General features: G+C 45.0%; 3 protein-coding genes and 1 pseudogene across 3 annotated transcripts; 3 read left to right on the forward strand and 1 right to left on the reverse strand.

Moving 5' to 3' along the window:
- Positions 1–6,328: 6,328 nt before the first annotated feature.
- On the forward strand, positions 6,329–9,851 carry LOC101765320 (annotated as a pseudogene).
- A 168-nt stretch (positions 9,852–10,019) lies between these two features.
- On the reverse strand, positions 10,020–14,633 carry LOC101756119 (transcription factor E2FA). Its single transcript, XM_004952611.3, has 14 exons — positions 14,202–14,633; positions 12,940–13,120; positions 12,774–12,830; positions 12,588–12,673; positions 12,421–12,509; positions 12,252–12,303; positions 12,071–12,123; positions 11,923–11,973; positions 11,796–11,844; positions 11,603–11,668; positions 11,427–11,503; positions 11,122–11,350; positions 10,851–10,917; positions 10,020–10,758 (listed from the first exon to the last, which is right to left on the reverse strand). The coding sequence occupies exons 1-14, from the start codon at positions 14,427–14,429 to the stop codon at positions 10,634–10,636; spliced, it is 1,410 nt and encodes a 469-aa protein (XP_004952668.1). The 5' UTR covers positions 14,430–14,633; the 3' UTR covers positions 10,020–10,633.
- A 10,444-nt stretch (positions 14,634–25,077) lies between these two features.
- Positions 25,078–29,087, forward strand: LOC101756795 (2-Cys peroxiredoxin BAS1, chloroplastic). Its single transcript, XM_004952613.3, has 7 exons — positions 25,078–25,355; positions 25,477–25,551; positions 25,704–25,785; positions 25,881–25,960; positions 27,674–27,799; positions 27,914–28,027; positions 28,722–29,087. The coding sequence occupies exons 1-7, from the start codon at positions 25,167–25,169 to the stop codon at positions 28,836–28,838; spliced, it is 783 nt and encodes a 260-aa protein (XP_004952670.1). The 5' UTR covers positions 25,078–25,166; the 3' UTR covers positions 28,839–29,087.
- A 16,927-nt stretch (positions 29,088–46,014) lies between these two features.
- LOC101765729 (protein SMAX1-LIKE 3) lies at positions 46,015–49,543 on the forward strand. The gene is made up of 3 exons (XM_004954915.3): positions 46,015–47,448; positions 47,845–48,091; positions 48,202–49,543. Exons 1-3 carry the CDS (start codon positions 46,220–46,222, stop codon positions 49,318–49,320), a joined length of 2,595 nt encoding a protein of 864 aa, XP_004954972.1. The 5' UTR covers positions 46,015–46,219; the 3' UTR covers positions 49,321–49,543.
- The last annotated feature ends 22,546 nt before the right edge of the window (positions 49,544–72,089 follow it).

The raw sequence follows: 72,089 nt of genomic DNA on the forward strand, positions 1-72,089 counted from the left end.
AGTTTCCCACGAATATCTCCTTCAGGTCGTTCCAGCTGCGGATCTGACCCGAAGCGATATGTTCCAGCCAGGCACGTGCCGAGTCGGCCAGAAAGAGTGGAAGGTTGCGGATGATGAACAGATCATCGTCCGTCCCACCGGCCTGACATGCAAGCCGGTAGTCACTGAGCCATACCCCGGGGTTCGTCTCCCCCGAGTATTTGGCCACATTCGTTGGTTGCCTGAAGCGTGGCGAAAACGGCACGTTCAGGATGCGCGCGGAGAAGGCCCGGGGCCCCGCCGGGTCGGGGCTCGGGCTGCGGTCTTCATCGCTGTCGTAGCGCCCGCCGCGGTGGACGTGGTAGCCGCGATCTACCCCCTCCTTCCTGTCTGCGCGGGAGCGCCTCCGCGCGTCCAGGGTGTTGCGGGCATCACGGACAGGGCCGACGCGTCGGTGAACGGACCGAGCCCCGCCTCCTGCGGGCGGTAGTGTCCGTCGAGCGGGCGCGGACTGGTTTGCCCTAGGAGGACGCTGGTGAACAGACTCCCCCCGCCTCTCTGGGGGTGCATCAGGCGCTGCCCTGCTGGCGTATTGCCCGCGTCACCGGGACGCGGAGCTTTCCGCCTGCTGGACGGCGGCGCACTCGAGCAGGTTGTGCACCTCTTGGCACGCCCCACGCTCCTCGGGCGTCGCCGGCTCGGGTAGTCGCCGGAGTAGGGCTGCCGCAGCGGCGATGTTCTGGCTGGCGCGAGCGAAGAGCTGGGGGCGTTCTTCGTCCGCGCAGATGCGCTGCTGGATGTCGCGCGCCCGTTGTCGTGCTCCGCCTTCGTTGCGGGGGTGCTCGACCTCCTGGCGAGACGCCGCGCGCGCCTCCAGCTGCCGAGGTCGCACCAGGGCCTTGCCGAGGGCCCCAGTCGTAGCCGCGGCGCGCGGTGGGGGAGTCCTTTGCCTCCCTTCGGTGCCGTCGTCGTTGGAACCCTTGGAGTGTACGTCGGCCATGAAGCACTCGCGCGAGGGGTGGTGGCTCCCGTTGTCGGAGCCGGCGTCGGAAATCGTCCTCGCCACGCCTGCGAGCTCGTTGCTCGCGAGCGACACGGTCATGGACCACGTCAGGAGGCGACCGTAGGTCACCGCGGCATTGTGCAGCCCGAAGAGCCGCCCCCTGGGGAAGGCCCTCCAGCGCGCGACTGGCCGCTCGCCGCTGTCCCGGCGGCGGAGCCGGGGATGGTGGAGCGAGTGGGCAAGATGAGGAGAGGGATCAGCTCGATCCCCTCCCCGGTGGCGAGGAAGTCCAGACTCCCGAAGCGGATCAGGGAGCCCGGAGCGAAGCTGGCGTCATGGCTGGCCATCTGAAGCCGGAGATGTACGCGCAAAGGTCCCCTACCTGGCGCGCCAACTGTCGTTGTCAAGATTAGCAGGTCAAGACTTAGACTAGTAAATTTCTTTTATGCGCGTAAGGCTGAGATGGTGGTGTGGGAGACACAGGGTTTAGACTGGTTCGGGCAAAGGAACGCCCTACGTCCAGTGTCGGGAGCTGCTCGTGTTACCCACGCGAGATTCTGTAGTAGGGGTTACAGGAGTGCAAGAGAGGAAACCGGTCCCAAGTCTCTTGGATGTCCCCTAACGCTCTAGTAGGGTGCGCTCGTGCGTTCTGTTGTCTAGGGAGCGTTATGGTGTCTTGAGTTGTGCATTTCGCCTCACCCTGTCTCAGGCCCCCGATTCCTCTTTTATAGCGTAAGGAGGCCACCAGAGTTACAGGTGAGATCGAGTGTGGGGAGCGGTAAAAAGATAAACATGGCTAGGTAAAAATACAACGCGAGAGGGGAAGCAAGTTCCCAGGTCGTCGGCATCCTCGCCGGCCATCGGCTTCCACCGGCGCGTTTGCCGGAAGAGGGTGGCAGCCGCTGCGTCGTGTCGATGGCTTCCTCGGTGACTGTAGCTGCCGGACGCGATGATGGCGTTTCGTCGTGACCCCCGTGTCCGTTGGGGGAGGTGGCGGATCTTGCCATCCTACTGACGGCCCACGGAGAGCGGACGTCGCATCTCTGCCACCGGGCGCGCGGGGCACAAGGGCGGGCGAGGCTTCCTCTTCTCTAGGCGGTGCAAACCATGAGTGCCCTATGGCCAATCGGAGAGGGTCGCAGCTACTGTAGCAAGTATTATGCAGCCGTGCATGGGTACTTGCGACGGGTTGCGTGGGGGCGTGAATATCCTTCCCTCTGACAGCTTTACGGCGCATTTATGACGAAATCGACAGGGGGACCCACGGGATCCGCGCCCGAGGCGGATTCTGGTCTGGAGAGCCCGAGGTGGCCCGACCCCTTACGCTTGGAGTCGGGCGAGGTGGAGACCTGCGGTGGGGGGTGGGATGCTCCCGACCCCAGGCCCGTGGTCGGGCGAGGCGGAGCTCTTTCCTACGGAGGTTGGGGGCGCCCGACCCCGAGGCATGAGGTCGGGTGAGGCGGAGCGTGGCTTGTACCTCCCATGTTGGGTCGACGGCAGTCGTTGTTCCCTTAGGCGGGCCTAGGCCTCTGCGTCTTTGTTGTTTCCATGGGCTTCGAAGGGTCGTTAAGATTTTCCCCCGACACTATGAGCACAGCATACAGAAGCTTCTGGACTTGTGGGTATTGAGTTTTAGAGCCAGATAGGACCTCACTGATGAAGTAAACCAAGCGTTGCACAGCCATAGCTTCCTCCCATAAGGTGTGGTTGGTGGCGATGTTCAACAGCTCCTTGGTGGTTCGCGGCTTCAAGCATCTGAGCTTGTGCACCAGGGACTGGCAGGTCGTGCTGGAGATGAAGGCCCCAACTATATCTGCATCGACTATGTCGGGGAACTCGTTGCACTGTTTTGAGAATCACTAGATGTAGTCTCAAAGGGTTTCACCCGACTTCTAACTGCAACTCTTCAAGTCCCACGAGTTCCCGGGCCGAGTGTACATGCCCTGGAAGTTTTCGATGAAGACGTCCTTCAAGTCGACCCAGTCTTTGATTTGGCTATGGGGTAGGTACTCGAGCTAGGCCCTAGTGGAGTCTACCAAACAAAGAGGGAGGTACTGGATGATGAAGTATTCATCTTCGGCCCCTCCCACCCGACAGGCCAGTCGGTAATCCTCGAGCCATACCCGGGGATTAGTATCCCCGACGTATTTGGCGACGTGCGTCGGTGAACGGAAGCGCAGGGGGAAAGGCACATTGCAGATTCTCCGCCCGAAGGCTGGGGGCCCGGGCCCATTGGGGCTGGGGCTCCGAGCTTGCCAGTCATCATGGCATCCTTTCTCCTTCTTGGCAACCACAGGCTCCTTGGTGGCGCGTCGTCAGGTGTTGATTGTGTTGCGCGTGTCCCGCTTGTTGCCCATTTTGTCGTGTATTGACACGGCCGGGGCGTGATGGCTTGAAGCCAGGGCGTGGTTGATCTTCCCCGGGCATCCGAAGGCACCCGACCGGGTGGAGGCCTCGTCATCCTAGAAGTTGGCACAGCTCCGCCTGCTTCCTGACACTTCATGTCATCTTGTGTGGGAGCTTTCGGCTTGTTGCATGGCTGCTACCTCCAAGAGCCCCCGCAGGATCTGCCTGACCACTGGGTTGGCCGGTTCGGGGATGAAGCGGAGGATCATGGCTATGGCGACCATGTTCTAACTTGCCCGCGCGAAGTGGGGCACGTCCTCGGTCCCCTGAACAATCTCGTGGTGGACCTGCTGAGAGCAGGCTCATGCGGCATCTCCTTGTCGCCGTCACTAGGGTTCTAGATCCCTTTGTTCCTACTCTAGCTACCGCCACTCCACTTCAAGTTCTGCACGTCGCGCTTTCAAGCGCTCCGTCCGTTCTTGAGCGTAGGTCTCATGTTGCTCCGTCATTTGCTAATTAGGAGGGGTGTGCATGGTGGCTTCCTCGATGATGGGGGTGTCTGTGAGGTCCGCCATGTTGCACTCCCATGACGGGTGCTTGCTGCCGTAGGGCCCCGGTTCTGAACTCGAACCGTCGCTGGCGTCATCATCGAGGAGGTCGTGGACGGACGCCATGGCGTAGTCCATCATGCCGACGAAGACGGAGACGCGTGGAACATGGATGATGGCTTCTCGTAGCTTCCGCGAGTAAGCCTGGCATGTGTTCATCAATCTGATGAGGAAGCTGATCGTGGCCACGCGACTGCGTTCCATTGCCTACTCCGAGCCTTTTGCCGTCAGCTGGGAGAAGATGTTCACCAGTGCGTAGGGAATGGTTTCGATCTCCTCTCGGGACGGGTTCGGGCCAAGGTAGCTGTTGATGTGATGGGCGATCGCGTCTGCTTTGGTGTTGAGGAGGGTGTTGTCAGCCGCGGCGTTCGCATCGACGATGCACGGGGTCATTGGGTCACCAAGCTCGAGGTCGCCATTTGCGTTGGCGATGAAGCTGAGGCTGCCGAAGAACAGCACCTATCCCTGCGCTGGTAGCGTGATGAGCTGGAGGTCAACCATAGCAGTGGCGACGAAGTCCAAGCTCCCAAAGTGGATGCCGCTCCCAGGGGTGAAGGTACAGTTGTTGTGGGCGAGGGGGAAGCCATCGGAAGAGGGATGATGATCACGCAACAGGCCCCTACCTTGCACGCCAATTGTTGACGTTTAGTAGCACCAACTAGTGAAGATTTGCCGCATGAATCCTCGGATGGGTTACCTTGCGAGATATAGGAGATTTATACTAGTTTAGGCAATTTGCCCTACGTCTAGTTCGTGATGCAAGTTCTTTATTCCTGGGCTCGAGAGCTCAAGTTTGCAGTAGGGGGTTACAAATGGTGTGTGTGTGTATGTGAGTGTGTTCTACTAGGGGTCGAATCCCATTCTCGTCCCGCCCTGTCCTAATATACATGGCTCATGGGGAGGGTTACACAGTTGCGGCAATTTCATTCAGTCGAGTGCTTTCCTTTGATCAACAGCCATGGGGCCCATCCCTTAGTCGGGGCTGCTTTTCCACTTGATATCCGCCGAAATATTCGTCCAGGGCCAGCTCTTCCAGTCACCTTGGTCGCCGAACCTGGCCCCTACACATATCTAGGGGCGGCGCCTACCCCCGATCACTTCACCAGATATTGTCCTGATAGTGAATCGGGCGCCCTTGACCAGGCTCATCCGGAACAGTGCCACAACACCATTCCCATCTAGGAGCCTTTGTCCTGGGGCGGTTGTCTCACCCTCTGGGGCACGGATGACGGTGCGCCCGACTGATCGGCCCGCGTTTTCCTCGTCTCGGCCCACGCGGGCTTGGCTGTGGCTGCCACATCAGTCAGGTCTAGCTATATGATAGGCCTGGCCCATCATTATGCCTAGACCCTCGCGTGGCGCCTTGGGCCGGTCTAATGGCATGTCTTCCTCAATTCCTGGGCCTTGACCTCGGGCGCCGTCAGTCAGTCGGGCAGCGATGGTGGCAGCCTTTCGCTCGGCCCAATTAGCTTCGCCTTCTCATCCCTTCTTTGTTTTAGGCTTACCAATAGCTTAGGATATCTCTAATCTAGGTATCCATCATTATTGCACTAAATTGAGCATATTACAAATTATTGGACCAACCTGCACCCATCTGCAAGTTATTGTACTAAATTGAGCATTTTAAAAGTTGTTGGACCAATTTGCACCCACGTATGGTATGGTGGGTGCAACTTACTCTAATAAATATGCTCATACAAAATATTTATAAGATAAGGAAGCTATGTCACACCTGGCTATTCTTCTCTACTAGCCACACTTTATTTCTCCTTTCTGTTTTCTTTGCTCGTTCTTCTTCCTAATTAGTATGTATGGGAAACATGGCCACTACCGACTGAATTTCTATTTATATATTTGCAATTTAGTTACATTAGTTACAATGATTTCTTTTTGTAATTCCTAAGTTTACTTTATGTAACTAAAAATTTCAGTGTTGGACTCTCTTATCTAGGTGCTAAACATCTAAAAGAAATGCTGGATCTTTTCTTTTTTGTAAAAGGAGTTGTATGCATGCCACAAAATTTGGGCATAGCTAATAGAAACTAATACCTAGTTGTGGTGTAGATGACTCTTTTAAAAATATATCAAAAATGTACTCTTATAAAACTACATTCAAGACAAATCTACTCGTATCGTTTTTAATATTCAGACACATAAAAAGGTAATATAAAAGCCAAATTAAGATCTCAGACAACTCCCTCCTCTTGGCGAGTTGTAAAAAAAGCAACAAGCCGTCAACGGAAATATTCAGAGTTTGCCTGTAATGGATCAATCCATCTACTAGAATGCATCCAACTCGATTTTCAATATTCACCAGAAATGATCGACCCCACTGTACTCATAGCGAACCCTTTGCGTCGAGCAAGTCCATTCCACCGCCGTCGACGGAAAGGCGACGACTCCGCCTCTATCCTATCCTTGCTCGTTCTCAGTTCTCACCGGATCGCCGCGTCCACCTTGACGGCAGCGCCTCGCCTCCTGGCTCCGGTGCGGACGCTACTCGTGTCCCGGCCGTACGCCGACTAATTCCCTGTACCCCCTGTGCCGTCTCCCCGTCGACGACTCCGGCGGACGCCTCTTCCTCTCCCCGCCGTTGCATTAGTGTCCAAGGCGCCCGGCGCGTCTCCGGCCGCGGATAGGGTGGTTTGCCTTCTATTTCCGACTCTGCGTTGACGCCGACGTTTTTGGGGGCTTCCGCCGCCGGGGGCAGATCGCGCGGGTTTTCTTTGTCGCCGGCTCAGCGCCCATGGCGGCCGTTCTGAATCCGTATCCGACGACTTTGGACATGTACGGTCGGGACATGACCGCTGCGGCCCGCAACACGGACCCCATCATCGGCCTCGACGGCGAGATCGGCCGCGTCGTCTGCACCCTCTGCCGCCGGACCAAGAAAAACTCCGTCCTCGTCGGCGCGCCCGGGGTCGGCAAGACGGCCATCGCCGAGGGCCTCGCGCAGCGGATCGCCACGGGGGCCGTCCCCGAGCCCCTCCACGGGGCGCGCGTCGTGGAGGTCGACGTCGGCGCGCTGGTGGCCGGGACGACGCTGCGGGGCATGTTCGAGGACCGCATCAACCGGGTGATCAAGGAGGCGGAGGACGCGGGCGGCAAGGTGATCCTGTTCATCGACGAGATGCACATGCTCGTCGGCGCCGGCGGGGCCCCGGGCGGCAAGGTGGACGCGGCCAACCTGCTGAAGCCGGCGCTGGCCCGTGGCCGCATCCGCTGCGTCGGCGCCACCACGCTCGACGAGTACCGCAAGTACATTGAGAAGGACGCCGCGCTGGAGCGGCGGTTCCAGAAGGTGCTCGTCGAGGAGCCAAGCACGGACACGACCATGCACATCCTACAGGGGCTACGGCGGCGCTACGAGGCGCATCATGGCCTCAAAATCCTGGATTCCGCAATCATTGCCGTCACGCAGCTTGCTGCTCGATATATCACCGGTACGGTGAGGACTTCTTTCGTTTCGTTTCTTTTCTTTGTTTTCGGTGAGACCTGAGAAGGGAATTCTAGCTAATATGCTCTGTTTGTAGCTTATTTCTGGCGTTGATTCTTAGTTTGGTGGTGATTTGTGCCACTTTCAAAAATCAATATAAGAAATAAAAAACAATGAACTGACCATAGTCACCATCCTTAATAGCTTTGGTTCATAATCATTCTGAGGCAGGTGCTCTCGCAAGCGACTGGTTACTAGAGCTTGCTCTCAGCCTATAAACCCGGGTTCGAACCCTGCATCTTATGGGAACACCCTGTTAAAGTTTAACACCTGTCACATCGGATGTTTGATGCTAATTAGGAGTATTAAACATAGGTTAATTACAAAATTAATTGCACAGATGGAGTATAATTCGCGAGACGAATCTATTAAGCCTAATTAGTTCATGATTTGACAATGTGGTGCTACATTAACCATTTGCTAATGATGGATTAATTAGGCTTAATAGATTCATCTCGCGAATTAGAACAGGATTCTGCAATTAGTTTTATAATTAGCTCATGTTTAGTCCTCCTAATTAGCATCCGAACATCCGATCCGATGTGACACTGTTAAAGTTTAGCACCCCTTATCCAAACACCCCCTAAATCAAAGCGGGGGTGCGGTCTGCTCCTTCCCATCAAGTTTTTTCATAATCATTCTGAACATGCTATTTCTGTGATTTCAAATACCCAATTAGAGAACTGCTGAGTTTACAGCATTTGACATATATATTAAGTTGAAATAATTTATGAATTGTATTCATGGACTGACTAGATTATACTTCATAAGAATGCCAAGCAAACAGATGGGGAATTTACAATATCTTTACCAATTTCAATCTTGCATTTAAACGTTGTATGTTTTAATGGATTTAATTGATGAATGATATGATGCTTGATATGATCAATGCAGAAATAGGGTTATGTAGTTACAGATCATCAAAATTCATTAGCGTCCTGAATGAATACAAGTGTGCACACTACATTTTTTTCCTACAATTCTACCAATTTGAAAGCATGTATCACAAAGTCTCTCTCCCCTCTCTTTAAGGCAAAGCAACAGGGGCATCTTCTCCCTAAGGTTGAGTTCCTTTTCTCACAATGTCTCAACAAAGTTGGAGGGAACTGATGGATTTCATTGCTGCATGTAGATCGCCAATTTCCTGACAAGGCAATTGATCTTATTGATGAGGCGTGTGCCAACACAAGGATGCAGATTGACAACCAAAAAAATGTGTATGCTTCACAAAAGATTCTTCTAAAAAAAGTGAAGAAAGCAATTGTTAGCCCTGAGCATGTTGCACAGGTAGGCATCGATCCTTTATGTTGTTTAAATAATTCCTGCTCTTCCTGCGTGATGTATTTGATATATTCCAATGCTATCTGAAGGTTGTGAGCCAATGGACTGGCATTCCTGTCCACACACTGGATCATGAAGAGGAGAAGTTGGTCCATCTAGCAGACAGATTGCACGAGCGGGTTGTTGGCCAGGATGAAGCTGTGAATTTGGTTGCGCAGGCAGTGCTACGGTCGAGGGCCGGCCTTGATAAGCGTGGCCAACCTATAGGATCTTTCCTCTTTCTTGGTTCAACTGGTGTTGGTAAGACGGAGCTCGCGAAAGCTCTTGCTGAGCAGCTATTTGACAGTGAGAAGATGTTGATCCGCTTTGACATGTCTGAATACGTTGGGGCCAGGTCTGTGTTGCGTCTTATTGGATCACCTCCAGGGTTGTCTACTATGCTTTATTTTGTTGTTCAACGCCATGCATTTTCAGACTTCTTATTTAGTTCACTGATCCCGCTTGCTTCTTTTACGACAAGCTGAAGGAGGTGGTGAAGATTCAGATGAAGTGCATCGTCGCGGGCGTAGCTGACAAGGGCATCTCGCTGTCCGCGACTGACGATGCCTTGGATGTTATCCTGTCAGAATCCTACAACCCAGTAAGTGCAGTTCTATGCATGATCCGAGTACCATTTCTCAATATGTTTTATTTCAGTTTGTTTGGTATCATACCATGTTTCGGTTCTTGCAGACGTACGGCGCCAGGCCCATAAGGAGGTGGATGCACAAGAACGTGATGACCAAGCTCTCGGAGATGCTAATCAAGGGAGAAGTCTATGAGGGCTCGACCACCTTCATTCCTTGGATGACAAGAAGGCGCTGAAATAAGAGATGACGAAGAAGCCAGACCCTCCGCCGCAGCCGCAGGAGGACGAGAAGGTTCTTAGCGACTCCGAGGATGACGACAACGTGGTGGAGGTTGCTCCCGTGGCAAAGAAGCCGAAGGTGACTCAGAGCTCGGCAGCTCCTGATGAGTCCTGACAAGTGAACAAAGCTTCTTTTTAGGTTTGCTCTTTGGGGACTGTTATTAGCTAGGTGGGGATCCTGCAAATGTTTCAGAATAGAGACTAATATTGGCAAAATGGATTCCATAACTATTTCAGGTTTTACTTGAGCAGCGTGGTCTTGCACTCTTGCTCAGCGCCCATGCTGCATCGTTTTAGCTTGAAATCATTCCAGCCAGGGTTTTGAGCGTTACAAGTGTTGATGTCGCAGTGTGTGCCTTCAGAACTCAGATATCACAGCGCACCCGGGAAATCCATGCATAGTTAAAAAACTGTTAGGCCCAGGGCCTGTTTAATGGATTGATCAAATGGATGCTACAAAATTTGAGTATCCTCTTTGCTACACGCATGGAACACTTTTTTTTTTACAAGGGAACAGCGCTCTAGGGTAATCAAACAATTGTACAAAGATCTCTGTGTTACACTGATGCTCACCCAATGGTGTCGTTACACCAACACTACACGCATTCTGCACCATTTTGACACGATGTTTACACATTTTTTTAATGGACCACTTGTATGATACCGTTAGCTTGGTAAGCGAATGGAACGGTGGATGAATGAGCACAACAATGGATTCACAACGAATCAGCGAAGCTGAAGTGCCATGCTTCAGCAAATCAGGCAGGAAGCTGTTAGCTTACTCAGCTGATCTCATCAGTCTCCGCAACAGAGTGAATGGTGCACATCGATCTGAAGGTCTGAACTGCTGCCTTGACTTCTCTCCAGGTGATGGATTCTGATAACATCACCCTGCTCTTCTGTTGCAATGAGCACCTGCTGTCACCTGAGAATCCATTTCTTTGCACCAGAAACATCTCACTCAACACCGCTCCAAGTGTTTCAGATGTCAGAGTTGAAAGGCCACCATGATCTTATGGTTTATCCATGCTTGGAACCTGCATATGTGGCCCACCGACTGCGACCGGCTGCTGATTTTGGGCACGAGGGGTGACAACTTCTTCAGACAAGAAGTCCATCTGGTCCCACTGCACTTCTGCTATTTCCATGTTAAGTCATTCCATTGCAACTACAATTACTTAACAGAACAGATGTGTTTGAACAAGCTTAATGAATGATTATCAAGGATACGTGCTGTTTTCCACATATCAGTAATGCTAACATCTCCCTCTGTTAGGAGCCAGTAATCAGCATCCGTCTGCAAAATTGTAGGACGGTAAGTCACTCAAGATATTGCAGCAGGCTACTTTATAACTTAGTAGCAGGTTCGCATGTAAAGAACTGCATTCAGGAGTTGAGGGAACTAAAACATAGATGCATTGTTGTATTGACAATACCAAATTTCATGGCCGTGGCAAAGGTAAAGGGCCAAAAAAATATATGTTAGAAAGATCTGACTTACATCAACATCTGAAGGAATAATCCTTGTCATGCCCCCGAAATCGTGCGAAGCATTAGGATCCTGTGGGGTCCTCTGGTTTTGCTGAACATTATGTACCACATCCATCGATGTGCTGCATTGTCCAGCATTTGTTGCATTGAAATCTTCAACAGTATGATGTCTCGACATATTTGCATGCCTTGCAGGTGTTTCAACACCACCCAACTCCTCAAATTTCTCATCAAATTGACTATCATTACAACAAGATTTTGATTAGCTAAAATTCAATCCAAACATGTAAATACACAGGAGGAATACAACATTACCTAACTAAGTAAACATCTATTGGGCCCATAGTACTTCTCAAGACAATTCTATATCTCCTTTGGAGATAATCACCAGCCTGCACAGGCAGCAGAAAGCCAGAAGCATACAAGAATTTTGAGTTTGAACGCAACCATTTATTTGTGTATGCAAAGCCCATTATTTTACTGATTCCTACCTCGTCCGGGTCCGGAACTTCGAGTGTAGTACCATGAGGTGCTTTTATTGCAATTAGTGTTTCATTCTGCAGAAAGAGCACAAACGTTAACAGTTAACTACTAATCTACCATACAAATTGATTCCAACAGAAAAGTTGGTTTAAAGCAATGGAAAGATTACACTAAGTCAACCATTTAAGTAGAGCAACAGACCTGAAAGCAGGGTAATCCCTTGATATCATCTTCAGTCACATAGAGCCACCTAATAGACAAATGAAACTTGAAGGTCATATTAAACAGTGACATACAAGTATAACTGAAGTAAAAGAAATATAGTTACCTTTGATTATTTTCATCTTCAGTTAAGCCCCTTAGTTTTTCACGCATATCACTGAGTGGGGAAACAAAACACCAGGTTATATTTCCCGTTTGGAACTATGGTGTAGCAGACTGTAAGCTATGCAGAGAAAAATGCAATAGCTATCTACCTTATACGCTCATCTAGTGCTTGCTCCTGCAGACTAAGATTTTCAACTTCTGCCTGCAAAAATGGTTTGGATATAATTGAGCTCAGATTTAATATTATCATACTTCCCAGGATACAAAGGTACTTGGGTGCACTTAGCATGGCAATTTCAAGACGAACAACAAATTTACAGAAACTAATACCTGCAAAGCAGAAATACCGTTATCTAAGTCAACACCTGAATCATCCAGGCCCCTGTGATGTCATGCCAGATTAGCATCATGAAGTAACAAGAGCAAAGGCAAAAGGCTAATGAGATAAGATTGCATCATAATACATGAAAACAAGTTAAAGGAAGAAAGCTATGCTTACTTCCAACGTATTCTGTTCTTAAGTGTCTTCTCTATTAGTCCAATTCCTTCAAGGACATTGGTAATGTCATATATGCGCCGCTTTTGAACCTAAATTGTAACAATTCTGTGAATGTATACCAAAAGGATGAAACAAGATGATGGCTAGAAATGAAGAAAATCTGTAACCTCTAGTGTTTCTGCGGCATTATTTAAATCTAAAATGCCATCTGGAGCCTGCTTGAGCAAGTTAATGAACTTTTTTGTCAGAAGTCCTGAACAAGTATCAGGAGGGTATAAGTAACAGCAAGCGTTAATATGGAAAGGGTAATATTCCTCAAACAGAAAACCTAAGATGTAGAGTGTTATGATCACCTAATGAACTGTCATAGCGGCAAGTGCCAGCAGGTGTTGCTGGATTGAGAGGTGAACCTGCGTATAAAAAAATGTTCATCTTTACCCTTTTGTTCCACGAAAACATATGTAAAGAAGAGTTCAAAGCAAATGACCATGGCATATCATTTACTAAGTTTCCACTCACCAACATTTGACGTAGGCGTTTGAGGACCAGCTTTATTGTTCTTCGCCTTCGACTTAGAAGTTTTAACAGTTTTTCCAGAGACAGGAGTGAGCATTGGACTGCCAGTAAATCCAGTGCTGGTAATTATACATTCACTTGACTCAGCAGCATCATTTTCTTCAGATGTGGCTTTTCTTTTTAGCTGCAGAAGAGAAACGGACTTGTGTTACATAGCTGTCATTAATAACGAAAACATTAAGGATATGCTAAATTGTGACGATAGAATCTGTGGATGTGGTCTAGGACGCATACAAATAACTGACGCCATACGTGCATCATTAGTGAAACAGAATCATTATGCTTCATTGATGCCATCAGCTTAGAAGCGAAAGTATATAAATGCTGACCCACAAGGTTGTATCAGAAGCTGAAGTGAAACTATGCCTATTTGCAGCTTTTACCTAAAATAAATGGCCCAAGAGTTCCATGTGAACTACCAGAAAAAAGTAACAAGAATGATTCAGACTGATTTGTTACAAGATTGCACGTGACTAGATCTTGGACTGACAATAATTCCACCAAGTTTTGTTCAATATAAGCAAGATCTCTCAGGATTGCATAGACATATAATGGCAGAAAGTAAGGATAAAGCATCAAACATCTTTCAAAGAATTTTTTCTTTCATTTGGCAAGCCTGCAGAGAGAAGTTTAGAATGCAGGGGTTACACCTCTACGGTGGTACAATGAAGTCCTACTGCAAGCCAAATCATACTCACAGCCACACAATATGTGAGCTATTATGGCAATGATTAAGTGGAATATGTTATTAGCATCTGTTGACCAAGTTTCCCTCTATCCCAGATCTCTTTATGGGCGACATCTGCAATACATAGATTCTTACTGTCTATGACATAAAACTTTCCCTCCATTTCCAAATCTCGCAGCACTGCAACAACTGTGTGAGATAAATTGTTTCTCCAATGGATCCTGGTTGCATAAGCATAAACAATTACAGTTCGCGCCTACCTGACGTCTAATAATTGCACGTACGGAGCATTTGAGCTTCCTGACACTATGGGAAGACTCCCAGGGAGCTACGAAATTGGACAGAATTTCACCCGAATCTACCTGCGACTCGTTTAGCTAAACCCAAATCCACACATGTGAACAACAGAGCACGCAAAATTCGCCGTCTTGGAGCATCTGAAGACACTGCAAGCTGACCAGAAAAACACAAGGGAAACAAATCCGGAGGTCCTCGCTGAGCAGAAGCATCATCTCACCGGCGTCCGGATGACCAGCCCCTCCTCTATGCTGTCAGCAGCGCCCCCCGCGCCGACGCCGCCCGAGGTGGCGGTGGGGGCCGCTGCCGCTGCCGGCGTGGGGAAGCGGTGGTAGTCGTCGGGCGCGGCGAAGGGCGGCCTCGACGGCGAGGCGAAGGCGAGGGGCGGGCGCAGAGACTGCAGGATCTTCTGCGCGGCCGGCGGCCTGCCGCTGCCGACGCCCGACATGTGGCTCGCGCCTCCTCCCGCCCCCACGGCCGGCGGCGACCCCTGGATCTCTCGCGATCGCGCGGAGGGGCGCGGGGCTCCACGGAGCCCGATCGGAGGCGGGTGAGGCCGGGGGCCTCGCCGGAGCTAGGGTTCCGGCGGCGGCGGGGCGGCGGGGACCGGCGAGGAGGGAGGCGGGGTGGGTGGGGTTAGCGAGGTAGGGGAGGGAGGGAGGGAGGGAGGGAAGAGGGGGGAAAGGGGAATAGAGGGAGAGAGGGAAGAGAGAGAAAGCGAGCAGAAAACGAGGGAACGGAGGGAGGAGGGAAATTAAGTAGAGCAGCGTTTTGGGGCCGGACATGGGCCGTGGAGGGAACCGCCGCCGCCCCAGGCTGGATTTCTAATGGGCCGGCCACGCGGTTTCGCTTCGTGGGCCGAGGCCGTGGCTCAGTTTACCATCAGCTCATTTCTACCATCGTAGTAACATCCCTTTTTTTCCATTTCCATCTGTGTGAATGTAAACCTGGTTAAAAAAAAGTCTTGAATCTGACTGAAAGGTTTTAAAAACTTTGACGTTGCAGAGCAGTCCAAGTATTTCAGCTTATGCTCTTGGAAATTTAAATTGCAGAGGCGATCATTTAGCCATTTATATTTGGCTCATAATATGTGTTGCCCCTAGAGCTACCGAAATCAGAAGGGCGATAGGAATGGAATAGAATAGCCGGGGTAGGAATCCAAAACAGCTGGCGGTAGCTCACGGTCCACGCCCCGTATTGATGGTTTCTGCAGATAGAGAGGATAAGCATGACGGATAGGGACGGATTCGGAAATGGACCGGGAAGGAGAGCGCAAAAAATACAAAACTCCATGTTGTGCTCGCGTGACGTATGCAGAATTGCAGATGGATGAGGATGGGTGTGTTGCTCGGCATTTCCCATCAAGTGAACGTGAATGTTTTGAGTTGAAGTTGGAAATTTCAGCTCTTTTTTTTTCTTCCGAGCAGGTGTTTTCAAAATGACTGCTACGGAGGTCATTGCTGTTTTGTGACTTATCCTGTCATCTCTAGCTTTTGAGCAGTTACGTTTAAATTCCTAGCAAACATGTGCACCTGTTTAGAACCGGAATGTTTTACTTTTATAGTTGTTGATTTGAACTACGTATGACTTTTGTGTTTCCAATAGTGTGGTGCATGGGATTAACACTTGGTGGGGTTTTTTGGCAATTCAAGTTGATATATTCCATGTGAAACCTAAAGGATGAATGTTGCAATTTCAAAATTCGGAATCGAAGCTAGGGAGTTGAACCCCTAGGAGCTACGAAACATTCATTGTATTTTTTAGACAAAGGAAGTCTTGTTAATCAAATTATAGCCTTTGTAACAGGCTGATACACGCAAACATTACCAAAAAAGAGAGAAAAGATTAAAATTTAGTATGCAAAATAAGAAAAAAAGAATACAACACAAAGATCATTAGCTTGTAATAGCACTATGTTCTAGGACAATCAAATACTTGTTTGTTGTGCTTTCTATTAATCTTACACAACATATATGGAAAGGCTCTTGAAAAGATTCTAGAGAATCCAAATGTCCATCCACAAATAGGAGTGTGAAAAACATAGAGAACTAAAGCACCCATATCCAACAGTTTTTTTGGGCCATTAAGTTGATGAAAATTGTTTGCAAAGCCACACAGCCAATCGATGCCACAGACGGAGGCAGAAGACCACCTAAATCTACTAGCACAAAAACAATGTTCTTGACCGCTTCAAAGCAACAACGTTACTATTGATCAAAGAGATAAAGGTTTTCACCTAGAGAACATCCATTACATATATATACTCCTTTTCGTTTCATGTTTTCAAAAATCATTGCTTCAATTTAATTTGTGTACTTCAAAACAAATAAAAAATATTAACTGCATCCTCATATAGGTCCTTTGTTGGTCATGACCTACACATTGCAAAGAAAAATTTTGACCATTTTGGCGCAACGAGGAGTGACCCCTCAAACCCAAATATGGAAAGTTAACAAATTTAGTCCAGTGCTTTCCTCAATCAACACATGTAACAAGACCAATGGCAACATTTCCCATTACAACATGAAGCAAATTGAATGATATGCTTCTGTGGTTTATCACATTTATGTTGTATAAAAGGATTTTATAGCCTCCTTTCCATTCCTCCAACCCCCCACCCCTACTAGTAGACAATATCCCTTGGTGCTGAGGTTTTAGAAAAGAACCAAACTATATAGAGACATAGTTGTGATAGTTCTCATTACATGTTTTAGTGGTAATTTCTTGTAATGGATTCTTTGTTAATTTCTATGGCTTGGAGCTCTTTGGAGTCAACATGATCCCTTCATATGCAGTTTGCATTTTGTTCTTATTCATCATGCATCCTCCTATAAAATCACCATTAATTTAAGTCAAGAAAAAAGACCACCTAAACAAATTGTAGGAAAAAATCAATGACAAAATGAATAAAACTGTAGAACCTATTTTACAAGGGAGTTATCAATATATACATCATAAATATTCTAGTTTATCATTCATGAAGAGAAGTATTGGGATATCTTCCTAACTCTGCTTGGAAGAAGATTTGTTATGTTAAGAAGTCAAGTTACAATGGTTGATTTTGGAGTTATTGCAGAGCTCAATCTTAAGTAAGTGTTCTCATATTATTCAGATAAAAAAGATGGCTCAACTACTCCTTTCTTTCACTAAAAAGATATTGTCACTAACAAGAAGGTAAAGATCTGCAAATAAACTTGACAATGAATCTCGATAAGCTAATCTGTAAGAATGTGGTATTGAGAACTAAGATAATATGATCACTGAAATGGGATTTAGGCAAATATTAAGGATCTTCCTCATCATAACCCTTCTGATCCATATTGTTTCACGGATCATTTCTATACAACTTATACAATAAGGACAAATGGCAAAGCTCATATTGTTATTGTCAAAGAAAGGTAATGCTATCCAAATGAAAGATTTTGGGACTAAAGCAGTGTTCGCCTAAACAGCCGTTTAAAGGGCGTCTAAATAGTGAACAGAGGCCAACTATTTTGTTTAGGCTGTAAACGGTCCATTAAACGGAAATAGGTTTAATGGTAAAAAAAATGGGATTAAATGGTCTAAACAGAACGGAATTAAACACTATTATACAAGTTAAACAGCCGTTTAACACACTGTTTAGGTGAACACTGTCAATTCCACTTGAATTCTTACTTCCATAAATATATATACTTAATTTTTTTTCCATAGATAATATTTATATTTGGTTTGTTGTATGCATGAATATATGTACTTGGTCTTTTATATGCATAAATATATATACTTTCTAGAATACTTGATCTTTTATGAGCATGATTATGTATAATTTAGTGATAAAGTGCAAAACTACTTAGACCATTCAATTTCCGTCTAAACACCACTTAAACTGTCTAAACACTAAACAAAGAGTGACCGACTGTTTATCATTAGCGTTTAGGATAGCACTGGACTAAAGTGTTTCAAATCACTCGGTTATGATGATTTATCAATAATTAGTTGAGAAATTGGCCCATGCGCATCAATAATGTAATTTGATTCGATTACATTACCTACTCGACCAATTAGATGACTAATCATTGATTAGTCATGAGTAATATGGCATGTTAGTCGAGCGTCTAGCCCTGTAGTGTTAACTTGGTCTTCACATTAGTAGTTGTTGGGGGGAATATTAACGACCTCCTAATGCCCCTTAAAACAACAATCATGAAGGCCCAGGCCCACCTGCGGTAATGACGATTGTCGCCGGCCCAGCATGGCCAGGGAACATCCCGCTCCGTCTCGCCCCACCTAGGGCCTTGGGGACGGACACTCCCGACCCCTCGATGGCAAAACTCCGCCTCGCCCGACCCACGGTCCCAGGGTCGGATGCTCTCGACCCCTCGCCGCAAGGTTCCGCCTCGCCCGACCCCGGGCGTAGAGGGTCGGACTCATCTGGGCCCATAAGACAAGGGTCCACCTTGGGCGCAGACCGACAGGCGAGGGCGTGGATCATGTGGGCCCCTCACCGATCTTGCCATAAATGCGCTGCGGCTCTGGCGCGCAGAAAGGCGCTCGCGCCCCTCGACGTGACCGCCACAAGTACCCGGGCGGAACACTGTAGCCACGACCGCACAGGCTACAGTGGCCGCGGCTCCCCCTGATTCGTCATAGGGCACTCATGGCATGCGCTGCCCAACACAAGAGAGAGCTCCACCCGTTCTCGTGCCCCGCGTATCGGGCGATAGGGACGCGACGTCCGTGTCCCGCGGGCCGCAAGCAGGACAACAGGGGTCAGCCGTCTCTCCCAACGTGCACAGTTGCCACGACCGAACACCATTATCATGCTTGGCGGCAGCAGTCGCCAGGAAGATCGTCGACAGGATCCAAAGAAGGCCGCCCTCCTCCGATGGACGCGCTGACAGGAGCCGAATGTCAGAGCAGGAGGCGACGACCCAGGGACTTGGTCCTTCTCCTTGTACTTTACTTTACTTAGATTATCTCTTTTATTTCTCCTCACACCTGGCTCATCTGTAACCCTGAGCTCTCCTTGCACTATAAAAGGAGAACCGGGAGCCCTAAGAGAGGAGGACTCTCAAGCCAACAGAACCCACACACTCGCCTCTAGAGCATTAGTGCACACCCAAGAGACTTGGGACCGGCTCCCTCCCTCACCTGTTTATAACCCCTACTATAGACCCCGCGTGGGCAACACGAGCAGCTCCTCATACTGGACATAGTGCTTTCCTTGCCCGAACCAGTCTAACCTCATGTCTTCCCACGCCACCATCCGAAGCTTTACGCGCATAAAAGAAATTTACTAGCCGTAGTCTTGATCCGCTAATCTTGACAACGACAGTAGTACTCAACACATAGCCAGTAAGCCCACAATAGTAGGCCCATGTATATGCCACATCTAATTAGTTCTTTACATAGCTCAATTTGCAGCTGCTGTCATTAGCTTAGCACAAGTGGGAGAGGGAAATTTTCTAGTTTATCTAGATCTATGCTCTACTTGATTGCTTGATTTCCTATTTTTTGACTTGTAAATGCAGGTACTTTGCCTCAAAGCGACAACCGGCTAGACTATAGACTGCCTTGGACCAACTGGTCAACTAGATCGACTAGCCCAGAACAAATCACAATTAATGTATGCCTAGTCGTGATTAATCATATAGCGTTGATTTAATAATTAGAAAACATTTTATCATACATGGCTTTGCTAAATTACTGGCAAAACTCTTTCAATTTGATAAAATCAAAGTTGTCCAAAAGTATTTTATTTGGTAAAAAAACTATTCATGATATTTTTTCTCATAGTCCAGTAGACAAGAAGAACTTTGCGCAAATGAAAAAGCCTCTTATCCTACTCAACTTGGATATGTCAAAGGCATTTTAATTACTTGAATTTTTGGCCATTTCTCTATTGTAGATCTTACAAAAAGGTTGAGTTTTTTTAAGGAAAATGGGCCTAGGCCATAGTGATTTTGGTGATTAATGACAACATAATCATTGGGTCTAATATTTTTGCAAGATGTATCTTTGTAGGTGTTTAATATTTCATTAGGATGAATTTCAAAGCCATCAAAATGAGAATAAAAAGAAAAAATTGAAGAATTCTATGGCACCCAAATGATAGTGAAAATCTAGAGATAGTCTTTTTGTAAGGCATTCAAATGATGGTAATGAAGCCGGGATAAAGACACACGAAGATTTGAAGTGAACCCTACTAGAAATGTGCATCAACACATTTCACCGATTCATATGGTGACCATTGATGCAATTCACCGAATCAGTCGGTGACCATGGAACAGCAGTAGGGCCAAGGAAGGAGCGTGCACTGTGCGCATCGATTCATTCAGTGCCAATAGTTATGATCACAGAATTTGTCAGAGATCATTGGCTCGGCTCAACATCAGCTTAGTTTCGGCTCTAGATGTTTTTATGCATTCACCGATTCATACGGTGGTAATAGTGAAGCTAGCAGTGAATCAGTCGGTGATGGAAGACACAGAAAGGCTACAGCTCATGGGTCATTGATTCATACGGTGATGCCTTGCACATGTCATCGAATCATTTGATGTTGCATGTGGGGCCCGGGCATCAGTAGCTCAACAACTAACTAGAACAGGACCACCAATTCATACAATGGTTCACATTTGGGGGCATCGATTCAGTCGGTGATCACAGATTCTGTGACCGTTGGAGCAATGGCTAATTCTTGGAGTTGAGGCTATAAAATACCACATTGCCCAGCCATTTGATGTGTGTTAGAGCTTAGAGAAGTTATAGGCTTGATTTCCACACATACACAAGTGCTTTATCCATCACCAAAGTGCCCAAGAGAAGATTAAGGCAATTAACATAAGGCTTAGATCTTGATTAGTTTAGGTGTATTAGCGCATTGCTTTAGGTTTTAATCTAGAGTTAGGCGTGGTTTGCCCACCTTCTTGTTATCGGTGCTTGTGCGCACCAAGGGTTGTAAATCCGGAGCTTGTAAGTCTTGCGAGACCCTCCAACCGCATTTGTGGAATGGCCGCTGGTGCATGTGAAAGGGAGGAGATGCCCTTGGCATTTTGCCAAAGCTCTACCTAGTGAAGAGTGGCGAGGATCATTCGGGAGAGCCTAGGCGAAGACCGACTTGCGCGTGAGGAAGGTCTGTTGTCTATCCACAGAGTTACTTGACCGAGGAGCTTATGCCCTTGCACAGGCATTCCCTTGAGAGGGGCTCCAATAATGAGGACTAATGGAAAACTTTGCTTTCCAATACCTCGATAAAAATCATCATGTCGCCGTGCTGATAGTTTGCCTTCTCTACCTCATTTACCTTCCACATTTTATATTGCACTTTACTCCCTCCATCCTGAAATACAAGGCACCCTAGAGATTTTAGGACATATTAGCAGAAGTACCAAAAGTCGCATGTACCCCTAAATTATTGGTAGTTGCAGATAACTAGAAACTTATTTTTAGTAATAGTCCACCAATTAGCCACCCTTATCTTGTTAATTATAGAAAGAATTAAATGGCAATTATCCAAATGTACCTACAATACCTTGTATTTGAGGATAAATTTTGAATGCTTGGATGCCTTGTATTACAGGACGGAGTGAGTACGTTGCATCATTTACCTTTTCTAGAATTGCCATGTGTAGTTTATAGGATTGGAACGTAGGGTGCAAAACACTTTTGCGGTAGAGATAACAACACATAGAAATACCTAGTGCACATCTAAATAGAATTGGAATAGATTTTTATATGTGCTTGGAGCCTTATCTTTTAAAACACATCATTCACCTCTTCTTATGGTGTCATGGTCCCTTTGTTTTGATCATAGGTGGTTGAATATAGTTCTAGCAGCACATCTCCAAAGAGCCTAATACCGAAAGGTATGAAAAGAGGGTTTTCTGACCACCACCTACATAGTTTGCACGGTCCATGGGATATCTCAGCATATGAACACGTGTTGCCGCATAATGCTCTGCCGCGCGTGAGGAAAATTAACTAAGAATGTGAGTTACATCTATCGTACTATGCAATGGTGGAGCCAGCCATGGCCCCTAGGGGAAGCTCTTCTTCTTCCTCCCTCTTCCTCCCTCTTCTTCTTCTTCCTTTCTCCTCAAAAATGGAGGGGGACTCAAGGGGGCTCCATTACTTTTAGGTGGGTAGGGGGGCTTGAGCCCCCCCCCCCCACCACCCACCACTAGATCCGCCACTGGTACTAGGGTAGAATTGTAAATGGCGGGTCCCTGGGTTCTCCCTAGGCCTATAACCATCCTCAAAGGACCTTGTAAGTTTGTATTCAGAAGTGAAATACATTGAGGTACATTTATGTCCCCTATTTAGCCCTCAAAGCAGCCTTCCAGCTGTAGCAACTCTAGAACTTTGCCTCTTTTTAATCACTCCAGCAATTTGATCCCATATATGACGGTTCTTTTTCACTTATTATTTGTAAATTCAAGTGATTTTTAGTTTTACAAGAGAGGTACCGATACATGGATCTTGCTCAGGCAAATCCTTTACCATAGTGACACTATTCATGACTTCTTCTGACATAGAAGAATTGGCAAGGTACATTCATTTCCTAAAAGTGAATTTCCAAAAGTGAGTTACCAAAGGCCCAAATAGTTTGCAACGAGCCAAACCAAAATTTGGCAGTACCACAACTTTTTGGGGCTTCATTTGAGGCCACCAAATTTATGTGCAAGCTAATATATATATATATATATATATATATATATATATATATATATATATATATATATATATAGAACAACTACATGAACTACTTAATCGAATTTTGTAAAAGTTGTCCACTATAGTTTAGCCCATATGGCTTCTAGTCGCCCTGTGTCTTTCATGTTTAACTCCCATAAAACCATATGCTTTGTCACTATTTATGATTACATGGGAACCTAATAATTAATATATAGGGTGCGTTTGGCAGAGCTCCCAGATCTAATTCTCTACTGAATCTAGCAGGAGCTTTGCCAAACAGTTTTCCAGAGAGAAGTGATTCTCTGCTGATTCTGTGAAGTGATTCTCTGAAATGAACTAAGAGTTTATGCTAGAGAATAAAAGAGAATCACTTTCAGCCACATAATCACTTCTCTCATAGAATAGCTCCCATAAAGAATCAGAATCAGATAAAACTCTACCAAATAGACCCATAACATAATCTATACATGTTGCTTTTGACTGCTTAGATAGTTGGATATGATGTGCCACACCACCGAGCCTATTCTCACCCATGTCCATTGCCACTTCGTTTGGAGGTGCTTTAATTTTCAACCACGTGCACGGTGAAACTACATCTGTGCATTCGTATCTATGGTTGATAAGTACATGCATGATCGTCTTATTTGCTACTCCATCCATTTCAAAATGTAGGTTGTTTTGACTATAGATTTCACTATGTATCTAGATATAACCATACATTTATGTGCATGTAAAATCTATGTATTAAAAAAGTTAAAACAACCTATATTTCGGAACGGAGGGAGTGTCAAGAAATAATGAAAGTTTATGAATGCTGATGTGGTGTATTGCTCTAAGAAAAATGTTAGGAGGTAAAAACTAGAAGGCAACTCTTTCATTTGACCATTCGGGTTCATGAACCCTACCTTTTCTTCGATAGTCGATAGTTTTTTTTTCTAATAATGGTTTGGGCTAATGCCGACCATATTTTGTGGGTTGTTTCGTCCTTATTTGTGTTATGTCCACTCACCGTGCTATAAAAATAATAAATGATTATTTATTTTGAAAAGCTTTATTTTCACGTTTATTTCTTAATATTACATGTTGGATTATTACTCCATGTGTACCTCAGTGCTTCGAGCTCTAGCTCGCCTTTGGAGGCACTTGGCATCTTTTTGCCTCACAATATTCTCTTGCTCGTTTTGCTGATAATTACGAATATACCCTTAGCTCCACGTGTATATTAAAATGTGCACTCGGTGTTTCGAGCTCACCTTCAGCCGCTGGAAACGCTTGCCGCTTGGTGTCTCGTGTTTGGCTTATTGCCAACGCGCACCTCACCAATTTTTGACTCGCCCATCAAATTTGGCCAGTGCTTGCTGCGTTGGCGACCCCATGCTCCTGCGCCCGTGTCAGAGAGCCATTTCATTTCAGCGTCAGCAAAACGAGCGTGGCGGATTTGTTCGCCCGGCGAGTATGGGCTAAAAACCAAACGTACCTCGCAATAGCAACATGCAATACTACTACATCTGGTTTGCGCATTGGCTGGGCAAGCATGGGCTAAAAACCAAACGTGCCTCACAATAGCAATAGGTAATACTACTACATCTGGTTAAGGATGGCAACAAAGCGGGTTCAGATCGGGTGGAGTGTCTGGGCATCCAAAATCGAAACCCGAACCTAAAATTCGAATCCACCCCGAACACCGATTCGGGTGAAAATCCATCCCCGAAACTGAAACCTGCGGATCCCGAAACCCGACGGATTAACCGAAACCTGACGGACTAGAGGCGCCGGGCGAGCGCCGGGTGGACTGGATGCGGCCGTGCGACCGGCGGCCGCCATGCGGGGCGCCGCCACGCCAGGTAGGGTTGGCGGCGTGGTTGGGTGCAAGACAACGGGGTGCCTGGGGAACGGGGGTGCGGCCGTGCGGGCGGACTAGATGAAGATGAAGTAAGAATTTCAGGCTTATATATCTAAGGTTGCTGGGGGGCTTTTAGTGGGCTGAATGTTTTGGGACCTTGCTAGAGCTCCACGGATGAATTTAAAAATCCGACCCAAACCCGCGGTGTTTTGAGTATTCGAACACGAGACTAGGAACCAAAATCGAAACTTGGGATCTAAAATCCACAGATATCCACCCCGAACTTGATCCGCTGCCATCCTCACGTCTTATGTCTGCTGTTCGTTTTCTTGACCTAGCAGAATCCGAACCCGTCTGGTGTTCGTTTTCTTGACCTAGGAAAATCCGAACCATTGGCGCGTCCATGTGATCCACCAATCACCGCAATACCAGATTACGAATATACGCTAGCTCGAAGAAGAGTCTAGACTCCTACGGAAACATGAGCGGCCAAGCAGGCGGGGCGGGCCAGCCAGAAGCGAGGAGCGCGTGTGGTGCTGACACGTCTCTATTTAAAACCTCACTCACTCCGCCAGCCAGCCACCATCCCGGAACCCCATCACGAGTAATCCCCAACCCCAAACCCCAAATCCACCCACCCCACTCCCTCATCCACTCCGGGCGGCCATGGCCTGCTCCTTCGCCGCCGCCACCGCCGTCTCCTCCGCGCCCACCCACGCCGCCAGGGCCCTCGCCGCCGCGCCGCAGTCCGTCTCCGTCGCCCGCTCCGCGGTCGCGGCCGCAGCCAGGCCCCTCCGCCTCGCCGCCTCCAGATCCGCGCGGGCCACCAGGCTCGTCGCCCGCGCCGGCGGCGTCGTAAGTTCCCCCTTGCTTCTCGCCTCGCCTCACCTCGCTTTACCTTGGGCTTGGTTAGCGTCAGCTCCTGCTTTGCTCGTTCACTGTTCGCGACGTGGTCCCTCTGTGCTCTGTACTGTAGGATGACTTGCCATTGGTCGGGAACAAGGCGCCAGACTTCGAGGCCGAGGCCGTCTTCGACCAGGAGTTCATCAACGTATGTGCATCCCTCACTCCGCGCTATTTTGCGTGCTTTATACTCTGGCAGCTAAACTAATTTATCCGCTCAAAATGCTAGTAGCGTAGTACAGTTATGCAGTCGGCAATGATTTGGCAATGATTTTCCAATTGTTCTGTTTGCTTTTGCAGGTCAAGCTATCTGATTACATTGGGAAGAAGTACGTGATTCTGTTCTTCTACCCCTTGGACTTCACCTTCGTGTGCCCGACCGGTTAGTATAGAACAGTAGCATTAGTGCGAAGATGGTTCGTTTGGTTGCTATAGTTCAGTCTGCGATTATGACAAACGCACGCTTGATGTTTGCAGAGATTACCGCCTTCAGCGACAGATATGAGGAATTTGAGAAGTTGAACACGGAGATCCTTGGTGTCTCCATTGACAGTGTGGTATGTGAAAATGCCATAGTAATAGTATTCCATTATATGATTGTGAGCCTGATTGGTTGGTGTCCAAAATTTGCCATACCAAAATCTGGGCAGGCCAAAACATGGGCATGCCATACCAAAATCTGGGCAAAAATTTTAGAATAGGTCTTGATTGGGATGCCAACCAAATGAGTGCCAAAATTTATTGGCTTCCCCTAGTTTTGGCTGGGCATACTTTGGAAGCTAACCAACCAGGCTCTGTATCTATTAGTACAATCAGTCAATCAGTTGGTCTTAATTTTTAAGGATAAGGGAGCGAGGTTGAGTTAAACATCTGACACCTCTACGTGGAATTGTTCTCTGGTTGGTCGTTAGTTAGTTATCACAATACCTTTAAGCTCTGATATGTGCTAGCTCATAAGGGAAATGGAATTATTGCAGTCATACTTTTCCTGTAGTGGCTATTTGCATGCTAGGTCATCTTTGGAGCATAATTGCTCTTCTTATATGCACAATCATTGAGCATAGTCCTGGTATTTCTAAAACCAACATGGGGCAATATGTTTTCCAGAGATTGAAAACGTCAGTCACACAATATTATTCTGTAACAGTAAGGTAATGCTACCTTTTCTGTCTCCAGTTTCATTTTGGTAAAGTAGAAGGACGACACATGCTTCTTTTTCCTCATGGAGAGATATATGTGCTAATATACACACATTACCAATGTAACTGTTTGTATGAAAAATCCATCTATGTCGTTCATATTAGTGACACGTTGTTGGAAATAATCCTGTGTGTCCAGGTTCAGCTAGTGTCTAGGTTCATCGCTATTAGTGCTAGCTAGATTTCAGCTTCTAGTTAAAAGAGAATAATATGCAGATCATGTGGGCATTAACTGCATTAATTAGGAGGATATCATGGGCAGGTTGCAGCCCTGTACCAGCTATATATATGTGAGAAAATGATGACCAAAAAAACTACTTGTGCTTGTGTGTGAGTCCACCATAGAGTAAAACTAGAGTGTCTGTGATAGACACCTAGAAAGTGAGGGAGTGATTCCCAACACACGCACTATCCACTGTCCATTTGCTGCTTTTTTTAGAAGAAACTATGTTTCACTTGAGGCCTCAAATGTCTTTAACTTCCTATGGTCTTTATTACATTGACCATTACTGTTCACTAAAGTATGCTACTCCCTCTGTTTGACGATGTTACTCCATGGCATCGGGAAAAAAAAGGTTTTGCCATGTTTTTCTATTGAGGATACTAAGGGTGTAATTATTTCAATATTTCCATTCCCTCACTAATTAAATGCTCTGATAGAGGAAAAATGATTGTATTATGATGTTTAATATGGATATGGATGATCATCGCATATTGATTTTTCTTGAAATTAGTACTTCCTTGGTTTGTATGTATGGTGTGCTATGGACAATATAACGGAACGGAGAGAGTACTAAGATTTTTAAAACTATATACTTTGAAAAATGCCCTAATGACTTGTATATTTGAAGTCATAACAGTTATGCTTGCATAACTTTTTGTTACCACTATATCATGATATGTACGTGGCGAAAAGTAGAAATCTCTTGTATAGATATAATATAAGTAGTAAGTAGTTTTGACCGGAGATAATGTATTTTAGTTACTTCAATTTCGTCATAATCATAACCTTTCTTTTTTTTAATCTTTCGTTGATTATGTTTTGGCATCTGAATGGCTCTTTGGATGCAGTTCTCCCACCTTGCATGGGTGCAGACAGACAGGAAGTCTGGTGGGCTTGGCGATCTTAAATACCCACTTGTTTCCGATGTTACCAAATCAATTTCAAAGTCCTTCGGTGTTCTGATCCCTGACCAGGTATTCCTTTCAACCTCATGGTATTCTTCCCTAGGTTCTTACCCTCGAGTCCTCTTTGTTTTCTGTGCTCAGCTGTTGTATGTTGCTCTCTAAATCTGAATGTTCTTTTGGTAGGGCATTGCTCTGAGAGGACTGTTCATCATTGACAAGGAGGGAGTGATTCAGCACTCTACCATTAACAACCTTGCCATTGGTCGCAGTGTGGATGAGACCATGAGGACCCTTCAGGTATGCTTCATATTTGTCATGCTACATAACTACATTTGCAATAGGCCTCTGCTCCGGACTTGAGAAATGAGAAGTTATTATGTTGCTGTCGCTAAAACCTACATAAAAAGAATATGTACTTTTGCCTTCATGATTACATAGAAGAATATGAACAAGATCCAACACTGACATGTACATTTTACATGATTGATTGTTAAAAGTGCAATAAGTGCAATATTCGAAAGTTACATATGAATAACCTTAACCAACTTTTTAAGTATATTTTTAATCCAAATTCGGTGAAGTTACATATGAATAACTAAAATGTATGTTTCACCTTACGACTTCCTTTGGCACTTGTGGTACATTCAATTATACTGAATATACCCGCCAAAGTACTATAGATGCCACTTCTTTGAGGGCAAGATGCATGGTCTTGTAGGAACCAGTAGGATGCTTGATCTGGGATGGCTTTGTGTAGTTTCCAGATGAAAAATAACTGTAACCTTAATCCCAGGATGCCAATAGTGGCACATCCTTGGGCATTTTGCTGTGCTGGTTTGCGCCTGACCTGGTTTTGTTTAGATAATTTATTTCATTAGTTGCATTGGCCGATTTCACAGTCCACCGATTGCAGTTGCAAGAATGTTAAAGCTGGCATCTTTCAATGTTTCAAGAATATTGAAGCTGACATCTCCTTTCAATGTTTCATCAGGCGTTGCAGTACGTCCAGGAGAACCCAGACGAGGTCTGCCCGGCCGGATGGAAGCCTGGGGACAAGTCGATGAAGCCGGACCCCAAGGGAAGCAAAGAGTACTTCGCGGCCATCTAGATGCCCCGCCATGCAGGAGCTTTGGTGCTCTGTATCATGGTGTGCCCTCTTTCGGTGCACCAGCGGTGGATCGATGTGGAGTTTTTGCACTGCTGTGCTGAGCTCGTGTTTTGACATGCCAGCTGCCTCTTGTGATGAGCCGAGTGTAGTAGGTCTTGTGCATCCCGATTGAATGCTGTTCTATGCCACTTTTGTTTCCTTCTTTACATGACGAATAAGGCTTCATTTTGGTCGTGTTTTGCGAGCTCAGGCATCTCGTGCAGTTTGTTCCTAGCGCCTTGATTGGGCCTTCTATTGTAGTTCGCGCCTAACCCGCGGTTCCTGCCGGCCCACGCGGGTGGGGTAGGCATGAACAAAAGGCAAGACCAACACAAAGGGAGCACAAGCAGCCCATAAGGTCTCTTGCCATCGTGGGTTTTAGGCTGTATCCATCCCAGAATTACAAGCACACTGCACCGGCAACGACGACTGCACGGGAGGAGGTCCAGGAAGTTAATAAACCTCATGCTAAAAACGAAGCTAGTTAACGATCGACTGTCGGGCTCTGATCTCTAGGGTATAATAGTATATGAACATTGAGCACGCAGCGAGCAGCTTTTGCCAAAGGTGTTAGGTGTAGAAGAAGTTGGCGCAATGGGTGGATCTTCAAGCGTTATCTCCTCGACGGTTTAACTGAAACACGTAGTTAAAAGCTGCATGTCAACACATTTCAGTGGAGCATCTCTTTCTTTCTCTTATTGTCCAACAAGGAGCTCAGATAACATAGGATTAAATACATGCTATGAACGATTTTCTACTGGCATGTCAATACGATACCCATCGGGTCCCACATCCTAATCATTGTTACCTTAGTATCATAGAGAGATGGTTTTCGGTACATTTGACCAACACGTTACCGTGCACCGAAAATAATAGTTTCTTCACAGGAATTTGTTACACTCAATTTGACGTGACACTACTTGATGTAGCCCCCATAATACTCCCCATTTGGAGTAGTCTATGGAAAAGAGTGTTGCGAAGTCTTTTAATTTCCCAAAGAACAATTTCTTCATACACAAATTGTGCAGGAACCTAATCGTGTCACATCAACTAAGAAACAGAAGCCGACACAGTATGCATATCATCCAATTGTCCACCCCCGTTTCGCGATCGCTTTGCGAATGCAAGGAGCTACTTCAGCACTGTCATTTAGGGGAGGGTAGCTCCAGCTACTTGACATCTACAAAGAAAACAATAAGAGAAGCGGTATTATCTTAGTGAAAATTAGAGATCACTCGATGTATATAGTTTGTGCCAGTACTCGTGTACGTGAGCTCTACTAAGAAATCACGAAATACAAATTACTAGACGGACTCCCGCAAGCATGTCACATTAGGTACTACGATATTCTTTACTCTTTCTGTTCGAGGTTAAAATTGGCATAGCTCAACGATCAGATATTTGAACCGATCCCCACCGGTCAGACTGGTTAGACCAAAGTTCTCAAAATGCAAATTAGACTTCACCATTGTGTAACTCTCGTCGAGTATATCAAAATGCATATGTAGAATGTCCGATTTGAAATTCGAATGAAAGAGTTATGACTTCGAGAAGATCTGCACCCAGGAAAATTGGTCAAACCGGTTTCCCAAGGCGGTCAGACCGGTTTGATTAGGAGTTGTATTTTGACACGGGATTTGTCAGGGTTTAGACTCCCAATGGGTTAAGACCTCCCCACCCTATAAATATAAAGGGCCACGACCGATTGAGGGGATCTAATCGATCAAAAACCAATCTATCTTTTATCGTTTTACCTTTCTTCCTCGTTACCCTACTTTTCCAACCCGCATGTGCTATTCTTCTCTCATCTCCAGGTATGAGGAGCGCCCTAGCTGGCCTGCCGAGCCTAGGGTAACCCAAGGTGCGCTTGCCTCGACGGGGTTCCTCCTGTCGTACATACATCTATGGGCCCACTAGAAGGTTTGGACAGTCCCAAATGTGGGGCTGGACACGGAGACACATCTGATATGGAGATCATGGCGCAGGGTGGCGTAATCTACATGGAAAGACAGTAACTAGTCGAGGATTAGGAAAGTACTCGTTGTAATAAGAGTAAAATTCCTCTAGTCGTATCCGACTAGTATTCTTGTAACCAACCAACCTTGACTATATAAGGCGAGGCAGAGACTCCCTCCAAGGCAATTCAATATAAACAATACACAGGACGTAGGGTATTACGCTATTCAGCAGCCTGAACCTGTCTAAATCGTGTGTCTGTGTTTGCCGTCAAGTTCCTGATCTCGATGAGCCCCACCAACAAAAACACCACCTCAGGCACCCCCCTCGGTAGGTTTCCTGGTCTAAACACCGACAGCTGGCGTGTCAGGTAGGGGATGTCGCTGAGAATCCATCGGCGAACTCGATGGCACAAGTCATCATCAAGCCCGTCGTCGCGTTCAAGGAAGGCGCGATGTTCATCTTCGGCTCCTGGGTCTGCATCGTGGATGGCGCCGGAAGTTTCCGCTGCTACATTGCACCGGCCCCGGAGAAGAAGCTCTCAATCGTCAAGCTCCAGCGCAAGCCTCTGAAAGACCTCGTCAAAAATTTTGACGAATTTTCAATCTTTGACCTAATCAGAGGCTGGGAGGACGAATCCGAGTACAACTCGACTTCTCTTTCCAATCAGTATAGCTCATGCGAGCTGGCGTTGCAGCCATCGCACGAGTCGGACTACTCCCAAGTTCGACTCCTGTTCGGACTCCGCAACACAGCCACTGTTTATCAGGGGGCCATGTCCAAATTCCAACCCAACTCAGATGGGATTGAGGACCTCGACTACTACTCGAACTCGAACGAGGAGACACCTTTATCAGGCCTGCAGTAGGGCTTGGTAATCACATCTACTCCACAAGGCAGATTCATCTACTGGCCTAACATGAAGCCACTAGCTCTTGCCAGAGATGACAATTTACGCCTCATCATCTATCTCGATACTCTCCCATTCCAAGAGGGAGCTCCTCTATCGCTCATCTACGAAGAAGGCGGCACCACAGAGGTCATCACATCAAGCTCAGGAAGCTTTTCTCCAGAATGAGAAGTCTTTGCTGTCCTTGGCGCTGCTAACAAAGAAGAAAATCAACGGGATAAGAACCAACGACACGAGCGTTATCCAGATGAGGTGTCCAATGACGAGTTATTGCTAATGTAGTTGGGGAGGAAATTGATTCCCAAAGGACAGCATGCAGAGCAAGGAATGCCTCAAGAGCAGAGCATCACCATCGCCTGAGGGAAGCTCTGCCGATCCGGAACCTGGATGATGCCTTTGAGGTAGTTCGAGGGCGCCAACATCACAACCCCTTAGCTACTATGGCATCCATCAATCTCATCTCATGAGCAATGCCTCAAAACAAGTACACTCGCATGCTCGCAGAACTAGCCGGGCCAGCATACAATCAACTTGATCGCCAAAGTCCCATACAATCGGTGGACCGGTCAGGGCGAAGCCATCATGCCAGTAGCCGGAGACCAAGTCAGATTGGCAACGACCCCCCATGGAAATCGAGTCAGGTTGGTAACGACCCTCTGCACAGATCAGCTGGAGGCGAAGGAAGTCGGGCAAGACCATTGGGAGGCCGTGGCAACCAAGGCGGTCGTCCAGAGCCCGAACACCCCATAGAAGACCTCCACAATAAGATCAACTCCAACCGCGACACCCACACAATCATCGATAGCTGGCGTTGCGAGCGCGAAGAAGTCGATCACCTAGGAGACGACATTGACAGGTTTCCCACCTTCTCCAGACGCTTTAGGAGGATAGTTCTACCCGACAAGTTCAAACTCCTGGGAATCACCAAGTATGATGACAAGCAAGACCCAGTCCAATGGCTCCAATTCTACTCACTAGCAGTATAAATCGCCGGCGGCAACAACGACACCAAACTAGTCTACTTCTCCATCTGCATGGAGGCAACACCTATGATATGGCTCGAGTCGCTTGCAAGAAACTCCATTGATTCATGGGAAGATCTGAAGAAGGTGTTCACCAGCAACTACGCCGGGACAATGCAGTGTCCTGGCAACAGAATCGACTTATCCTAGATCAAGCAGCAGCAAGGTGAGATTCTAAGAAGCTACATACACTGTTTCTTCGACAAAAAAGCCACAATCGTGGATGCCACAGAGAACGATGCCATTGACTGCTTCCAGAACAGCCTCTCTAACCACCGGATGTTCCAAGACTTTGGAAGGAGCCGCCCAAGTAGTGTCAAATCCTTAAAGGTCATGGCTAAGACCTGAGCAGATGAAGAAGACAAGGAAATCGAAAGGGTTGAGTCTAACCGCAACAAAGGCTGTAACAATAACAACAACAACAACAGCAACGGCCAGTGGAACGATAAGAACCGCAACGATCGCCCTAACAACGACAACCGGAGTAACTACTCGGGAACTCAGAACTGCAAGCGCAAACTAGACAACACAGTCGTGGCGATGCAGCACCCGCCCAAGAACGGTGGCAACAAGAACTCAGATAGGCTCTCGTTCAATGAACTCTTGAAGAAATAGTGCCCGTGGCACCTGTACCATAAGCACTCTGTGTGGGATTGCTTTAGCCTGTGCAAAGTTATGAAGGACGCGCTGGAACCATCTGGCGCCAAGGACAACGGCAAAGCCAAGGAAGACGAAGATGATGGGGGAAAACACCAACTTCCAGAATCCGTCAAACACGGTCAACATCATCTTCGGCGGCTCATTGGGATTCCCCACCAAGTGGTCCCAGAAGCTTACCTTACGGGAGATCATGTCCATTGAACCCGTGGCACCTACCTTCCTCAAATGGTCGGAGGTGCCTATTACCTTCTTTAGGGCAGACCAATGGACTAGTTTCTTAGATCCAGGGTGCTATCCTCTTGCCTTGGATCTAGTGGTCGCAGGCTCCAGACTTAGTAAAGTACTCATCGATGCGGTAGTGGCCTCAATATCTTGTTCACCAAGATGCTGAAGAAGATGGGCCTCGACGTCACCGATATGCTCACCCCCACGGACTTTCCATTCTATGGCATCATCCGAGGCAACATGGCTATACCCCTTGGTCAGGTGGTTTTGCAAGTTACCTTTGGGACCAAAGAACACTACCGGACAGAGTACATCGGATTCGAGGTGGTTGAGTTCGAAATATCGTATCACGCCATCCTTGGAAGACCAACACTAGCCAAATTCATAGCCATCCCGCATTATGTATACCTAGTACTCAAGATGCCGGGACCCAAGGGAGTACTTTTCTTGCGTAGAGACTTAAAAAGATCATATGATTGAGACATAGAAGCTATGGAACTCGCAGCGACTACTCAAGTACCAAACTCAATGATGCAAGTCTTAGCAGCATCCAAGAAGCTATCCAATGAAGAACTCGAGATACTAGAAAAGAAGTCAGTGTCGTACATACATCTATGGGAAGGTTTGGATAGTCCTAAATATAGGGCTGGATACCGAGACATGTCTGACATGGAGGCTACGGTGCAGGACGGTGTGGTCTACATGGTAGGACAGGACCTAGTCGAGGATTAGGAAAACTATCCGTAGCAATTAGAGTAGGACTCGCCTAGTCGAATCCGACTAGCATTCTTGTAAATCAACCAACCTGTAATCCTACCCCCGGCAATATAAGGCGAGGCAGGGACCTCCTCCCAAGCAATTCAATCCAACCAACACATAGGACGTAGGTATTACGCAATCTAGCAGCCCGAACCTATCTAAATCGTATGTCTGTGTTCACCTTCGAGTTCCTAATCTCGGCGAACCCTACTAACCAAACACTACCTCGAGCACCCCGCTCGGTAGGTTGCCGGGTCTAAATACTCACAGCTGCGCGCCAGGTAGGTGGTCTTGCTGAGAATCCACTAGCGAACTCAATGGTCCAAGTCATCATCAAGCCAATTTTCGCGTTCGAAGCGAGCGCGACGTTCATCTTTAGCTCCTAGGTTTGCATCGTAGACGGTGCAGGAAACTTTCATCGCCACATTGCACCAGCCCCGGAGAAGAAGAAGCAAGCCATAAAACTCCATCGTCAAGCGCTAGAGGATCTCGTCAAGAAATTCGGCGATTTTTCACTTTCTAACTTAGTTAGAGGCTGGTGGGATGAGTCCAAGTACAACTCGACTTCTCCTGCCAGTTGGACTGATTTTCATGAGCTGACACTTAAGCCATCGTGCGAATCAGACTACAACCCAAGTAGATTCCCGTTCGGACTACAAGAAGGCGAGACCTTACAGAGCTACTTACATTGCTTCCTCGATAAGAAGGACGCAATCATGGATGTCACGGAGCGTGACATTATTAACTGCTTCCAAAACAGCCTCCACAAATGCCGGATGTTTCAAGACTTCGATAGAAGATGCCTTGATGATGTCAAATCTCTCAAGATCATGGTACAGACGTGGGAAGATGAAGAAGATAGGGAGATCAAAAGGTTTGAGTCCAATTGCAACAAAGGTCAGAACAACAAAAATCGGAACAATGGCCAATGCAACGACAAGAACCGCAATGATCGCCCCAACAATGACAACCGAAATAACTACTCGGGAAGTCACAACCACAAGCATAAGCCAGACAATACTATCGCGGCAATCTCGTAGTCGTGCAAAAAGGGTGGTGGCAAGAACCAAGATAGGCCCTCGTTTAACGAGTTCCTGAAGAAACAGTGCCTATGGCACCCATACCACAAGCACTATGTGTTAGATTGTTTCAGTCTATGCAGAATCATGAAGGACCTGCCAGAACCATCTGGCACCAAAGACGAAGGCAAGGCCAAGGAAGATGAAGACGATGGTGACAAGGGCAAGGTCCAGAACCCATCCAACACCGTCAACGTCATCTTCGGCGGAACCCCAAGTACTGCTACTAAGCAGTCCCAGAAGCTCACTCTTCGAGAGATAATATCCATTGAACCTGCGGTGCCAATGTTCCTCAAATGGTCTGAAGTACTAATTACCTTCTCTAGGGAAGACCAATGGACTTGTTTCTCAGGCCTAGGATGGTATCCCCTCATCTTGGACCAGGTTGTCACTGGCTCCAGACTTACAAAAGTTCTCATCGATGGTAGCAGTGGTTTCAATGTCCTGTTCGCCAAGACACTGAAGAAGATGGGCCTCGACGTCACCGATATGCTCACCCCAATGAACTCTCCGTTCTATGGGATTGTCCCGGGCAACGCGGCTATACCCCTTGGACAGGTGGTTTTCCCAGTTACCTTTGGGATCAAAGAACACTACCGGACAGAATACATCCGGTTCGAGGTGGTACCCTCCTCATTCTAAAAAATCAACAAGTACTCCATTTGTAGTATAAAACTCATTCTAAAAACTGCTTCATTCTCCTCAATCTAAAATACTCTCCTCACTCTAAAAAATGCTTCATTCTCCTCATTCTAAAATACTCTCCTCATTCTAAAAAATTAACAAATACTCCATCTGTAATATAAAACTAACTTCAAAAGCTCTCCAATCTCCTCCGTTATCCTCATTCTAAAAAATCAACAAGCTAAGAACTCCATTTGTAACATAAAAATCATTCTAAAAAACTCTCAATTCTCCTCATTCTAGCTAACATACTTTCCATTCTAGCTAGAAAACATAAAACATAGAATACTAACCATGAGAGGAGGAAGTTACTAACCTTTACCTCCTCCCCTAAGGTCGAGTGAAGAAGAAGCCCGAGCTCTCGGTCAAATGGTTGAGCTTGGGCTCGGGGAGGAAGAAGTAGCTCATTTTATAGTGTTACCTTTAGTACCGGCTAGTGGGTAGAGCCGGTACTAAATGGTTGCATGTTATTACCGGTTGAAGATACCAGCCGGTACTAAAATTCATGAACACCATTTAGTAGCGGCTACACCCACCAGCCGCTACTAAATGGCTTCCTGGCAAATCTAGCTGTTGCCCACGCAGTCCACGTGCCGCCATTTAATACCGGTTGAGACTCCAAACCGGTACTACAGGGGTTCCGGTAGCATTGTGCGTGACGACCGGTACTAACGCCGTATGTTAGTACTAGATGAAAAGGCGTCCAGTACTAACGCGTTGGACGAATGCTCAGTTTTATAGTAGTGGGTATGTGAAGGCAAGGATATGCTCATAATATTTTGTGGTATCTTTTAGGACTTTTGTTCAAAATTTTCTTATGCAGGAATAGGCTTGAAATTTTTTTTGATGTGCAAAGTTTGGGTGTACTCAACAATTTAAGCTAGGTTCAAAATGCAGGGGCAGCCTAGCGGGGTTGGGGTGCTTGTACAGTTTTGTGGACTTGGCTAAGGGGTATGTGAAATGGAGCAGTCTTGCACCTTCGGTGGGATCACGGACCGGAAGGGAAAGAGTGATAGGGCCATAGGCTCAGTAGCTAATGTTAGGTGTCGACGGGCTGACAAGAAAGGTGGATCTGCGCAGAAATAGAGTGAAAATGTGACAAGAGCATATGTGTTGAGGTCGAGAAGGAGAAGGTGGAAGTTCTTACAGGGGTCTTCTTACTAGATTCACAACAAGGCGGCAGCGAGTGCCCACCAAACATGGTGGAGAAAAAAAAGAGAGAAGTTGATCTCTATTTGGAGGCATTGCATATATAGGGGTTTCTGAACATGAGACATATGCAGGGGGTATATGGAACTGATTTGCGGCTCCAGCTTGACTTGAGTGGCATCATCAGTAGCTACCCATGGATGGGAGGTTGGCGGATAGGTAGCTGTAGCTAAGGGATGGCCTTGGGGCTAGATAGGGGTCTGGGAGAGAGGGCCCACCTAGAAGCACAAGTCCAGAGGAATCTAGCCTAGTTGAGGAAGCCCAGACGATCACCTAACAGGCCATGTGTGCTTTCATAGCCCAACCCATAGTCCTTAGGTGTCCAGATTTAATAAATCTTAGGCTAATAAGGAGACTTAAGCAGGAAGAAATTAGACTTTTGGAAAATTATCCACGAGATCAAATCAACCTTAGAGATATTTGCGCAACCCAAGATAGCATGAACATTCAGTGCAGATTTAGAGACCTAAATGACCTCTAATGAAGAAAGTTTTACTACAAAAGTTGTGGCCATCGTCGAGAGCTTCGATTTGAATATATGGAAAGCATAATTTAGATTATGGAGCTAGGAGAGATGGCCCCCGAAATAATTGCTACGTAGAGAAGTTCGAAATCAGATAGATTTTCTTCCGACACTATTTTGGGGACCTTAACTTCATTTCCAGGGAAAGCAATGCATACCAAAGTTGAAGATCTTTTTGTGCTACACAATTTAAGTACCGGATGTGCCCTATTTGGAGTCTAGACATGAGAGATATGATGTCAGGAAGGAAGGGTTGCGTAAAAGAAAATTCTGCGCGAGTCAGATTTTATGGAAATGAAGTTTGCTTAACTCCCAAGGAGCTCAAGCAAGGGAAGGTGGAGCACACCCCAAGACTCATCAAGGGTATAAATATGACCCCCTAAAAACCCTCGAGGAGGAATCCAACCATCAGAACTCGATGAAACAGACCAGAGGAGATGAGGGCCGCTGCAAGTCTTCGCAATTGTCTAGGAGATGGTATAGGCCAAACTCTAGCCGCCATGGCCTCCCTACGTGGTTGTGCCATGGTGGAGTTCAGGAGCTAGTTGTGATCATCGGTGGTATGTACTCAGAGGTGATGATCTAAGTACATCTATTATGGGAGCAATATTCTTCATGTCATCCGATCTGTTAGTGACTCAATACCTCCTTTTATGCTCTTCTACCTGTTATGAATATGCTTATTCTTTAGTCTAATATATGTTTAGACTATATAGCATGCTTTATGTAATCATGGTGATTAGATCTAGTATGTTGATCCTTCTTGATAGCTAGACATGTTCATATATGTTCGTACCCTTAAACTGTCTGCACCGATAAGGGGGATCGTGACGGGGTCTGCTTCCGTGTAGGGTGGGGGTTTTCGGGAGGTTGAAAGAGGTAGTAGTTTAAAGTTTGCTTTGGATGAGATGCATGATGTGCTTGTTTGTTGGCTAGAACTACAACTAGATGATAGGCTCTTGTTACCCTTGGTGGTGTTATCTTATATATATCTATGGATGTGATCAACCTTTTATGATTCATCTTTACATCAAGGTTACCCTTCATATACAATCTATACTTCATGTTAGGACTAGATATGTTGAGCTAGATAGAAAACCCTAGTCAGTTCGTTGCCGATTCTCAGATTGATAAACCTTGGATGGAATACTCTAAGGGAAAAGCTAGATGATCCGTGTGCTTGTGGTTCATAAATTGACGTGTTAACTGCCATCAACAAGCTTTTCTCTTTTCTAGCGCCGTTGCCAGGGATCGGCACCTCAAACCCTAGGACGATCTATCTAATTTTTCAAACTAACCCTAATTTTTATTATTGTATATACCTTATTTTTCTTGTTTGTGTCCTTGAAAGCAGTTGAAAATCTAGACACAAGACGATCAAAGAGTGATCATATATTCAACTAGACACAAGACGATCAAAGAGTGATCATATATAGCGTGTTCACTAAACTTGGGCTTCAACGAGTCCAAACTCATTCCAACAAGATGATGAAGCTCAGCTCTTTAACAATAGGTGCTAACTCTGTTAGTGGCCCAACATTTATTATTGAGTCCATGTCAATGAAGATGACCATACAGATAATAAACAAGGTATGCCACAATCGTTTTGTTCCCATCCCCCTCTTCTATTCGCTGCAAGATGCATGCAGTTTGAACTTTGAACCAGTGGACCGGACGTGGCTCGGGAACCTGCATGTATCCCTCGACTTGGACACATCTCTACCGGTAGCCACGGCTGCAAAAGGAATCGCACACGCAAAAGCGAACTGAATGGCCGAACGCGACGAAACCGGCTGGGGCCGCCGGGCACTCCGCCATTCTTTCCATGCATGATGCATATAGCTTCTCCTTGCATGCTTATGCGCCACTGTTCATGACCGAACTCGACGGCCCCGGTCACCGCCACTAGACTAAACCGAAGTGATAGGACTCTGCCATGCATTCCTGCATGCGTTTATATGTTTGATGTATATTCCGTCTCTGTGTAATGACTAGTGACTGCTGGCAATCGGCTACTGTACCACCTGCATGCAGCACATTCAGGCAAGCAATGCAGGAAGGAATGACCTGACATGCGCTTTTCTTTTGTTCAGCACAATCAGGCAATCAGGCAGCCATTCACCTGCTGCTATACTGTTCCTCGTAGTGCTAGTGCTTCTCTTCAATTCTTATCGGAGTCAGGTTCAGGTCAGGTCAGGTCAGGTCAGTAGCACTGCTGGGAGAGCCTGCTGGGAGCTGGAGTATTAAAATCGTGGCCGCTTTTAGCCGGATAATGCCACATAAGTGCTTTTTAGCGACCTCTCTCCTTTACGCTTAGGGAACAAGTTGGGGAATTTGGGAGGTGCCAAATTACTATTACAGCACTGTAGCACACTGTAGCGTTTCGTTTGTATTTGTAAATTATTGTCCAAATATTGACTAATTAGGCTCAAAAGATTCGTCTCGCAAAGTACAACAAAACTGTGCAATTAGTTTTTAATTTCATCTACATTTAGTACTCCATGCATGTACCGCAAGTTTGATGTGATGGGGAATCTTCTTTTTGCATAGTGTCAAAGTTGGGAGTTGGGAGTAACTAAACATGACCTTAGCAGGTTAAGGGGACGGGCTAGCCGCCCCATGGCTGGAAGCCTGGAACAGCAAAGGACGGGCCTAATTGATCCTCTGATCCATTTCATTATTAACCCAGACTATCGATCGACAGGATAACCTGCTGTCTGTACCGCCCTGTTCTCCTCTCTCTGCTTTGTGCGCAGCCGTTAACTAAGCAAAGACTGCATACACAAGGTCTCGGCATCTCTCTTTCCCTTTGCTTTGCTCCATATGATTCTACGCACACTCTTTCTCCCCTGCTCCTTTAATTCTTTCTCCAAATGTTAATATTTTTCGTTTCTTTCTCTCTCTTTTATAGTTTTGGAGCAATCTTTTTTTCTTTATTTTGCTTTGTTTGTGTTACTATACTAGCGTTACTTTTCCACGGAGCTCTCCTTTTCTGGCGTTTTTTCGCCTTTGCAGAGTAGCCCAATGCACTTTGCTATCATTAGGGCTTGTCCTCTTGCCGTCCTCTGTGTCCGGCCTGGCCTTATGGTGGCCAGAGAGCTTTTTTCTTGACTGTGACTTCCGGATTAGTTTCACAAGATCATATTTCATATATACAAGAAAGCTCAATCATTTATAAATAAATAAATAAATAATATATGCGTATTTTCTTTTGCCAGTATTCCTATACTGTTCGTCTGATGGTGATAGGTCACGGATGCGATGAACATTTCTGCATGTATTTTGCGTGCGTGGTAGAAATGGGAGGGCTGATGATTGAGGAATGAAGTTGGTGGTATCCTTGGAAGAGGCCATGGGCAGCTGTGATAGGAGTATGAGCAACTTATGATCAACCTCTGCTTCTTTTCCTCCCCAACTGTTCACATCCCAATAAAGAACAACGTTCCAGCACGACTTACGAGGTGAACGTACCTGATTATGACCCGGTCAAAGGCGTGCGCTTAGCTTAACCGCACTTTGATGCACAGGCTTTGGCTTTTAACTCTCGACGCTGATGATTACTGTTCACATCCCTAGAACAACTAACAACAGCATCGGTATTGCTAATAACGCACTCTCAAAGATGAGGCATATAGTTCATGGCCGCTTTGACTGATGACCTCGCAGGGAGATTATTGCTTTACACACGTTTGGTTTTGTAACTGTATTTGGAACTGGTATTGATAGAATTTTCTCTTCAGTGTAACTGTCATCCAGCACTGTAGTATGAGGAATTTTATACACAAATATAAGGAATTATGAGTTTGTCCTAGCTCCTTAGTCAAGTCAAAATGTCTTAAATTTGGCCAAGTTTTTAGAGAGGAGGGTATTGACATCTACCATATAAAAGAAGTAAATTATGAAAATATGTTTCATAGTGGATGTAACATATATTGCTCATTTACAAGCGTCGTTGTTTTCAATTTGTGCGCTAGTTTTAGCTTATCAGCTACTACCTCTATAGTACCGTTTGAGCAAGTTTATAAATTAAACTAGATATCACTGTGACTTGCGACTGACGTTAATTGATCTCTGCTACACACCGAAAAATGAAAAGGGCCAGAGAAAGCATGGGGCATCTGTTTGAGTGACACTTTATTCCTCATACTTTGAGTCCAGAGACCAGAGGGGGAAGATCCTAGCCGTACACGCTTCCAGATCGACTGTCTCCATGCACACACACTTGCTCCAGGCTCCCAGCCAGATCGCTCATCTTGTTACAAATCGGTGGATCGATGATCAGGGCCTGCTGTCTCAAAAGATGAGAGGCCACATCTGTCCATCCCGATCAGACGGATCAAATCGACCCGATCGATCGCACATAAAGCATCAGACGTTGCATCACCATCATTGCCTACTGCATGCATGCAGGGGACTATTTCTTTGTTGAATCCAACATGAATAATGCCTGTATAATCTTACGTACAACAGGTGCATGCAAAAAGTGTCCTTGGTACTAGGTGGTATATATATTCCACTAACTTCATCATTTCTTTTCATTTATTTAAGTTTCAAGATTCCAAAAATTGTTGCACGATCTTTTATATGCCATTATTAGTTGGACATGCTGGTTTATAAAATTGAAGCAGAAAGGAGAAGAAAAGGCCTTGCCTCATACAGCTTCTGCTTTAGCTTCCTGATTAAAAAAATACAAGGCCAAAGTGTTGCCAACATCATGATTAATGTTCACCAGATTATATATGAACACGTAAAAGATGGAATTAAACTCTGAAGCACCGCATATGTTCTTAAATATAAGTTGTTTTAGCCATCTTTTAGAGGTGCCTTCTGACCACACTTTCCTGTTTTACCTTCTTGATCAAATATCTACTAGCATTACCTCTGTCTTAGAACAAGGTATTTCTAGGATTTTTTAGAAATATAATTGGCCAGTCCCAATGGGGTTTTCATTCTTATTCAAGGAGGTGCCATGTAAGCAATTTGATGGCATGGCACTATAGTCAATAAAAAAAGAGGTTATTAGAGGTGCTTTATCTAGATGAAATCGGCTTATACTGTTTTCAAAACTTGGAAACTGCTCCACACTGGATTTGATGGTAAAAGTTTTATTTTTATCCTCCAATCCTCCAATCATGTGCATCATGAATTAAATGGCATTAGAAACCTATAAAGCAACAAAATGATAGTATGACACTATGCATTGGTGAGGGTTGTTTTATTAAGAAAAGGTTCAAAATACTCTCTCAAGTATTACCACCGGTAGAAAACTCGCCTTTAGTCCCGGTTGGTAGAGGCCAAATCACCCGAAAATCCATCCGGGATAAAGTCATCGAGATGAGGGGGGGCGGGGGTATTTAGTCCCGGGTCACCCAACTGGGACAAAAGAGTTTTTGAAAAATATAAAAAAAACGCTCCGCCGTCGCTCGCCAACCGCTCCGCTGGGCCCGCGCCCGCCGGCCACCCCACGCCTCCTCTTTCCCGACGGCCTGGCCTCCTCCGCCTCGCGCCTCATCATCCCCGCTAGCCGCCCCGCGCCTCCACTTCCCTGGTGGCCCAGCCTCCTCCGCCCTGCGCCTCCTCCCCCGCCGGCCGCTCCCCTACGCCCCCGCTCCGCTCCTCCTTCTCCGCCTTAGCCTCGGCCGCTCCGCACCTCCGCCGCCTGCTCCCGCGCCGCTCCCATGTGCCGCCTGCTCCGCTCTTCCTCCGCCGCCCGCTCCCGCACCGCTCCCCCGTTGCGCCCCCACCAGCGGTCGCTCCGCCACCGCGCCGCTTGCTCCGCGCGCACGTTGCCGCCCACCCTCGCCCCTCTGCCGCTCCTCATTGCCAGTGAGGGGCGAGCAAAGGGGGAAGGGGAGGGGCGGCGGCGCCCGCTCGCCTGGAAGCTTCTGGGAAAGGAGGAGGAGAGAAAGAGAGGAAGAGGATAAGTAGAGGAGGAGGAGAAAAAAAGAAGAGGATTAGGAGCCCGTGACTAAAGGTTCACCAATCGGGACTAAAACTCAGCCACTGGCGAGGGGCTCACCAACTGGGACTAAAGAGCCCCTTTAGTCCCTAAAGGCCAGTGATCTGGAGGGGCCTTCCCAACCGGGACAAAATGCCCCCCTTTGTCCCAGTTGGAATTACCAACCGGGACTAAGGTAATTCCATCCGGGACAAAAGGGGGGGCCTTTTGTCCCGGTTGGGAAGGCCCCTCCAGATCACTGGCCTTTAGGGACTAAAGGGGCTCTTTAGTCCCAGTTGGTGAGCCCCTCGCCAGTGGCTGAGTTTTAGTCCCGATTGGTGAACCTTTAGTCACGGGCCAAATTTAAACTGGGACAAAAGGGGATAGATGGAAGGTGAGTTCTCTACCAGTGTACTACAGTCTGAATAATAACCTCCTAAACTCTCTTTGGTTTAATTTAACCCGCAACTATGTCAATGGTACAATTTACCCTATATTAAAATTTGTCCTTTTGTTTCTTCATGCACAAGTGGAGTGTTAATAAGTTAAAATTTTACATGATGATAGTCGACATTATAACTTATATTAAAAATTTTGATCATTCCTTTCATACAATTTTCTATAACATGGACTAATGTATTATATAACAGAAGTCATAGCCTATTGATATAATGATGAAAAAATCTTTAATGTATTTTATAACATATGTTATGATTTCCGCTATTGTCCACACAAAATTTTAACTTAAAACTTCACTTATGTATGGAGAAACTTGTAAGTGTAAATTGGACCAATTGACATAGTTGTAGGGGAAAATTGAACAAAAGATAATTCCAAACTTAAGGTGAGTAATTTAGATTTTTTTTCTAATCAAAGCATTGATGTGGCATCCTTGAAGAAACAATAGAATGGAACTCCTCGTCGGGAGTAGCCTAACTAAAATTATGTTGCGAGGCCTGGGTGCAAGTTCTTGGAAATTAAAAAGAGAAACAATTTACCAACAAGCAAGAAGCAAATGGAATATCTACCTCTGGTGCAGTCAGCCTATGAGGCAGGCAAGGTCGGCCATAGGTTACAACTTTCCCATCCCACATATTCGTCCTCTTCCTGCACCAAGGTCGGCCATATTTGGTAAAAAGAATGAAAAATAAAAACAAGAGGTTACTCGACCCACAAAAGCAGAGAGATGATCGATAAATGCACAAACTCATTTTTGGCACGCAAAAGCAGAGATGATTATTGATGTAGGCATGGAGACACCCAAGATCTTTCCACAGGTTCTAAACCTGAGGTGAATCAGCTTACATTCCTCACTTTGATGAATATTCTAATATGAAATATTAGAATTAGCACTAATCACTGTGGTTCTCAGCATCAGTTCTAGGCCATGTTTAGTTACTCCCAACTTCCAACTTTGACACTATGCAAAAAGAAGATTCCCCATCACATCAAACTTGCGGTACATGCATAGAGTACTAAATGTAGATGAAATTAAAAACTAATTGCACAGTTTTGTTGTACTTTGCGAGACGAATCTTTTGAGCCTAATTAGTCAATATTTGGACAATAATTCACAAATACAAACGAAACGCTACAGTGTGCTACAGTGCTGTAACAGTAATTTGGCACCTCCCAAATTCCCCAACTAAACAAGGCCCTATTCTTTAGAGGCTGCAGCGTATTCAGTGCAGGCTCTGCTGCTGAGTTGATGACACAACTGACTGAGCACAAGAAACAAACAAACAATCTAGTTACAGATACTGTGCAGCTAGCTTGTACCCCTCCTAGTCCTAGGTGCTGCTACCTGAAAATGAGCAGCAATACAGTGTTGTAGACAGAGACAGGAGAGAGATGGAGAGGGAAAGAAAGCTGAGATCAAGTCGCTTTGTATGTGCTTTGTCAGCACATGCCATACCCACTTTTTCACACCACAAAATCCACTTTGGACCAAAGAAAAAAAACCCCACTCTCTCTCCCCATCTCCAAAAAAGAAAAACAAACACAACTGAGCCCTCCCCAGCAAGAAAAGCACAAACCCAGACACCAAAAAAAACATCCAGACTTCACCCCCATCAGTATTCAGTTGTAGGGAGTAGAACACACTGCACCTGCAAAAAGATGAACATAGCCAACACAACACCAGGCAGCCAGCATATAAAGCAGCAGCAGCAGTTGCCCAGACACCCCACTACCATCGACTCATCGAGTGACCCCTCATACCCATCGTCTCGTAGTTTCACACACGCCCATCCTTTCATCTTTGATTTCTTCTCTCCTGAGTTCAATCAAGCAAGATAATCTTCGCACCCACTGCACCTCTGCAAGTGCGAGTAGTGACCCTACAATCTTTTCTTGATCTGCGCGAAGAGATCAGAAGATGAGAGCTGGGGGCTGCACGGTGCAGCAGGCGCTGGCGCCGGAGGCGGCGGTGGTGGTGAAGCAGGCGGTGAGCCTTGCGCGGCGCCGCGGGAACGCGCAGGTGACGCCGCTGCACGTGGCCAGCGCCATGCTGCACCAGCAGCCGCCGACGGCGGCAGCGGCGTCACCGTCGACGGGGCTCCTGCGCACGGCCTGCCTCCGGTCGCACTCGCACCCGCTGCAGTGCAAGGCCCTGGAGCTCTGCTTCAACGTCGCGCTCAACCGCCTCCCGGCCTCAGCGTCGCCGCTCCTCGGCGGGCACGGGCACGTCTACTACCCGCCGTCCCTCTCCAACGCGCTCGTCGCCGCCTTCAAGCGCGCGCAGGCGCACCAGCGCCGGGGCTCCGTCGACACGCAGCAGCAGCCGGTGCTCGCCGTCAAGATCGAGCTGGAGCAGCTCGTCATCTCCATCCTCGACGACCCCAGCGTCAGCCGCGTCATGCGCGAGGCCGGCTTCTCCAGCACACAGGTCAAGGCCAACGTCGAGCAGGCCGTCTCTTCCATCGAAGCAAACAACTCATCCTCAACCACGGCCGCCGCCGCGTCACAAAACCCTAACCCTAGTGCAGCAGTTCCATCTGAAGAGTCCAAACCTAGCAAGCTGCTAGCTCTCGATCAAGTGCGCGACGAGGACGTCGCGGCGATCCTGGACTGCCTGGCCTCCCGGAGGAAGAGGCGTGTCATGGTCGTCGCCGAGTGTGCGGCCGCCGCCGAGGCGGCCACGCGGGCGGCGGTCGACAAGATCAGGCGCGGCGAGGCCCTCCGCGGCGCGCAGGTGGTCAGCCTCGGCGTGTCCGGGTTCCGCGACCTGCCGAGGAGCGAGGCGGAGCGGCGGCTCGCGGAGCTCCGGTGCGCGGTCAAGGCCGGCGGCGGCAGGGCTGGCGGCGTGGTGGTGGTCGTGGAGGACCTCGCGTGGGCGGCGGAGTTCTGGGCCGCGCGCGGCGACGCGGGGAGAGGGAGGTGGCCGTCGAGCTGCTGCTACTACTGCGCCGTGGAGCACGCCGTCGCGGAGGTGCGCGCCCTGGCGTGCCGCGGCGGTGACGGCGTGTGGCTCGTCGGCTACGGCACGTACCAGGGCTACATGAGGTGCAGAGCCGGCCAGCCCTCGCTGGAGAGCCTCTGGGGGCTCCAGACGCTCGCCGTCCCTGCTGGCAGCCTCGCCTTGAGCCTCAACTGCGTCGACGACAGGTAAATAACATCATCGTCATATATGAGCATATCCAACTATCCGTTGATCAATTCGAAAGTCATCGCATAAAATTAAAACTGATCAAACGTTGACAGAAAGTCAGAAACAATGTCATATTTCGACATCAGTTTCAAGCTAGTAGCAGCAGTGTCACGAGCGAGTGAAAGTTTGCATCTTTTTCATGCTTTCCGGCTTGACAAAAGCTAGACGTGCATGTAGATAGCTCGCATCGATCAGCTTCAAATTTTCTCTATAGTTTGGGTCTTTATTTTCCTCTGCCATTTCTTCATTGTATCCATTATTCATCTCGATTTGATTGAAGCAATGTGTGGCAAAAATCATAGTAGTACTCGTGACAGATGAAGAATCTTATTACCGGTTGTCTGTGTTGGCAGTGCAATGGCTGTCAGTCACCTGTCGAGCAGGGCCAAGTGCGAAGCAAGTAGTGGGAACGGGTCGGCGTCGCGTTGCATGTCACTTTTGGATGCCGGTGGCTCCGCCGACCAGCTGACGGCCGTCGTCTCCGCCGCCTGCTGCGGCGACTGCTCCGCCACAAAGTGCGACGCCGCCAAGGAGTTGGCACGATCGGTCCTTCCAGCGTCGTCCAGCATTCCTCCTTGGCTCCAACATTGCCGCAATCAGGTAAGCACATAGGATTGGCATCATCGTCGTTGTCATCGGAAGATTGATGTGGTTAATATTATTCTAGATTAATTAACAGTTTAGATTTTGTTGCGCTGGGCTTAATGCAGGAGCCCTCCCATTGCAAGAAATGGAGCTCAACGTGCGGCGACTCGCCGTCTCACCACCGGACGGCACTAAACTTCTCTACGGTGGTGTCGCCGTCCTCCTCGGTCTCCTCGTACGAGCAGCACTACCATCTGCACCAGTCGTACCAGCGGCCATGGCTTGTCGCCGGCGCCCATGAGGCCAAGCACCCGTGGAAGGCCCGCCTCGGTGGCGGCGGCCAGGTCCACGTCGTCGTCGACGACGAGGACGTTAAGCTTGTCAGCGCGCTAAAGGTCAAGTCCCACGACTCGAGCGCGTCCAACGACGGCTCGGTCGACCAGGTGGAGCGCCGCTCCCGGTTCAAGGAGCTCACCGCTGAGAACCTCAAGGTCCTCTGCTCCACGCTGGAAAAGGAGGTGCCCTGGCAGGCGGAGATCGTGCCCGAGATCGCGAGCACAGTCCTCCAGTGCCGTTCCGGCATGGCGAGGAGCTCGAGAGCGGCGGGCGCCAAGGAGGACACGTGGCTGCTATTCCTCGGAGGCGACGCCGAGGGCAAGGCGAGGGTGGCCAGGGAGCTGGCCTGCCTCGTCTTCGGCTCGCACAAGAGCTTCGTGTCCATCGGCAACCGCAACACTGCTGCGTCTCCGGCGCGGTCGTCGGACTCCGCCGAGCGGCACCACAAGCGGCCGCGGTTGTTGCCGGAGACGAGCAACGACGGCGGCGTCGAGAGGCTGTACGAGGCCGTGCGCGACAACCCGCACCGCGTCATCCTAGTGGAGGACGTAGACCAGGCTGGCCAGATGGGCATCTTGGAGGCCATCGAAAGCGGGTTGGTCCGGAGCCATGGCGGCGACGAGGCTGCCCTCGGCGACGCCATTGTCGTCCTGAGCTGCGAGAGCTTCGACGCCAGGTCGAGAACCTCCTCCCCACCGACGGCCAAGAAGGCGAAGACCGAGAGCGAGGAGGAGCCCAGAGAGGAAGCCGTCGCCGCTACCTCTGCGTCACCGTCTTCGTCTTGCTTTGATCTGAACATGAGCGTGGAGAACGATGACATGAAGGAGAGTCGCTTCACGGATGCCAGCCTGCTCAAGGCGGTGGATCGGGCGTTCTTCTTCAGACGGCCTGATGAGAGCAGTGATTAACTAGTGATCAGCCATCAATGCCAAATGACCAATGCTTAACTGTTATTTCTCACCTTAATTTGTTCTTTATTTGTAATGTTGGTTAGTTTCTTGTAGCTTCTTTCTTTTGTTTTTTTTGTTTGGGAAAGATCATTGTGTTGGAAAGAATGGAGTTTGCATGAATCACCCTTGGATATGATTGAGCATGCTGGGCACTAATTAAACACATGTAAATTCGTGGTTACCATTCCTTCTTTAACCTAAAGTTACTAAATATTGGCAGATTTTAGGGTTGCCTTTTAAATATTATTGGCATTTGGATTCATAGCTTTTAGCTCAGTAGATTCGTCATATATATATGTTTTTTGAGGAAAGATTCATATATATGTATATCCAGTTGCTTGGTTTGAAACCATGAAATTCTAATGTAGGGGAATTAACGTAAATCTCCAAAATAATCAATGCTTATCATCTTTCTCATGGATATGAGAGCATGTGCTCTTTTTATTCACGTGTTAGCATCCTCTTTACGAGTCAAGAACCTTATAAACGACCAAACAAATTCATGAATTCTGTAGTTTTGTTTCAGAGTCCGTAGTACAACTAGTCAGCTTCATTTACAGTACACTGATGTGAAAGGGAGCACTATATTCCTGACACGCCAACATAACTAAGCTAGCTATCTTGGCCTTTTTGATTTGTCAATTCTCGAAAACCAGAAAAAAAATCAACAGCATACTTTTTTCTCGACTGAGTTGCTTCAGATATTATACTATCAGAGTGATGTGTGAAGAAAAAAGTTTAACTTCATTTTTCCATGTATCCAAAGAAATGAAATTTTAGCTGACCATTTATCTCATGACTGCTTGCTTCAAAATTTAGATACAATACCCAATTTATTATCTCATCCCATAATATGAAGATCCCAGTTTTTATGTCATGCTTTACTTGAAATTTTAGTCCACACAAACATAGGGAATAGATAAAATGATGCTACTAAGCACTTGAATAATGAGGAAGCATGTTTGTTCAAATACATGACATTTAGGGTAGGAACTAATTAGCTTGTCTTAAATGTCATATATTTAAAAACAGTGGAAGTATATGTAAAATATGCAATGGATATTTATTATAAGTTATAACTAATCTTACGTTAATATGCTGCCCATGAAGCCCCTTATCAATCATCTCGCTAGTCTAATAACCAATTTGTGGGTTTTTTATGAATTACAAAACAAACGTACGTGGTATTTGATCAAAGTTAAGTTTAAATCGCTCGCTGCATTCGATCCATACCATGATAAAGAAACTGCAAGTAGATGCTAACTATAGTAGCTAGTACAACAAACTGGCCGGTACGCATGCATATCGTACAGATCTCAGTAATTTCAGTTTATAAAAAAAAGGACTCACCAGAAAAGCACATAATGTAGCAGATCTCAATAGCGAAGTGAATGGATAAGAAAGAGTGAAAATGGATTCTTGCACTTTTGTCACAATATCGATCAATTTCATGTAATTTTTTAAGGTTGCGTGCTAACACACACGCTAAGCCTTTTTGACATATTAAAGTACACACATAAAGTTCCTCTCGCAAAGCAGGGCCGGGTGATCAACTAATGTCAGGTAGATAACTAAAACCAGCTGTTAGTTGGTGGTTTTGGTAGTTTAATTTGTGTTTCAGCAGCAGCTAGGTGCATGACGTGGTACTGACAGTGCAATTGCAACCGCATCAGGATTCAAAACTTAGAGCTTGTGCAAAGTGGTAGCCACTTTAGAAGGCAAAGGAACAATCTTCTCATATGAAATGCAGCAAAAGGACACTACTTTCGATGCTAGTCGAATGTGATTTTGCATAAGGACCCCTGCCTCTTTTCTCTTTTCTGTTTTTTCCTTTTTAATTCTCTCTTGCCTTTGCTTTAGGTTCTCACAATGCCCAACATTCTCGTCTTTGGAAAGTACCAGTGGGGTGTGTGAAAGCTAACACAGAGACGCGAAGAAAAGAAAAAAAATATAAGCATCCTCTTTGCAGACACTGAATTAAAGTTTTCTGCTTTAGGATCCTCTGGAAAGAAAGATCTTCCATCATTCACCCATCAATTTGTTAGCATTGAATTATATATACGTACACAAAGAATGCAGACTTTAAAGTGCTAGCTTGTCGTTCAAATTAGCCTTTTCTGCAGAATTGTACGGGAATGGTTTTTCATCTTCTGCCTTTCTTATATACCAACTGAAAGAAGTAAGGCAAAACATACCTAAATTAGAATATGTTTTTACATTTTATTGTATGTTGAGTGTATATATGTACACGCGAGAGAGTTTCTCAGATTATTTGTAAGCATTCTCCGGTTCAGTTAGTATAGTATTTGTAGTACGTTACATCGTAGTACTGCACGCACTCGTAGGACGCTCTCCTGCGGCATCTCTTTGTTAGCAAACGGAAGGTGGTATTTTTGTCAAAAGTAGACCCTCTACCAGTACTCCCAAAATTTGTGTCATGCATCAAAATGTGTGTTCCGTACTCCCAACACACAAAAGTAGACCCTCTACCAGTACTACTAGCACTACACTACTCAAAACTTTATTGGGATACATCATACATGCATAAAAAACCTATCTTTAATTTGATGACTTCATTTATTCTTTCTTCATCTATTCAAACGTCATTTTGCAATGTTACCGACCAACGGCTTCTCGGGAAGCACAGCTCTAGGAATTTTAATACAAAGATATAATCCAAATATGCAAGTTCTAGAATTTAGATGCCAATATCCCATTTCCAGATAGGTCTCAGGTTGCAACGCTAGAAGAATACAAATATTCGCATGTCGAAAAAAAAGAATACTAATTTTTCCTAACAGTTTATTTATAAATGGCAAACGGTTTCTAGTATATTCGGGTAACAACTTACCATAACTACCAGAAATGTGTTTGTCATGAACTACATTGTTGGTGATTTGATAACACTATTCAGAAATATGCAAATTACAATAGAAAAACTATCAACCACTTGACAAAAAATGTAATAAGCGCTAAAACTATAGGCTACTCATTAAAAATTGTTGGGTTTTTCTTCTAGTGAAAGGTTCAATGTACTCTGTCCCTTCAAGTATACGAGGAATTTTATTTTGACCTAACCATTAGGGTTAGACTTCAACCATTATTTTCTCTCTATATCATCAAGAGCTAGCTAAAAAATTGAGTAAAATCATTTTAAATAAAATCAGTTTAAAGAATGTCAATCCATACCCACCTGCCAGGTCGTTATATGGTTGGATGTTATTACTATAAATAAAATTATAGCAACTAGCAACATCCTTAGAAGGGAAAGAAATATAACTTGGAACACACTTATTATACCAGCTAGTTGCTTTGTATGAAACTATATGCATCCTAGCTAGCTATGGGCATGCATGCATGATAGCTAGACTGGGCTAACTTGGAACGTACCTCTTTTGATCATGCATATGCATTGCATGCATAATATAAATGTCCCAGCTAGCTTGTTCCGTCTCCAACAATCTGTGATCGATCAAGAGACAGCCCTAGAATCTAGCTTTGATCGGCTGCCCCAGCTTGGTCGATCATTCATGCTCATGCAATCCTAGGGATTCGACATCTTTTGGATCGGTGAGTTTTGTCTCTCGATCGGAAGTACGCACTCCCTGCTGCTGCCGCCGCCGCTTTTTCTACTTTTTAAAGTGCACAGTGTGCAAACACTTTTGAGCACCTCAAGATTCGCTCTGCATGAATTTGGTAACCTTCTTAATTACAGGCATATGCGGTGTGCTATTGTACATATTTTACGTGCATGTACATGAAGTTAATTACAAATTTAAACTATTTTCCTATTAACTAGTAGTTAGCTAATTTTACTATACATTTGTGATAATAGATAGAGACACGGCTCAGCCGGTCATCATGTTCATGCATGTCTGTTGATTCAACAGTTGAGGATTTGTTTGAACAAAAGTTGTATGAATCTCTAAAGAAGCGCGTCATGGAGAGACAAAGTTTCTACGTCGCAGAGGGCTTTTGCTAGAGACTTTTGAGAAGAAAGGAGCGCGACCCCCTCTACGTCTCTCTCTTCATCCTTTTCTTCTTTTGATCAGCGCCTCTTTTCATGCGATCATATGAAAGAAAGACGAAAGCAGAGAGGGAAGGGAGATGAAAGCATGATAGCTTCTTCTGCTGCCGCTGCGTCGAAGTGAGGGCTTACAGCACTTCTTGGATCTCTCGCTAGGTACCGACGATCATGGCAATGCAAACTAGGTATCTAGGCAGCTACATACTACACATTAGGTAGTATTTTTTTTTTATATGGGAGCACGTATAGAGTGGTAGCTGGAGATAGAGTAGTCAATCATGCATGCATGGCTTTGGGATCCAAGGAATTGGTTGTGATTTCCATCTCCTTTGCATGAAGCATCATGACCTTGCAGCTGCTATATATACAAATATATGTAATAGCCAGTAAAGGCCTAGAAGCAGCAAACCCATATGATACTCCTTCCATGTGCTCTCTGCTCCTTTCTGTCTTTTTATTACTCCCCTTTTCCTCTTTTTTATGGTGTGCTATTTTGCTAGTAAAAAAAGGAACAAAGGGAGAAAAGGGCTCATTTGATCACGCAGTTAATAATTTGGCTTCTTGGACCGGTCAAAAAGAATGAGAGGGAGATGGTAAACTAGCAGGGACTGCAGGAGCTGAAGACTGGAGATACATCCAGTGTAGCCTTTGTTTTGATGGATTCGATGGAATGAGAATAGGAGAATATTGTAGGCAGCTATAGGAACGAGAGAGTGGGAGAATGTAATGTGTGAGCTTTTTGTTTCATGTGGAACGTGGTGCTCTGGCCTTCTGGGCTTCTGGCTGGGTGGAGTGGGCAGACCGATCGAGCACGTAGCTTTATGCATGCATGACAAAGAAGGTGGCAATCCCAAGACAAGCCTAGAGATTGAGGGGACCAAAGAAAAAGTGCGGCTTTCATGCTTTTCTGAAAGGTGGCTGAACGCCTCAACTTGCTAATGTTAGGTTTTGTTTCAAAGAGGGCGGATTTTGACGGAAAGTGACGAGCATAAGTTATGTCAAGCTTTGGGGTAGGGGATATATCAGATCACAGGCCGCAATAACATTATACTTATGTACATTGTAATTGGCGTGTTTCATTTTTATTAGCTAGTAGCTGATATCCAGCACAGTTGAATAATATTGAATATATCACTTAATCACTATACAAATCTAGTGAACATGATTCAAAATGATGTTGTTTTTTCCTATTCTACGCCAATGGTTGAATCTAATTACTAGTAGTTGTTATACAACCAGACCGACTCATTAATCTGTACCATAATGATCTAGTGATTCTAGTCTCACCACAATTATCGGCATATTTCTCTCTTTCCTCCTTGATTAGTGAAGGAACTTCTGTAATTTTCTTTTGATCTCTCATCCCAGAAGGTGGATTGTAGTAGCCTTAATTCACTGATAGGGAATCCGCCTTTAGTACCGGTTCCAAACCTCCCTTTAGTACCGATTGGATAGACCAACCGGTACTAAATTGACTGCCTTGTCACGCGTGACCGAGGCCAATTTAGTACCGGTTGGTATTACTAACCGGGTCTTTATTCTTTTGTATTTCTTTTCTTATTTTCTTTTCCGTTTCTTTATTCTATATTAGTATTTTGTATTTGTTTCCTTTATGTATATTAGTTCTAATACACTAATATATAAAAAGTTATATTTGATTTATAGTATTACATTTGATATAATATTATATATAGACATCTTGTGCATACACATATGAATAATATTACATTGCATCAACTTTTCAAGTTCAACATTTTGGATCAATTATTCTGAACTCGAGTCCTGACGGTGATGCAAATTTGATCCATCATTATGTAACTCCCCCGCTGGATTTACTACTTCGTCCAAAAGAAATCCACATAGTTGTCTTTGAATTGCCCTGATTTTTTCTATCTCAAGGAGTGCTTCTTTCATGTGCATCATCTATGTCATTGGCAAAGGTTATTATATTAGATCAATGGATCTGCACATTAGAACTAATATATTGTTAAGAATTTTGTTTATGTACTCTGAGTTCATGGTCGGTCACACGCTTCGGACCTACAAAGCCATGGATGAACTCAAATACGTAGTATCCGCATAAATTATTCGCCGGATCCTATCTCACACACTATATATATGGCAAAAGAAGTTATGAAATATTTGTTGTGTTCAAGGAAGTGACACGAGATGTGAATATTCAATACATACCAGGAATTCAGGCTTGATATCAAGTTGCTCCTTGAATTCACCTGAGTGATGTTGACGGAAGTGAGCCCATGCTTTGTTAAGCATGACTATGAGATTGGTGTATTGATCTATTGGTCTCCTCAAAGAGTGCAGGATATAGACCGCGCTTCAATCAACCACGATAATAAGGATTATCCAGTGGAAGCTGTACATATATGCATAGTCAAAAGCTATTTAGTCTTATTTTTAACTGCTAGTTCGAAAAAGAAAAGAGATGGGAAACACACTCACTTGAAGTTGTATGGAAGAAGTATGTACTTCTTGTAATGTTGCTTGTCTAAGAAATTATATATATTCTTCAAGGTCCGATTTGGTTTATTTCTTACAGTTGCCTTATTTATAACATCCAAGTCCATGAAGCCGACGTCATAGTATCCTTTCCTCCGGCAAGCTTGAATGTCCATCCTTCATGATACAAAATAGAATAGGAGATAAGACGTCGCACAATGACTAGGGTGGGGATTTTGAAGTTAGAGAAATTAAACACTTATAGAACCCATGAACTGATGAGTGATTTGTCAAGTGCATCTTGATTGTAAAGGAAATAAAGTTCCTCAAGCGGCACATTTATAATGGCATCCCCATGGAAATAATGTTGATCTCCAATCTGAACTTCGAGCATGAATAAACCATTGGCTGAAGCCTCCATGTACCATTGGTGCAATTTGTACATCTTCATTGCAAGATGGTCCACCAACTACGGCCACACAAGTTCTTTCCCTAACTCAAATTTCCATTTACCAGCTCCAGGGTGCTTTGGGATGTGATCCTCCCCTCGAATTTGAGCTATGGTGAGATTTGTATCTTTGGCAAATATAAGTAGGTTCTGATCAAACTCCAAAAGCACCTGGAGCGGGGCAATCAATTGGTTGGATTGGGTTCTGAGATGTGAAATACTTGACTCCTTTTTCTTCTTCTGATAAGACTTTGTTATTGACCGGTCGTAGTCAGATAGTATTGGTTTCTCTGGCTTTTTAGATATTTTTAATGAAAGACTAAAATTTAACCTTATCAAGTGGTGGATCTTTCTTCATGGGAGGCTTTCGTGCGAAGCGAGGTTTAACCTCAGCATCCACTATTGCATCGATTTCCTCATTAGTCATCTCGTAAGCTTTCTTGGGCTCTGGTAGCTTCTCCTTCGGTTTCTTCTGCTTCTTCTTTATAGCTGTAGTAGGCAGAACTGAAGGCGTCTTTCGTTGTGTAGCCTTGCTACAGGGGGAGGTGGACTCATGCTAGGATCCCTATCAGCTGGTGGAGAGCATGGACTCATGCTAGGATCATTGTTAGCTGGTGGAATGCGTGGACTCGTGCTAGGATCCCTATCAGCTGGTGGAGAGGGTGCCCTAGCAGATGGCATAGGTGATCTTGCCCTTGAGCCCTGAGGAGATGATCCCAAGGTTGGGGATTCAGTTGCAGAATCATTATGTAGCGCTTGGGCCATAGATTCCAACCGTGGATGGCTTCTCCTAGATTCTTCTCCCCATCACCTTTAGGTACCTCCATTTCGAGGTCATACCAACCATCGACCACTCGGTCCACCCCAACTTTGGTGTAACCGCGAGCTGGAATCTCCACGCCATGAATTGTTTGGTCTTACCACACCATAAGCCACCACAATGAGCTTGTTTTTCATGGGATTAATAAGCTCACAAGGTGCCCTCCCAGTGATGTCGTCCACAGGGTGGCATTGCTTGTCCTCAACCATGTCTGAAGATCCTCCAACTGGGCATTCTGTGGAAGCGATGCTGCTTCGACACTAAGAGGGGCTTACGTCGACATTAGCCTCTGATGATGCAGCTGTTTGTTCACTAGCTTGTTTGCTAAGTGCTATAGCCACACGTCGTTCGATTGCTTCCTCCATTCTTGCGTCTGTCAAAGCTACATATTCTTGTAACTCTCACAGTTGTCGTGCGTGTTCGGCCTTACTTCTTTGGCAACTTCTGTAAAACTAAATGTGCTTACGAAAGGCAAACTTCCATGGAATTACACCTTTGCCTCGGCAACATCTAGGGTGTTATAGATTACCTAGTGCCATAGTCATCTTTTTCTTCTCTTGATCTAGCATGAAAGTTCCTCCGGCTGTAGCCTTTATTAGCTCATCAAGCCTCGTAGCCACCTCTCTTAATTCTTGGGCGAACACAAATGATCCATCTTCGGGATTGAGTGTGCCGCTATGAGCATAATACTAATGCTTTGCTCGCACCGGCCATTCAAGAGTCACCGATATAATTCCCTTAGCAATTATGTCATCTTCCATCTTCAGCCAATTGATGAGCCCCTAATTGTAACCTCCTGGTCCAAGACGATGACAATATTTCTTCTGACAAGCATTGTCGGTGTTGGTTTTAGTTTCCTTAGTGCTCTTTTTCGACTGCTTGTACTGCACAAATAAATCCTAGTGATCTCTTAACTTTGGGTGCTTCGTGAAATCTAGTGTAAGACCCTTCTTTATGTAGTCTTTGTGCAGGTTCTTCTTGTACGTCTGAAAAGCAATTGCAGCCTTCCTAAAGCCTCAATCTTTCACTTTTGCTTCATCTACACCTGTGAATGTGAAGTTTTCTTTTATCTGCTCCCATATCATTTCCTTCTCTTGCTCAAGGACCATGCTTATGGGGATCTCGCGTATGGGGACCATGCTCTCATCGGTTTCAGGGCTTTTCCAATTCCGAAAGCTTATTGGGATGTTATCCCAAAAAACAAACCCAATTTGATTCACCAATTTGGTCTTAGCATTGTCTGGAGCAATTGGTTCACCCTCATTAAGTTATGTGATGATGATACGTCCCTCTAAGTTTTTCTTCTTGCCTCGTTTCCGTTTAGGCCTGCTCGATCCAGATGGCTGAAAATGAAAAAAACTATTAATTCCCAATAATCTTGATAAGTAGATAATTCAAATCATGTTTACCTATAATAATTGCTATACCTCACCTTGTTGCCAATCATTGCCTCCCTCTGCAATTGGTTCCTTCTCGTTGCCATCACCACACATGTTGAGGTTGATGTCAGTCTAGCTATGATCGACCTCTTCGTTTGGTTGATCGTTCGTGTGACCTTAAGCAATCAAGTCCATTAGGTATTCCTCATCCAACTGGGCCTGCTTGTCTTCCGATCGTGCCATTGTAACTAATATAATATAAAAATAATTATTCTAAGAAATAGTAGGCATCAATAATAAAAAGAATGACTAAAAAAGAATTAAACACTTGTACAATTTGTTACAGTGAATTGCTCGTCATTCACAACCATCATCAAATTTCTTGTAACTAATATAATATAAAAATAATTATTCTAAAAATTAGTAGGCATTAACATTTCTAATATTTTATGCACATTTATTATAAAAAGAATGGCTATAACTTATACATATAATTACAAAAAATGACTACAAAAATGAATAACTAATAGTTATGCATTTTGTAACAATACATGACCACAAAAAAGAATGAGATACTTATATAATTTGTTACAATAAATGACTACAAAAATATTTACGGTGAATTGCTAGTCATTCACAACCATCATCAAAATTCTTGTAACTAATATAAAAAGAATTATCCTAAAAAGTAGTAGGCATCAACAAATTCCTAATATTTTATGCACATTTCTTTAATTTATTGAACTATTTGATGATTTTCTATACATTTTGTAATAGTAAATGACAACAAAAATATTTACAATGAAACATAGTCATTTACAACCATCAAAAAAATTTCTTGGAAATTTCTAGAAGTAGCAAAGTAATTTTCACTTATTTCTAGAAATTTCTAACAATTAACAAAATTTTCAACACGGCATAATCAATGTTGTACATAGATCAAATTTACAATTAATAGGTTTTTCCAACAATTTTCCTATAATTTCTAGCTAATTCAACAAATTTTCTATAATTTCTAGCTAATTCAACAATTTTTTCTATAATTTATAGATATTTTCATATAATGCAGAATTAGAAAGGAAAAATAACAAAATGATGTTAGCCGACTGCGGGCTTACGTCAACAGAGAAGACGCAAGCTCGCAGCCGGTCACGCACGTGCTTCGCGTGGAGGGCTGCCGGAGGCGAATTGGGCCGGGGGAGGCGCTGGCGGCCAGGTCATCGGGGTTCGGGGAGGGCCGCGGTGGGTTTCGCCGAGGAGGAGGCCGATGGCGTGTCGTCGTGTAGGAGGCACCGGTCGCGCATCGTTGGGGAGGAGGACACGCGGCGGGTGTTGTTCGGGAGGAGGCTGGTGGCACGGTGGAGGGAGCGGTGGAGTCGGGGAGGAGGCCAGCGGGTGTCGTGAGGGAGGAGGCCGGCAGGGCGTCGTCGGGGAGGAGGACGAGGCGGCACAACGGAGGGAGCGGTGGAGTTGGGGGTGGCAGGGTGAAGACGCATGGTGGACGCCGCGGTTCGTCGGGTACGCGGACGGCCGGTGGTAGTGTTAACGTGTGCTGGTGATGATGGGGACGGGCAGTGGCGGTGGCAGTAGGGTGGAGATCGCAATTGCAGCTAAGTGTTGTCTAGGGAAGAGGAGGAAGATGAGGGGGCTTTTATCCCCCCAGTACTAGTGCTAGCCAGCACTCGGTACTAAAGGTCGACCCTTTAGTACTGGGTCCAGCTACCACCAGGTACTAAACGGGGGCAGAGCGCGCCAAAAAAAAAATTGGCCCCCTTTAGTACCGGGTGTTTTTATCACCCGGTACTAAAGGGCTTTGTAGCCCATTGTTTTGGCTTCCCGCCTAAACATCCTTTTTATTTTCTTTCTTTTACAATTGCTACTATATTAATTTATTGCGTAGTAAATCAAATAACATCCATAAAATTGCAAAAAAAAATTGTTAGCTTGATGTTGATTAGATATACACTATAAAAAATATTAGATACGGTTAAATATCAAATAGTAAAATTATTAATTTTAACTTAGTAATATGTTATAATGGTCATAATACTTATGTTAACTTAAAAATTTGAAAAAAAAATAGATATTTTGACCATGCAAAAATTTAGAAAATTAGTGCCTGCATTGTTATTAACATGTTTACCATTACTTAGTCATGTACTTGTTTAATTGTATCTGAATTTATTGTTTAATATTTAATGATGCTTAAAAAATCAAAATGTTTAATATTTTAACCATGCAAAAATTAGTTCTTGTTTAATAAGGTGAGACTTTTGCAAATAGTATTGTTAATAAACTCATACAATACATTACGTATCATTACAATGCGTTATTATATTACTTTGTCACTTGACCACAAAACAAAGCATAATGGTTCTAATATATTACACATCATCATCTAATGGAATGTTAATGACCTTGCTCTTGACGAACATCCCTTGGTTGTGATTACGGAGGAAGTATGTAGCGTCCTCTTTGTCTAACAGAATGGTTGGGTCAACCTCAACTGAAAATGGAGGAAGATCATCGAACGGATCATCATCTTCTGAAATGTCAGTCTTGTCCTCAACTCCAATAGTTGCCTGTCGTTACGCCTCCTGCAGTAAGTTTCACCCATAGGCACCGAAACAGAGGGATTTTCAAAGGTCCATAGTTGAGTTCCCATATCTCCTCAATGACACCATAGTATCTGTCTTTTTTTCCATTGTTGTCTATTGCATCTATACGGACACCACTATTTTGGTTTGTGCTCTTTTGGTCTTGGACTCTCGTGTAAAATGTGTACCCATTTATCTTGTATCCTTGGAATGTCGATACTAAGATAGATGGACCCCTAGCCAACCATGCTAGTTGTTCTTCAATCGTGTCATCACCCATCAGTCGTCACCGCAACCAAGAGGTGAAAGTGTCAATGTGATGACGTGTAATCCAGGCCTCAATCTTCCTCTGGTTTGAGGACCGTACAATGGCCTTATGTTCCTCCATATATGGAGCCATCAGGGATGATTATTGTAGGATCGTGAACTGCGCTTTACGAAAGGTACTCTCATCGATGTCCATCCGAGCTTTCCTCCCTAGTATGCTCTTTCCCTTGAGTCTCCCCTCATGGCGTGATACTGGAACTCCAATCAAACTCAGGTTAACAATAAAGTCAACCCAAAACTCAATGACCTCCTCTGTTCCATATCCCTTTGCGATACTTCCTTTCGGACAGGCACGATTAGGAACATACTTCTTCAGAACTGACATAAACCTCTAAAAAGGGAACATATTGTGTAGAAATATAGGACCGAGAAGAAAAATCTTTTCAACAAGGTGGACTAGAAGGTGGGTCATGATATTAAAGAAAGAAGGTGGAAAAACCATCTCAAAGCTGACAAGGCATTGCACCACATCATTCTGCAGTTTTAGTAGATTGTTTGGATGGATTGCCTTCTAAGAAATCGTGTTAAGGAATGCACATAGCTTCACGATTGCCATTCTCACATTCTCTGGTAGAATAGCCACAGTGCAACAAGCAGCAATTATATTATCATGATGTGTTAGTCATGGGCCTTTAGATTTATGAATTTCTTCTCTTTAATATTTATTATTCCCTGTATATTCTAGGAGTAGTTCAATGGGACCTTGATACTATTCAAGCATTCAAATATGCTTTCCTTCTCTTTCTTGCTGAGAGTGTAACTGGCAGGATGTAAATAATGTCCATCATCTGTTTTTTTTGGATGTAGGCCATCTCGTTGTTTCATACATTTCAGGTCCCGATGTGCTTCAATTGTATCTTTTGCCTTTCCATATGTACCTAGGAAGCCAAGCACGTTGACACAAAGATTTTTCATCAGGTGCATCACATCGATTGTATTACGAACCTCAATGACTTCCCAATAAGGTCGCTCCCAAAATATAGACTTCTTCTTTGACATGGGTGCATGTCCGTCCTCATCGTTCGAAACAATTTGGCTACAAGAGCCCTTGCCAAAGACTACCCTCACATCCTTTATCATAGAAAAAACACGTTTACCATTACGGTGCATGGGCTTAGTATGTTTATCTTCCATCCCTTCAAAATGCTTCCCTTTCTTTCTTAACGGGTGGTTAGCAGGAAGAAATTGACGATGGCCCGTATGCAAGACCTTCCTACAGTGTTTCAAATACATGCTGGTCTTAAGTATACATCAATGTCGTTGCTAGACTATTTTGACCCTTGGATAATTACCGGCATCATAATGAACTTCCACTTCATGCACAGCCAGGACAGAAGGTTGAATATACGTAAGGTCACATGACAACTACTAAACTCACCGAATGGATTGAATCCATCAATACTTAGACCAATCCTTATGTTCCTTGCATCCTTTTCAAACTTGAAAAATTCTCTATCAACTGTTCTCCACTGGACCCATCAACGGGGTGTCTCATCATTTCTTATTTCTTATGTTCTTCTTTGTACCAACACATCAACTTTGCATGTGCCTTGTTTCCGAACAAACGCTTCAAGTGCGGTACTACAGGGAAATACCACATTACCTTCGCAAGAACAATCTTCTTGCTGGGCTGCCCCTCAATATCACCAGGGTCATCTCGCCTGATCTTATAACGCAGCGCATCGCACATAGGACAAGCCTCCAATTTCTCGTATTCCGCAACACGATAGAGGATACAATCATTAGGACATGCATGTATCTTTTGTACCTTCAAACCTAGAGGGTAAACAACTTTTTAGCTTTGTACATTGAGGATGATAATTCCTTCCCCTCGAGAAGCATGTTCTTTATGATTTTCATTAACTCATCAAAACCATTATTAGAAACTCCATTTGTTGCCTTCCATTGCAGCATTTCCAGTGTGATATGCAACTTTTTGTGCCCCTGTTTGCAATCTGGGTACAATAATTTCTTATGATCATCTAACATACGGTCGAACTTCTTTGACTCCTCCATATTTTTGCAGTCTTCCTTTGCATCTCGCAACACCTGACCTAGATCATCGGCAGGACCTTCTCCTGCAACCATCTCTTCTTCAGCCTCGCCCATTGCAGTATCTGTAAAGGTAACTCCTTGAGTCCAGTCTAGAATGTAGTTATCATCTTCTTCATCATCATCATCTTCCATCATAACTGCTCTTTCCCTGTGCTTGGTCCAAATAAAATAGTTAAGCATGAATCCTGAACTGGGCATGAATAGTCTTTCTGGATAAGTAAGTCTTCTCATTTTTGCAATTTCTGCATGAACAACAAATGAAACCAGACGACGACTTGTTGGACTCTGCTAGATCGAGAAAACCATGCAAGCCATTAATGTACTCCATAGAGCGTTTGTCCATGTTGTGCATCCATTGCCGATCCATCTACAAAGTATTACCGAACCAAAGATATTCTAATCACCCGTAGAATTATGAAGCATAACAAACATGATACAAATTTCATAAAACTCAAATGTTGTTGAAAGTTTAGATAGAAATACACAAATTTAAATTTTAGACCCAAACAACATGATACACTATGACAAACCATCCACTGAGTACTACCAAGGAGGACTTTAAGCATCCTTAGGCGGTGAAGAGGAAGGTTTAGCTGACCCAGCCTTACCCTGTGGATTATTTGTGCCTCCTATACAGTAGTACTTAGTGGATCTGAAACCTTCGGGACTGGCGATGGAGCATAACGACAACCAAAATGAGGTTCCTCACCTACCACAACAGCATCTTCATGATATTTTTCCAAATAATGAAGCATTGCTCTCTCCCACGCTCCCATTTTCTTGAGCTTCTCATGAGGGCCAACTGTGGTTTTCCCCTTGCTGTAAGAGGAACGACGATCACCCCCACCATCGCCACTCCTTCTAGCAGCAGTAGCCATCTCTATGTACCACGATTTATTTAGCTCATATTTACAAATAACTAAACTATGAACAAATTATATTTTCCCCACGTTTTATTTAGCTCAAACATAACATATAAATGAAAAATTGCTCCATTGTAGAGTATTCTAAATTACATACCTCTATTTAATCTTATTATCTCTACGTACCATAATTTATTTGGCTCATATTTGCAACTGACTAAGCTATGAACAAATTATATTTTTTTCCCATAATTTATTTAGCTCATATTTGTAAAGGACTAAGCTATGAAATTATTCTCTCTATTATTCCTCTAACCTCATATTGATCAATTTCTTTAACTAATACGAAACATAGCATCCAAAAAATTGTAGCTCAAACAAATATAACATATGCATATAAATGAAAATTTTCTCCATTGTAGCTTATTCTAAAAATCACAATTTACTCTAGCTTTAAAGCATAAAAATTAGCATACTAAATATGAATTTTCTAACCTTTAGAACACTTGAACAAGTGAAATCCCCACGAAATGGTCAAAAATCCGGCAGCACCTCCCTTAGGTCGCCATGGAAAGGATGAAGCCCGAGCTGTGGTGGGTGGTGGGCAGGAGGAAGAAGAAGCTGGATTTATAGGATGGACGTTAGTACCGAATAGAGGTTTCATCCGGTGCTAAAGGTTGCCCTTTAATACCGGGTGAAGCCTCCACCCGGTACTAAAGGGGGTCATGGGGGCTCCCGGGGACTAGCCGTTAGACCCGGTACTAATATGAGCATTAGTATCGGGCTAAAATGCAACCGGTACTAAGAGGCAGGATCAATGTTCAGTTTTCCCGCCGTCATTATTAATCAATTTGCACCCGAGCTTCCATATGCTTCGTGCGTCAGCCCTCATCTGACATTCTGACAGCTCTGTGCTTGGCTCTTCCCTTCCTATCGGTCTGTCTGCCTCCACCTCTATCTCATTCTCCTCCATGCTCGGCTCCTCCCATGGACCCGGTTGCGTGCTCCTCCATCCAAGGTCGTGGTGCTATTGGGACCCTTCAACCAACTTAGCTAGAACATGAACATTTTTTTTTTATTGGAACGATTTTGTAAGTCATTTGAACAATTCATCATGGAGCTTATTTATTACCTGTAGCCAGTGTTAAATATATCCTAAAATATAACGGTGGCTGTCTCTGGTTTTCATTGATATATATCTGCATGGCTCGGTAAATTGGAAAGGCAATAAAATTCAGGTTATGTGAAATTAAGGAGAGAAAAAAACTACTACTCCCTCCTATCCGTTTCAAATTATAGGTTGTTTTGACTTTTTTATATTCCTAAATTTTTCTTTATATTTAAACATGATATATGTTTAGATGTATAGCAAAACTAGAAAAACCAAAACGATCTATAATTTAATCTTCTAGTAGCAAGGTATATGAAAAGCCTTTCCACTACATTGGCGTTTATATACAGCCATACAGGAATCTTCGACATCTATATTAGAGTTTGTAAATTTGAATTAGAATTTTATTTGCACAATCTGGACAGGATGGTTTCCAATTTAGATAATCAGACATATCAGCTCTATCGGTCCTGTAAATTCAGCTCTATCGGTTCCTGTAAATCCGATAACAACACTGACAGTGACCAAGCCTTTGCTGATTCTTTAGAGCCTGAGGCCCAAAATCCTAGCCCATATGTTTCAAATGTTTGCACTTACAGCCCAAAGTTTTTTCTTCAAAACTGCAGCCCATAGGAGCAGAAGAGAGGCCCATATTTTTGTTTTTTGGTTTTCAATTAGAAGTGGTCCTTGCTGGCACGGTAGTAGTGGTGTGTGTTGATGTCACATATGCTTGTCTACGTGGACGATATTTGCATGTGAATGAAATGTACTAGTATGTAAACGATGTGGCGCACATATGCGAGAATAAACTGTGTCATATATGCTCTTGATTTAAGTTTTAGGGTAGATTTAGAGGATTTATATGTATGTATCACCACTAGTTCAAAGTTCAAGCCAGGTTACAAGTTACAACTGCCGGTTCTAAAATAAACTTAGTGCCCAGTTTGGAGCCAGCAGTAGAAGGAAGGATATGTTGCGTAAGTGGAACATAAATCGACAAATAATTTTGAACGTCGTCAGATTTGAATTTTGATTTATGATCCATGCTTCATCTGCTGCATCGAGAACATGTATGTGAATTGACAAGAGGGATGTATATATATATTTAGAATGGCCCCTTTAGAAGAAGAAAAAAGTATATATTTACAATGGCGCGGGGACTGGGGACAAGGAAGAAAGGAGAAGAAGGACGACGCGGCCAGAAAAAATTAAACCCGACTCCGGCCGGACATTCAGCGTGTGCAGTCACGGGCCGCACCAAACAAAAACGTAATCTGATGGAATCGGGCGAGTCACGCTCATCAACTTGGCACGTCACCTGCTGTCTGTATATACATAGAGTAGTTGATCTTTGCCACGTACCATTCTACTACGTACAAAAGCCAAGCTAATTACTCTGTCCTAAACTATACCCCTTCGTTCCAAAATTGTATCTCGTTTTGGATTTTTTAATTTATACATATTATTATGCATCTAAACATATGATATATGTAAGTGCATAACAAAGTCTATGGATATAATAAAATTAAAACGACTTATAATTTGGAAACGGAGGAAGTATATGCGTTAAACCACCGAGCTGGAGCACAACGTCAGCTTCATCTACTAAGTGCACGTTGGACAGAAAATTAAGATCGTTACATATCAAGTCGTCGTCGTCGTCCCACTTGCGTTGCCCGGACGACTGCCAACATTAGAGGCAAGGTCACGAGAGGCCGAGGGAGATGTGTGTACGTGCTACGACTGCAGCTACGACTACTCCGATCCTATGTGCCATTTGATTATGTGCTAGGTCAAAGTTAGCGTCTCCAGCTTGTGGTGGCCAACGCGGAAGCAAATTCCTACTCTCCCTTTCCGTTTCACATGAGAGCTAGCTAGCTAGTATCTCTACTATTACAAGATCGATCTGTACTGAGCTGCATTATTGTCAATACATCGTTTTGTAGCTTTCTACATTTACATATATATCATCGTTATCTGCGTATCTAGTGGGTGCCCAGCATGGCATGTATAAAAATAATTAAGCTCCAAGTTTCACTCAAAGCCAGGGAACAAGTTGCGATAAGGCTGTGGCTCTCTCTTCCCCTCTAGATGTGTGCTAGTACTTTTTTGTGGGCTGATGACCGATCAGCGGTCGACGTGTCGAGAGTCTTGCAAATCGGCCATGTCGGCAGTGTAAGCTAGCTAGCTAGCTAGCTACTCCTGCATGCACACGCACGTCTCACCCATCCGACGACGAGTAAAACAAAGCAGGAAAACACGCTAAATGTTTGGTGGGCTTCGTACGTTCTTGTGTGTAATAATAAGGAAAAGATCGAGAGTAATCGTGCATCTCGATGGATTCCTCATTGTTTATGCCCTTCCGGACACGACAAAACACTGGAATGAAATTCGTCGGCGTACCCATATTGTTGACGAATATACAGACATGTAAGGAGATCGACAATGCTGCGGGAGCCTAGCCTTTTGACCTCCTGGTCGATACTGATTATACGAATGAAAATGGTGATACACTGTGTGTACGTTTATATATTTCCAAATAGCACTCTAAGGATCTGTTGTTTGTTTCTGCGCAAACTGTTTAGATAAATTTTCAATCATCTATATAGTTAAACATGCTGAGTACTACATAAATAATTACGATGCAATAGAATTGATAATATGACCAGTTTCAAAAAAAAACTTGAAGACGGCTTCTTTTGTAGATTTTTTACTATATTTGCAAATTGCAAGGATTCATGTAGTTTTACTTTGTTTTGACTAGTTCGGACATTCGGTTTTTGGATTTTTTTTATGACTTTAATTTCCTTCAACCTAAATTATTATATTCTGAATCTAGTTAATAAACTATAGATTGATCGAGCAAGAAACTAAATGTTTTGATCGAGCAAGAAATACAAAAATGCTTGGATCAAGAAAAATCCAGTTAATAAACTAAATTCAAAAAGCCTGATTGGAATACGAACAAGAACTGCAGCTTATTCTCCTGGACATGAGCCGTACATTTGGGGATTCACTAAATTAGGCACTTGGATTAATTTCAACCTCGATGTGCGAGGTTCAATAACATTGCCAACTGGCTAGTGGCCCGGTAAATAATCATGTGCAGTTTTGCCTATGAGCCGCATATATATGGTTGAACCATCCACACATGGGTGTAACCATGTTTGCACTATAAAAAACATGGGTGTGTAACCAATCACCAGATCATTGTGTGAACCGTGAGCGTAAACGGCGCTAGACTGTTTAGGTAGTCATCTTGACGCTGCATCTATGTAAGCCAAAAGGAGTTGCTCAGAGGACGTTCTAAAAACCCCTGACGATCATGTTAATGTTGCATCGCATGGCACCGTGTTTTCTAGAGTCATGCATACAGCATACTGCTCGGATGTAAGCCAACCTCAGCTAAAGTACACCGGCCGGAAAAGAATTGCGACAAAGAGGGGGCCAAGCGTTTGATCCAAATTTGTAAATTCACTCACCTTATTCTTATTATTGCATTCCACTGAGCCAGAAAGCATTTGTGCTATCGGTTAGAATAGGTTTGTGCTGGCAGGTATCGCACCCGCCAGCAACCTTGGCTGGCGGGGTGCGATACCTGCCAGCACAGACTGCTGGCGGGCGACATTAGCCACCCGCCAGCATAGATGCTTTCTGTGCTGGCGGTGTGGTTACATCACCCGCCAGCACAGATGATTTCTGTGCTGGTGGGTGCTTATGTTGCCCGACAGGAATATGTATTTTCCCATTCAATATATTATTTCCCGTGAATTATTTATAATTTTTATTTCCCGCCAGTTTTTAGCTGTCAAATTGAAATATGTATCTCCAACCACATAACAATAAACTTGAATAATAAATAATTCACATTATTAAAAATTGCATCATACAAAATATATAATTCACATTATTAAAAATCCAACATTTGGAGTAGAGCTATTCTTTGCCACACTAATATTAAAACTATCATGCCCATCTATCAACACGTCATCTTTACAAAGAATGCTCCATCCTCATGACAAATCTCGCGTAGGATGAACCTCGCCATGTCCGTACAAATGTTGTCGATTTATTTGTCTTCGATCTTGCTATAGTTACTGTCGATGGTAGGCATCTGCAGGTATACAGTAAATGAAGATTAGGATGTATTACCATTAGAAAGTTAGGACATGGCAGTGTATAAGAGACTTATGTCTTTAGGGTTTCGTCCGGTACCTCCCATTATTCCTGATGAACTCGCACACGTAATATCCGCATAGCACAGAGCTGGGAGGTTGCTTGTGGCACTGCAAACAAATAGAATAATGATGAGTTGTTATTATGACAAATCTATATTATATGAAAAAAAATCAAGTTTTTATATTCTTACGAATCTATGATATATTATTTTCATAGCTTTCATCCTTTTTGGATTCTGGACCCCGCCTTTTAGTATGTAAATCTTAAACGCACTTTGAGGATATAAAGACAAAAGTTAGTAATATAACTTAGGGGCATAGAATGTCAACATGCATTTAAGTACTGCCAAGGAATGTCTTACTTTTGTATGATGCCTATAAAATCCTTGTACCTATCTCTATGATAGCTGGCTAAGTCGAGGACCACTACTTTTCCTAGCTTGGCTAAAATAATGATGCAAATCTAATGGTCTCTGCATTATATTAAAATAATTTATATTATAGATGACATTAAATAGCACCTAGTATATATATAGTAATTAAAACTAGCTTACTCAAAACCGTAAGGAGCCATGATATAATCCTTTTCAGCCTTTTTCTTCACTACTTTTGCAATGTATTCGAACACTTTGTGCATTTCTTCTCTATGGGCTTTTATTTTTATAGCATCTTTCTCCGCTTGTGTCTCTACTATTCTATTTGTGCTTTGATCGTTTTCGTCATTATGAGCTTGTGCTCTGGCTCGCTTATTCGTGCTGGGTTAAGATACGCTACCTTGAACCTGTCGTATGTCAATTCTTTCTCTCTCCATTGCATCCTGCAGAATAGGTTGCTCAAGTACTTGAAATAAAATACGTATGTATTTAAAACTCGTGTATGCAATACATGTTGACTTACAAGCACCATATAGAAATGAGATTCACATCAAGGTGTTGTCGACTGTAAAGTCTGTGCAAATCCTCGAAATCAATCACAATCCGGTACGAAAGAACGCCAAGGAAAAAAACCTTAGTTGGTACATGCGTGGTGATTGCTTGAATACCTTGCTTCATTGCATTTATGATCCATCCATGCAGCTTATTCGGTTCCCATGGGCCCTCCAGTAGATCCCACCGATACAAGAATGGTTTGCCATGCTCATAATCCATTGGGACATCATCTGACGCAAAGAAATTGAGGTTTTGATTCTTTTCCTTTTGCTGAGAGGCGTTGCGAGTTACAAATTTTTCACTTCAATACGTTTAAAAACTTGTCGACGTCTGCTGATGGAGCCTTTTCATATGTGCTGACCATACGGTGTACCGCTGGCCTCTTGGGAGGTAGAGATGCCGATGAAGGCGATGTTGGATCATTAACTTCTAAATTATCTACCCGTTCATCACCTTGTAGTGCTGATGTCCCATCATCCTCATTGAGAGCTTCTCAGACAGGTGATAGTATTGGCTGCTTGTCCTCATTGTTAGCTCCTTGCACATGTGACAGCGTCGGCTGCTCCGTGTCAACATTTGAATCTATAAGGGGTAGTTCTTGGCTTGGCCATGAGGTTTCTGGTGATGCATTTGGATCGATATCTCGGCGATGCCACAGTATGTACTACTTAATCACATCACCGAGAACCTCAATCCCCTCATCAGTAGGGATGTCTGTCTCGCATGACTCATCCAACACCGTAACAACTTGCACCCAAGCGTATTCTGGTGGGGGTGCCTTTGGGAACACATGACCCGTTACTGCCATGCCGGTTGCGACCTCTTGGAACTTATTTTGTTTCCTTCCATAAGGTATAACCAACTTGCATGGTGTATCCACTTGTATGTCGTCAACAGGATACCTCACATTTGTAATGGAGCCAGCACTACTCGGAGCAACGAATCCTATCTAAGCAAGTACCATGGTTGGTTCTGCTTGTCGTTGACCGTCGGATACTGTCGGGTCAGCCATCGTTTGGCTCATCCCATGGATGGCCAAAAACTCTAAGAACTCCTGCTTGGCGATTTCTCTCATCTTCTCTTCAAGGTTTTTCTTATAATGGCCGCGCTTCCTGTAGCTTGCTTGGTCATTGAGGAATGCTTTACCCCAGGGCAATGTTGATGACATCCCTCAAATGCACCCAGAGTGCTCCGCGGTTCCAATCGCGGTGGTCAGCTGATCTTTCTCCCTGTCGAGCCTAAAAAGACCCTTTTTTTGCGCCTCGCGAGCTGTTCCAACCTCTCGTAAATTAGCACTATTGAGGGGTGTTTGAATTTAACCTTGCCGTTGGGTGTTACAGTCGGAATTCCAGCTAGTACCCAATTCCTACTGCGCTCATCCAAGCTTGCAAACATATCCGGTAAACCAGCTCTCCTCCGTTCTTCTTTCTCTCTCCTCCATTTAGCTACCTTGCTAGCGTACCCTCCCGCACCCAAGTGATGGGGGTTCTCGGCGGCTTTCATAGTCTTTGCGGTATTTTCTTCGCTTAGGGATTT

This window comes from Setaria italica, chromosome I (assembly GCF_000263155.2).
Source record: "Setaria italica strain Yugu1 chromosome I, Setaria_italica_v2.0, whole genome shotgun sequence".
Taxonomy (NCBI): Eukaryota; Viridiplantae; Streptophyta; class Magnoliopsida; order Poales; family Poaceae; genus Setaria; species Setaria italica.

Coding starts and splice junctions, on each gene's coding strand:
- LOC101756795 (XM_004952613.3), top strand. CDS start 25,167: ATGGCCTGCTCCTTCGCCGCCGCCACCGCCGTCTCCTCCGCGCCCACC. Junction 25,552..25,703: donor TCGACCAGGAGTTCATCAAC/GTATGTGCATCC, acceptor TTGCTTTTGCAG/GTCAAGCTATCTGATTACAT. Junction 25,786..25,880: donor CACCTTCGTGTGCCCGACCG/GTTAGTATAGAA, acceptor TGATGTTTGCAG/AGATTACCGCCTTCAGCGAC.
- LOC101756119 (XM_004952611.3), bottom strand. CDS start 14,429: ATGTCGGGCGTCGGCAGCGGCAGGCCGCCGGCCGCGCAGAAGATCCTG. Junction 11,845..11,922: donor GAAGATGAAAATAATCAAAG/GTAACTATATTT, acceptor TTTGTCTATTAG/GTGGCTCTATGTGACTGAAG. Junction 10,918..11,121: donor TTATTCCTTCAGATGTTGAT/GTAAGTCAGATC, acceptor ACAATTTTGCAG/ACGGATGCTGATTACTGGCT.
- LOC101765729 (XM_004954915.3), top strand. CDS start 46,220: ATGAGAGCTGGGGGCTGCACGGTGCAGCAGGCGCTGGCGCCGGAGGCG. Junction 47,449..47,844: donor CTCAACTGCGTCGACGACAG/GTAAATAACATC, acceptor CTGTGTTGGCAG/TGCAATGGCTGTCAGTCACC. Junction 48,092..48,201: donor TCCAACATTGCCGCAATCAG/GTAAGCACATAG, acceptor GGCTTAATGCAG/GAGCCCTCCCATTGCAAGAA.